The sequence below is a fragment of the Tamandua tetradactyla genome, chromosome 23 (assembly GCF_023851605.1).
Source record: "Tamandua tetradactyla isolate mTamTet1 chromosome 23, mTamTet1.pri, whole genome shotgun sequence".
NCBI classification, from domain to species: domain Eukaryota; kingdom Metazoa; phylum Chordata; class Mammalia; order Pilosa; family Myrmecophagidae; genus Tamandua; species Tamandua tetradactyla.
The window spans coordinates 18724395-18796483 of NC_135349.1; the positions used below are offsets into that span (position 1 = coordinate 18724395).

The following is a 72089-nucleotide window of genomic DNA, read 5'->3' on the forward strand; positions in this document are numbered from 1 at the left end:
TCTATTTTGAGACTTTCTTCTAGGTGACATCATCCTGCCCCATGGCTTTACAGTGTCTTCTCCATGCTGATGATTCCCAAATTTGCACCTTGAGACCAAAACTCCCCTTTGAACTCCAGTACCCAACCTTACCAAGTGTCATGGTCAGGTTCATGTGTCAACTTGGCCAAGTGCTGGCCTGTCTTTTTTCTATGAGGACATTTTATAGAATTAATCATGATCACGTCAGTGACATCAACAGCTGATTCCATTTGTAATCAGCTAAGGGGAGTGTCTTCTTTAATAAGTGATGTTTAAACTAATCACTGGAAGCCTTTTAAGGAGGATTCAGAAGAGATAGGCTCTCTTTCTGCTTTGGCTGGCAAGCCTCTTTTGTTTGCGTTCATCCATCCCCTCCATTGGAACCATCGGCTTCACAGCCTGCCCTATGGATTTTGGATTCTATATTCCCCTGGTTACGTGAGACACTTCAATAAATTTTATATTTATGAATATTTCCTGTTGATTCTGTTTCTCTAGAGAACCCTAACTAATACAACTTGGTACCAGGAGTGGTTCTTAAGAAATAGAATCTTAAAAATGGGTTTTTATGAATGGTTTTTTACTCTGACTGGACTCAAAGGCACTAAGGACTCTGATTCTCATAATCAGAATGACATTGCCAATCCATGGAGTGAATTGGCAAAAGAAATAGTCAGAATATCACCATTCAATTCTAATGCTTTGCTTGTATGAAGCCAGGCTCTGGGGGATATGTTTTTGACACCTTTATGGAATTTTGTGGAAATAGGAAGTATAGTGACGTTCGCTGGTTGTTGTTAGATACACTGTATGCATTAATGAGTGAAAGAGATGAGCTTAAGGCTTCAAACGAGAAGCTTAAGTGCCATCTGACAGATGTAGATGTAGCCATAGACTTGAGATCTCCAAAAGTCAGACTCGAATCTTATTGTTAGAGTTGCAACTTTACAATGTAAACTGAAATCTCAATCTTGGATGGTGTCTGCCGTTAAAGTGAGGGCATTGATTGGAAAGGATTGGGGCCATGTAAAGAGGGTGGTGACATATGGATGGATAATGATGTCAGTAGCGAGGTTGAAACCCTAGGTCATGCTGAGTCTGCTCTAGATAACCCTGCAATAGTCTGCCCTGAGGACATAGCCGCCCCACCTCCAGCCTGCCTTGAGGAGTTGGTCACCCAAACTCCACCTGAAGGAATTAGCCCTCGAGTGATTAATCCTGTTTCACCAGATGAAACTGCACATGAATACCCTGAAGCAAATGGCTTGGAAGAGACTTTTAATTCTTTTCATGACCCACCCTCACCCCTCTTCATTTCTTCCAGAACTATAACTAGACTAAAGTCCCAAAAGGCCCCTAAAGGTGAGGTACAAAGTATCACACATGAGGAGGTATGTTATACTCCGAAAGAACTGTGTGAGTTTTCCAATTTGTATAGACAGAAATCAGGGGAATATGTGTGGTAATGGATTTTAAGGGTGTGGGATAATAGTGGGAGGAATATATAAGGCTGGATCAGGCTGAATTTATTGATATGGGCCTACTAAGCAGAGATTCTGCATTCAATGTTATAGCTCAAGGGATTAGAAAATGGCATTAACAATTTGTTTGGATGGTTGGTTGAAACATGGATCAAAAGGTGGCCAACATTACCTGAGGTTGAAATGCCAGAACTGCCCTTGTATAATGTAGATGAGGGGATCCAGAAGCTTAGAGAGATTGAAATGTTGGAGTGGATTTATCATGCAAAGCCTGCTCTTACACCCCAGGAATGTCTGGAGGATGCACCTTTTACCAGAACAATGAGAAATAAATTTGTGAGACTAGCGACATCATCCCTGAAGAGCTCTGTAGTTGCACTTCTCTGTAGGTCAGATATTACTGTGGAAACTTCTGTCACTGAGCTGGAATCCTTAAACACAATGGAGATGACCAGATCCCGAGTTGGCAGAAGGCAGGTGGCAGTACTTAATCACCAAAGACAGGGTAGAAGTGGCTATTATAATAGACAGCAAACTCAAAGCAGGAGTCAAAATAATCTGACTTGTAGAGATCTGTGACATTGGCTAGTAAATCATGGGGTACCTAGAAATACAATAGATGGGCAGTCTACTAAATTCTTGCTTGAGCTGTATAAACAAAAGAGTTCTAGGTCAAGTGAACAGAAGTCAAACTTGAATTAGAAAAACACAGAGTCACGGTCCCTTAATAATATTTCAGACTTGAGAGAGTTTACATACCCAGAGCCCTTTGGGGGAAAAACCTGTTACACTGCCACAAATCTATATCATTAATCTTCCTCCAAGCCTTCCCCAAGGAGACCGATGGCCTTTTACCAGGTGTTCTAGTTTGCTAGCTGCCAGAATGCAACACACCAGAGATGGATTGGCTTTTAATATAAGGGGATTTATTTCATTAGTTCTTCAGAGGATGGGAAGCTAACTTTCTACTGAGGTTCTTTCTTACATGGGAAGGCACAGGGTGGTCTCTGCTGGTCTTCTGTCCATGTCTCTGGGTTCCAACAGCTTTCCACGGAGTGATTTCTTTCTGCACTTCCAAAGGTCTGCGCTGAGCTGCGAGTGCTGAGACGAAGTATGCTGAGCTGCTTGGGCTGAACTATGTTGTGCTCTCTCATTTAAGCACCAGCCAATTAAATCAAACATCACTCACTGCAGCAGGCACACCTGCTAGCCGACTGCACATATAATTAGCAACAGATTATGTTCACGTACCATTGGCTCATGTCCACAGCAACAGAACTAGGTGCCTTCACCTGTCCAAGTTGACAACTGAATCTAACTACCACACCAGGGTAACTGTGCATTGGGGAAAAGGAAATGATCAGATATTTTGGGTATTATTAGACACTGGTTCAGAAGTGACATTAATTCCAGGGGACCCCAAATGTCACTCTGATCCACCAGAGTGGGGGCTTATGGAGGTCAGGTGATTGATGGAGTTTTAGCTAAGGTCCATCTCACAGTTGGTTCAGTGGGCTCCCAGACCCATTCTGTAGTTATTTCCCCAGTTCCAGAATGCATAATTGGAATAGACATACTGAGCAACTGGCAGAATCCCCACATTGGCTCTTTAACTCATGCAGTGAGGGCTATTATGGTGGGAAAAGCCAAGTGGAAGCCACTAGGACTGCCCCTACCTAGCAAAATAGTAAATGAGAAGCAATACTGGATTCCTGGAGGGATTGCAGAGATTACTGCCACTCTTCAGGACCTGAAGGATGCAGGGGTGATGATTCTCACCACATCCCCACTCAACTCTCCTATTTGGCCTGTGCAGAAAACAGATGGGTCTTGGAGGATGAAAGTGAATTATCATAAGCTCAACCAGGTGGTAATTCCAATTGCAGCTGCTGTTCCAGATGTGGTATCATTGCTTGAGCAAATCAATACATCCCCTGGTACCTGGTATGCAGCTACTGATCTGGCAAATATTTTTTTCTCAATAGCTGTTAGTAAGGACCACCAGAAACAGTTTGCTTTCAGCTGGCAGGGTCAGCGATGTACTTTTACTGTCCTACATCAGGGGTATATCAACTCTCCAGCCCTATGTCATAATCTTGTCCACAGAGACGTTGATCGTTTCTCCCTTCCACAAGATATCACACTGGTCCATTATATTGATATTATGTTGATTTGACCTAGTGAGCAAGAAGTAGCAGCTACTCTAGACTTACTGGTAAGGCATTTGTCTGTCAAAGGATGGGAGATAAATCCAACAAAAATACAGAGACCTTCCACCTCAGTGAAATTTCTAGGTGTCCAGTGGTGTGGGGCATGTTGAGATACCCCTTCTAAGGTGAAGGATAAGTTGCTGCATCTGGCTCCTCCTATGACCAAAAAAGAGGCACAATACCTAGTTAGTCTCTGGATTTTGGCGACAACATATTCCTCATTTGGGTGTGTTACTCTGGCCCATTTATTGAGTGACCAGAAAAGCTGCTAATTTTGAGTGGGGACCTGAACAAGAGGAGGCTATGTGACAGGTCTAGGCTGCTGTACAAGCTGTTCTGCTACTTGGACCATATGATCCAGCAGATCCAATGGTGCTGGAAGTGTCATTGGCAAATAGAAATGCTGTCTGGAGCCTTTGGCAGGCCCCTATAGGAGAATCACAATGCAGACCCTTAGGATTTTGGAGCAAAGCCTTACCATCTGCTGCAAATAGCTACCCTCCTTTTGAGAAACAGCTTTTGGCCTGCTACTGGGCCTTAGTAAAGATTGAATGCTTAACCTTGGGCCACCAAGTTACCATGAGACCTGAGTTGCCTATCTTGAGCTGAGTGTTGTCTGACTTACCAAGCCATAAAGTTGGGTGTGCACAGCAGCACTCCATCATAAAATGGAAATGGTATATACAAGCCAGAGGAGGTCCTGAAGGCACAAGTAAGTTACATGAGGAAGTGGCCCAAATACCCATGGTCTCCACTCCTGCCACATTGCCTTCTCTTTCCCAGACCAGAGCTATGGCCTCTTAGGGAGTTCCTTACAGTGAACTGACTGAGGAAGAGAAATCTCAGGACTGGTTTACAGATGGTTCAGTATGATATGAAGGTACCCTCCGAAGGTGGACAGCTGCAGTACTACAACCCCTTTTTGGGGTGTCCTTGAAGGACAGTGGTGAAGGAAAATCCTCCCAGTAGGCAGAACTTTGAGCAGTGCACCTGGTTATTCATTTTGCTTAGAAGGAGAACTGGCCGGAGGTACATTTGTATACTGACTCATGGGCTGTTGCTAGTGGTTTGGTTGGATGGTCAGGGACTTGGAAAGACCATAATTGGAAAATTGGTGACAAAGAGGTCTTGGGAAGAGGTATGTCGATAGAACTTTCTGAGTGGCCTAAAAACAGAAGATATTTGTGTCCCATGTGAATGTGTACCAGAGGATGACTTCAGCAGAGGAAGGTTTTAATAATCAAGTGGATAAGATGACCTGTTCTGTGGATACCAATCAGTCTCTTTGCCCAGCAACTCCTGTCATTGCCCAATGGGCTCATGAACGAAGTGGTCATGGTGGTAGGGATGGTGGTTTTGCATGGGCTCAGCAACATGGACTTCCACTCACCAAGGCTGACCTGGCTATAGCCAATGTTGAGTGCCCAATCTGCCAACAGCAAAGACACACACTCAGCCCCAGATATGGCACCATTCCCCGAGGTGACCAGCCAGCTACATGATGGCAGGTTGATTACATTGGACTACTCCCTTCATGGAAGGGGCAGCAAGATTTGTTCTAATTGAAATAGACACATACTCTGGATATGGGTTTGCTTTCCCTGCATGCAATCCTTCTGCCAAAACTACTATCCGTGGGCTTTCAGAATGCCTTATCCATCATCACGGTATTCCACACAGCATTGCTTCTGATCAGGGAACACACTTCACAGCAAATGAAGTGTAGGAATGGGCACAGACTCATGGCATTCTCTGGTCTTACCATGTTCCCCAATCATCTAGAAGCAGCAGGATTGATAGAATAGTGAAATGGCCTTTTGAAAACCCATTTACGGTGCCAACTAGGTGGCAATACCTTGAAAGGCTGGGGTAATGTTCTTCCGGAAGCTATGTATGCTCTGAATTAGCGTCCACTGTATGGTGCTGTTTCTCCCATAGCCAGGATCAATGGGCCCATGAACCAAGGGGTGGAAATGGGAGTGGCACCACTCACTATTACCCCTCGTCATCCACTAGGAAAATTTTTGCTTCCTGTTCCTGTGACCCTGAGCTCTGCTGGTCTACAGGTTTTAGTTCCAAAATGGGGAGTGCTTCCACCAGGAGAAACAACAATAATTCCATTGAACTGGAATCTAAGATTGCCACCTGGTCACTTTGAGCTACTCATGCCCCTGAATCAACAAACCAAGAAGGGGATTACATTACTGGCTGCGGTGATTGACCCTATCAGGGGGAAATAGGACTTCAAACTACATAATGGAGGTAAAGAAGAGTTTTCCTGGAATATAGGGGATCCCTAGGGCATCTTTTAGTACTACCATGCCCTGTGATTAAAAATAATGGGAAACTGCAACAACTCAATCCCAGCAGCACTACCAATGGCTCTGAAACTTCAGGAATGAAGGTTTGGGTCACCCCACCAGGCAAAGAACCATGGCCAGCTGAAGTGTTTGCTGAGGGTAAAGGGAACATGGAATGGGTAGTGGAAGAAGATAGTGATAAATATGAACCACGACCACGTGATCAGTTACAGAAACAAGGACTGTAATGCTGTTTATTCATGTTATACTATTGAAGTCATAAGATATCAAGTTTAAGAATGAATATTATGCAAGGACTTGCACCCCATTCTGGAGAGATTTAATATGTTTCTGGTTATATGCAGGACAATTGAGCATTGTTAGGAAAGAATAAAGAATGTGTCTTATTGTGTTCTATTTAGAAATTAAGTATTGTTTAAGGTGATGAGTATAGCGGCCAAGTTGACAAGGAGTGGACTGTCATGGTCAGGTTTGTGTGTCAACTTGGCCAAGTGGTGGTATCTATTTGTCTTGTTCGGCAAGTGCTGGCCTGTCTGTTGCAATGAGGACATTTCTTAGAATTAGATCATGATCATGTCAGCAGCATCCACAGCTGATTCCATTTGTAATCGGCCAAGGGGAGTGTCTTCTTTAATGAGTGATGCTTAATCTAATCACTGGAAGCCTTTTAAGGAAGATTTAGAAGAGACACGTTCTCTTTCTGCTTCAGCCAGTGAGCCTCTCCTGTGGAGTTTATTCAGACCCTTCATCAGAATCGTCAGCTTCACAGCCTGCCCTATGGTTTTGGACTCTATGCTCCCATGATTACATGAGAAAAATTTTATATTTATGAATATTTCCTGTTGATTCTGTTTCTCTAGAGAAGCCTAACTAAGACACCATGTCCAACACTCAACCCTTCATTTCCCCACCTTGTGTCAGTCTTTCCTTCTTTTCTCAAAGGTGCCACCATGCACTTAGTTGGTCAGACTCATCCTGAATTACATTCTCCTCTCTCTTCTTTTACAAATACTATCGTTTCTATTTCTAATATATTTATTGACTCCATTTGTCTCTCCATCTCTAGTGCCATGGGCTCGAATTAATCCAAGCCACTAACATCCTTTCTGATCTAGACCATTGCAATGGCATCATCATTTGCTTCGTTGCTTCCATTCTTGCTTCTCTCCAAGTTGTTCTCCACTTAGCAGTCAGACTACACACCATGGATCTTGTCATCCCCTTGCTTAAAAACCCTAAATGTTTTCCATTGCACTCTGAATAAATTTCAGACTCCTTAATAGGGCTGACAAGGTCTGTATCTGTTAGGAGTGCTTTTACTGCCAGAAGCAGAACATACATGAGTGGGTTAAAAAATAGATGTTCCTTGGAGTTTGTCTTAGGTAACAGGATATCTAGAGGCTGGCAATCTGGGTAAGGTGCTCAACAATGTTATCAAGGGGTCAGATGTTTTCTTTCTTCTGCCATGTTAAGCATTTTAAACTGTCACCTCATTCTCACAAGATGGCTGCAGCAACTGCAGGCAATACCTTTGAGATCATGGTAGAAAGAAGGAGGTAGGGCAGCCCATCTGTCCCATTCCCAAAGAAGTAAAAGCTTTCCTAGAAACCCAGAAGACTTATCCTTATGTTTCACTGGCCAGGACCACATCATATGGTCCTGCCCTAGCTTCAAGCGGAACTGGAAAGGTGTGTATATGACATCTTCACCTCTGTAAAGGAGGCAGACAAGGGACGAGGGGGTTGGAAATGGCAGTTGCATCAGCTATTGTACAGTAGCTGCCATAAATGTGCTTATTTTTCTAACTCATTTTATGTGTATTAACAAGTAGTCAATTGCTGGGGGATGCTTTTGAGATTGTACAAATATACTGTTCATCAAACAAACTTTCAGCCAGTGACTTAAGTGTCCATTGAAGATTCTTGCCTCAACCAACTATTACTAGGGTGGTTGTAAAATGGTGATTTTTCGATCACTCCAACTACATTTATAAAAGTTGGCAGTCTTCTGTAAAGTAGAGCTTTCCCTTTCCCTTACCTCCCATTTTATACGTAATTTAGATACAACTCACAAACAGTGAAATGAATATATAGCTTCAGTGTTCAATCAGTTTTGACCAAGGGATATACACATGTAACTCAGGCCACTATCAAAATAAAACATTTTCATTAAGTTCCTTAGTGCCCTTCCTAGTAAATCCATCTCTTCCAGAAACAGCCATTGATTTAATTTCTATCACCATACAACAGAACTGCCTATTATAGAAATTCATATAAATAGAACACTGCAGTGTCTATTGGGTTAAGTCTGGCTCCTTTCATTTGACACAATGTTTCTGAGATAGATTCATGCTGTTGCACTCATACCTTTAAAATTTTTTTTTAAACTTTTTTTTGGTATCAATTTGAACTCATGGATATTTAAAATTTTACATTTTTATTCCTTTTGACTAAAGTTCAAATTGTTCTAAAATTGGCCAGTGGAAGGCTCTTTACACTGATGCCTGTATCCTTTTGTTTTGTCTCCACTAGTTTTTTTTGTCATTTCCTTACTTTCTGGCACAAAAAGTTTCCCCTTGTACATTCTCCGCTTGAGTTCCAGAATAACCAATTTCTCCAAGGATAAATTTCAGTGGGGAATGGTACTTAGAAACCGAGATCTGTGTGCTAGATGAATATCTTGCTACTGGGATGTTCTTGCTTCTAGGCCAATTGAGGAGACATAGCTCTATATTCATGAGTTCATACTGATACCTCTAAACATAAATGGGTTTCTTCCCCTCCTCCATATTTGTATCTGAACTCTAGTTGCCACCACCATCAGTCACTACACATTAAATAGTTTTGGAATTGTAGTAACAATATCACTACTAACAATAAATTTGCTAAGCATAGCTCAAGATTTCTCTGCATTTCTTTTTGTTCTTAACATCATGTTAAAAAATTTCTTGGGTTCTTTTTTTCTTGTGTGGTTGTTATCAATATTCTATACAATTAGGTTCATTTGTATCTGTTTATATTAAATTTTGATATTCAAGGATAGGAAAAATATATCCTTGTTTATTTAATCTTACTTTTTGAATTTGAATTTAAAAGCTGCTGGAATGCAATATGCCAGAAACAGAACAGCTTTAAAAAAGGGGGAATATATTAAGTTGCAAGTTTACAGTTTGAAGGCTGTGAAAATAAGCAAATTAAGGCACCACTCAAGAAAGGCTGATGCTGTCCGGAACACTTCTGTCAGCCAGGAAGGAAAGTGGTGGGGGTCTGCTGGGGTCTTTGGCTTCTGGACATCTCTGTCAGCTGGGCAGGCACATGGTAACATGTGCTAGCTTTCTCTCCTTGCTTCTTCAATGGCTTCCCTGGGGGCATTTTTTTTTCCTCTCCAAAAGTCTCTAGCTCTTTGGCCTCTCAAGCTTTTTCCAAAATGAGTCCCTCTTAGAGGACTCCAGTAAGCAACCCCACCTTGAATGGGTGGAGACACATCTCCATGGAAACCACCCAATCAAAAGGTTCCACCCACCACTGGTGGGCCACTTCTCCATGGAAACAACTTAATAAAAAAATCCCACTCAACACTATTGATTAAGGATTAAAGAACATGACTTTTCTTGGGCACATAACAATTTCCAACCAGCACACCCTTCAACCTCATTCCTTTCCATCCTCCATAGGAATTTATTAGTTTGTTTTTCCTGCATTTTTTTTTGCAAAGATAATCAGATACATATATATATATCTATTTTCTTTCTTACAAAAAGGTAACATCCAACATATACTCTTCTGCATTTTTTCACTTAATATTTCCTGAAAAAATCACTCTGAATCAGTTCTTAAAGATTTTCCTCATTCTTTTTCAGTGGTATAGATCTCTACTGTGTGTATGTACCATGATTATTTGAGCCAGTCTTTCTTGTATAAGCATTTAAGTTGTTCTCAGTATTTTAATGATTGGTCTTGTGCACATGTATTCTACTGTTATTAGAGGTGCATCTTCAAGGTAAATTTCTAGAGTGGGTTTTATTGACCAAAGGGAAAAAATATATTAGGTTTTGTTGGATGTTGCCAAATTCCCTTCCACAGGAATTGTGGCATTTTGCATTCCAACCAGCAATGTATGAGAGGGCCTGTTTTCTACTAGTCTCATTGACAGTTTGTTGTCATGCGAGTTTCTGGCATGATTTATGCCAGTTTCATTGGTGATAAATGCTTTTTTGGTAGTTATAATTTTCATTTTTCTTTCAAGTGAAGTTGAGCATCTTTAATGGTTACTTGTTTATCTTTTTGTGAACTGTCTGTTCATGTCTTTTACCCATTTTTAAAATTCTTTGTTTTTATTTAACTCAAAATAGCTGATGAATTAAAAACTTCAAATACATGTCCAATATTTGCCCATCCAGTCATTTTTGGTTGATGACATTCAATTACTAAGTTCTTGCTTGTTTCCAACATGTAATAATGTCACCTATCATGAAACATATCTTTGAAAGCTTGCAGCATGCTTTAAAACTGTATACTTAGATACTAATAAAAAAGCATTATTTAGTTATTAGTTTTGATTCTAAACACTTTTCTCCACACAGAAGCTTATTAAAACTAATAACCACAAATAGGCTAGCTACTAATTAATGAAATGCCCAAACTCAGCACATATGTACAAGTAGCAGATATATTTTTATTCTTTCCTATTCAGAAAATGAATGTCTGATGCACAGTGGAAGGATATCCTAAACACATTTAACTTAAATTAATTCAATACATCAGATCAGTGAAAAGAAAACAATAAGGACAGTAACATTAAATGCTGTTCTAATATCACCCAATCAAGGAATGTATACCTTGGAGTAAATTGGGATGACTGCTGTCAATTTGGCATTCTCTCAGGTCACTCCTGCCTCCCAGAGGCAAACATTTGTATGACTGAGTGTGAGTCTAGTGTTAAAGGTATGTACTTGTTATATAAAATGGCCCCTAAACAAACCCCAACTATTTCCTTGATTTCAACCAAGAAAACAGTCATTTCTTCCAATACTGGGGAAAAATGGCTGTGGTGGATGTACAGATTTCCAATCTGGTGCCTTTTAAAAGGGTTTACAAGGGAAATCTTGATAATGCCCCATTTTATTTTATGTACTGGTGTTATAAATAACCCCTGGACATGACACAATTTCACTGTAACATAAATAAAAATACCACAATTTTTAAATAAAATGCCATGATATTGTCAGTATAATTAAATTCCAGTTCAGTTAATTCCTCACATTTAGCACAGTGTGTTTCTGTGATACTTTTCTGGTGCCAGCACTTCAGAATACCTATCACTAACAGAGAAAAGTTCACTATGAAAAGATTACTGTGTCATAAGATCTGAACAAAAAAGCTATCACAGTTTATCAGACTTAGTATGATTCAGGTTATGATTTTCAATTAGCAAATGGTGCTACTGAAGCAGAGAGTAACTTTGCTTTGTTACACTCGATGCTCCCAGGGACCTTCTGAGCCTGCTTCTCATGAGTTCGTAAGTTGGCAGCTATACTGCACTTCTTCAACACTTGGCCTTAACCTGACCTATTTCTATTTTCATTCATTCATTTCCATTTCTATTTTTAAAAGCACCATTGTAATGGAAACATCCCTGTCTTGAATAAGCAGGAATTGGGAATTTTACCACTAGCTAGCGCTGTTATGTCATAGAGTTTAGATTAATTTAGTAGATAGCGATTTCCTTGACTACAACTTTGAAGCTTGCTCAGCTTCTTTTATCTGTGTAGGATTTCTACCTGGGCTGCAGATGGGGATAAAATGTCCCAGGGAGAACTCCTATAAAAGCCATATTTGGAAAATCGCCGGCTGTAGGGAAGACACATGGATCCTTGGGGAACAGCAGCATTGGCTGGTGGGACAGTTTGCTTGACTCTTTAGATTCTGTCTCATCAAAAGATCCACAACTATGCCTTTGGCAGAGAATGCAAATTTCGCACGTTTAGGAAATCAAGAAGTTTCAGAATTTCTTCATTTTCTAAAATGGCAGCCTATAAACATGCTTCCAAATCGTGGAAAGTTCTTGTAGTAGGAACCCAGTTTCTAACATGTATAGAAAGGATTTCTGGAGTTTTTATACATTTCTTAAGCTTTTCGTGCAAGGCATGAAACTCAATGTACCTTCTTAGAACAAAATGTTTTCTTCCATTCATTAGCACTTCTATCTTTATCTTAAACACCATGTATCTCCGCTCCAGGTTACTCTCCTGGGAGCGAAAAGAAGGGATGGAGACCTTCAAAGCAGTGCCAGCCGGCCAGCGGATGGCCGGCTGGCCGAGGGCGGGCAGGAGGTGGGCTCACGGCAGCTGCCACCATTCTGCCTCTGGCCGCCTCCCAGACCCCGCCTGCACGGGTCAGTTCCAGAGGCCCCGCCTCGGGAACTCGGAACCACGCGCTGCTCCCCGAAGTCCGCGCGTGCCTCAGCTCCCTCTTTACTTATTTTTCTAGCGGAGTTTTGATTTCCCCCCTCCTTTTTTTTTTTCAAGACCAATGATTATTATTATTTTTTGAATTAAACTTTCATTAGCATATGTGGACATGGTTCTTAAAAAGCACACGTTTTACGTTTGTGTTACGTTTTCCATTCAATGAGGTTTTTTCTTCAGCAAGCTGGGGTGTTGCGATTGTAATAATTATCCCCAGTCCTACCCTCACCACGTACCCCTTAGTTAAGCTCCATCTATTAACTCTAGGGTGCCTACACTGAAGCTTTCCAAATAACATTTCTACCCAAAGGTGAATAAAGTGTAACTGGGGAGAACTTTTCTTTTTGTAATCTCAGAAGACAGAACTACAACCAACGAGTGCTTCAGAAATTCTGCAAGTGGGAGAAGAGAATTGGATAGAAATACAGATTTAATATAAATATAACCAATGATTGAGAAAGAACATAGGAACCAAATTTAAAGACAGCCTAAGAAGTTGAGGGGCTTAGTTATTCTTGCAAAACACTGAAGGTGCTAGGAAATTTGGATTTTTGGAGAACATACACTTCTTGCTGAAGTATTGAAGGCACACCATGCATGGATCTGTCCCATCCCAAACATACAATACTATTTCCTTTTGACAGCTGTATGAATATTAATGAGTGCATAATTCGGAAAAGGAATTTAGAAGTTTACCTTCACACAAAAATTTGTGGGTCTCTCGGCAGCCTGGAATTTTTTTTTTTTTTTTTTAAATTTTGATACAACAACGTACGAACACATACATTCTTAACAAACAAACTTTCCATATATGGTGGAAATGGCTCGCAATATACAATATACATAGTTGTATATTCATCACCATGATCATTTTTTAGAACATTTGCATCACTCCAAAAAAGAAATAAAAAGAAAAAAGAAAAAAGAAAAAACTCATACATACCATACCCCTTACCCCTCCCTCTCATTGACCACTAGTATTTCCATCTATCCAATATTTATATTTTAAAATTTTAACATGTTCCTCTTATTTATTTTTTTAATCCATGTGTTTTACTCATCTGTCCATACCATAGATAAAAGGAGCATCAGACACAAGGTTTTCACAATCACAGTCACATTGCGAAAGCTTTATCATTATACAATCATCTTCAAGAAACATGGCTACTGGAACATAGCTCTACAGTTTCAGGCATTTTCCTCTAGCCTAATACACCTTAATCTAGAAGGGGATATCTATATAATGTGTAAGAATAACTTCCAGGTTAACCTCTCAACTCCGTTTGAAATCTCTCAGCTACTGACACTTTATTTTTGCCTCATTTCTCTCTTCCCCCTTTTGGTCGAGAAGGTTTTCTTAATCCCTTGATACTGAGATCCAGATCACTCTAGGATTTCTGTCCCACGTTGCCAGGGAGGTTTAACCCCTGGGAGTCATGTCCCACACAGAGAGGGGGAGGGTGGTGAGTTTGTCATGTTGGCTGATTGAGAGATAGGCCACATCTGAGCAACAGAACAGGTTTTCTGGGGGAGACTCTTAGACCTAGTTTTAAGTAGGCTTAGTCTATTATTGCCAGGATAAATTTCACAGGAATAAACCCCAAGATTGAGGGCACAGCCTGTTGATTTGGTTGCCCCCACTGCTTGCAAGAATATCATTAGTTCTAGCCTGGAATCATATTTTAAATGAAATCAAGTGATTTTTGTCAACATAGAAGGTCCCAATGATAAAGAAACCTTACCTTTTTTTTTTTAATAGGTACATCCACATACATGAAATTAGAAAAGTTGGTGAGACAGCATGGTCTTATGAAGACTATATTCCAGCTTTTACTACTAAAAGCGGCCTAACAGTAGTGCTGCAGTAGCACGGCTATGTATCAATGTTCATGTTCAACCCTAGTGCTTAGATTTTGGCCTATACTACTAACCTCAACAAAAAGGAAGAATTCTGGTGGCTGGCTGATCCCATGTCTTACAGAAGGAAAAATTCAGAATGGGCTTGGAACACCTTAGTTTCCAAAAATGACAATGCTTTTAAGGATAACAGGTAGAATACTAAGGATAAATAAAAGCTAGCTTAATGGAGCTCTCACTGGGCAACTTGTTACAATTTGAGCATAATGCTAGTTGAGTTCATAAAAGGCGAAGTGTTCATATGATACTCAAAAGAGCAAAGTCAATATAATAGAGTGTTATAACACAGTCGTAAAATAAAAGGATGAATGTAATGTGGTATGGATGATTCACCAATCTTAAAAAGCAATGTTTATTTTTTTTTCTGGTATACATGTGTGTATATATATTGGTTTCTGTATAATTAGATATGCTGGGAATGCCAAATAATCATGGAGAGAGAGAGAACCATAACAAGAATAGGAAGAACTGAAAAGTCACATAAACAAAGTGGGGAAATGTTCCATCAGTTAATCATCTCCAAAGATTACACACAATAATCAAATTGAAAGAGGATGTAACAGTGTGGTCCAAAATAATGAAGTAGGCAAATATCCTATAGGGAACTCATTACAAAACCTGCATCCTTTAGGATGAAGTCGCTGGACGGTCTTATTATAATTTACTTATAAGGTATATAAATGCTAGCCAATAAGATTATTTAAATAATGTTAGCCAAAATGATAGGACAATGGGCCAGAAGCTTTTGGGAAAGTTCAAGGCTCAAAAAATTAAAATCTGTACAAAAGGCAGGTCTTAAAATGTCCCATGACATAACAAACAATATTTTGTTATAAAAAAGAGGTCAAAGCAAAATTATTTGGTCTGTGCAACTAGGTTTCATGAATTAACCAAGGGACCAGCCAGCTTCCAAGGTATAAAAATAACATATGGTAGAATCTACATCTTAGGAACAGATGAAAAATTGTGACCCTGGTAAAATGTTCAATTAAGAATACCAGAAAAAATTTAAATCGATACAATGAACAATCCATGGAGCTAACATTTTTGTAACTGATTTTAGTATAAGTATTGTAATATTCTGGGTATGTTTTCTGTTTCTTAAAGGGTTTAAAGTATTTAATAGAATCTTATATTTCAGGTTTATGATTTTAATTATTTACATATGATTAACTCTGAAGTCAATTTTTAAAAGATTGAGGATATCTAATTTTCTAAATTCCTAAACTTTCATTTATTAGTTGCTGTGCCAGTTTGAAACTATTACGTACCCCAGAACTACCCATGTCCTTTAATCTTCATTCAATATTTCTGGGTGGGAGCTTTTTGATTGTTTCCATGGAGATGTGACCAATCCAACTGTGGGTGGTAACTTTTGATTAGATGGTTTGCCATACAGAGATGGGTCTCCATCCATTCAAGGTGGGGTTGCTTACTGGAGCACTTTGAGAGGGAACCATTTGGAAAAAGCTTTAGAGCTAGGAGAGTCACGAGAGCTACCCGAACTGACAGAGCCAACAGAACAGACAGAACCCCAGGGAAGTAGCTGAAGAGAAAGCTAGCAGATCTTGCTATCTGCCTTTCCAGGTGAGAGAGAGACCCTGAACTTCATTGGCCTTCTTGAACCATGGTATCTTTCCCTTAGGTTGGACATTTTTATAGGCTTGCTTTAATTTGGACATTTTCACAGCCTTAAAAACTGTAAACTTACAACTTAATAAATTCTCCTTTTAATAAGCAGTTCCATTTCTGGTATGTTGCATTAATAGCTTATAAACTAGACCAGAATTTGGTACCAGAGAAGTGGGGTGCTGCAGTTTGCAAATAAATATGTTGGAATGGCTTTTTAAACGGATAAGGGGAAGATTCTGGAAGAGTTGTGAGACGCTTGATAGAGAATACCTGGAAAGCTTTGAAGAGATGGTTGGTAGAAATGTGGACTCTAAAGATACCTTTGATGAAGCTTTAGACAGATATGAACGTATTGTTCCAAACTGGAAGGAAGGCATACCTTGTAGAGAGAAGAATTTGAGAGTGATGAACTTGGATATTAAGCAGAAGAAATTTCCAAACTAAATTTGGAAAATGCTGTCTGGCTGCTCCTTAAAGTTTATAGTAAAATGTGAGAGGAAATGGATAAGTTGAAAACTGAACTCTTGGACACAAAGAAACCAAAAATTGATGTTCTGGAACATTCTGGACTTCCTGGAAGGGAGACCCCAGAGAATAGTGCCTCACGTGAGGATTTAACCAAATGTGAAACCAGTCAGCCATTTCAGAAATAGCCAGGATTGGAGATGGAGTGATCCAGGAAGGATTTGTGGAAACTCCTTTTGTCTGATGGACATGATCTTTGCCTGCTATATAGAAAGCCAAAAAGAGTATTGTGGGACCTGTATAAATGAAACCGCTGCCAGTCTGGACTAAAAGGCTCAGAAAAGGGACAAACTGAAGGTAAAATACCTATGGAAGCTAACCACAGGCCAGGAGACCAGACCCACCCAAGCACTTGGAGAGGGTGAGTTTGCCCAGAAAGCACAGGGTGGGCCTTATACCTTGTTGCAGTGGAAGAGTTGTGCCACCTCAGGCCTTGAAGAGTGTGGAGCACATTCCTTGGGGATTGGGAGAGCCTGACTGTCACTCCATTGTTTTGGAGGGGTTAAGCCTGTGCACCAGAGATGGCAGAGAGCCAAGGTGTGGTCCTGATGCTTGGAGGGGGTGGGGCCGAGAAAAAGGTGGTCTCCCCAGTGTCCCCCAAGGTTGCATTTGGAAAGGGGCTGGCTACCGTGTATGCCCTTGGAAAGGTTGGGACTGCTGCTTTCTAAAGCCGTAAAGATAAATGACTCTCAGACTTTGAAACTGAATAGAGTATTTCCTGCAGGTTTTTGAAACTGCTTGGGTCTGGTGACCCCTGTGTTCCTTCCAATTTTTCCCTATGGAAATGGGAATATATATACTATGATTGTTCCTCCTTTGTATATTGGCAGCAGATAACATGTTCTGAGTTTTATAGGTCCAGAGCCAGAGGAGAATTTTGCCTTAGAACAGACCATGTCTGCAGCTGACTTTGATGAGATTTTGTACTGTTCTGACTTAGTATTGTCCTTGTAGTGATACCTAAGTGGTTTAAGGCTTTCTGATATTGTTATGGAATGAAGGTATTTTTCATTTGGAAAGAACATGTCTTTTTGGGGTCCAAAGGGTGGAATGTGCCAGTTTGAAGCTATTATGCACGCCAGAAAAGCCATGTCCTTTAATTCTCATTCAATATTGCTGGGGGAGCTTTTTGACTATTTTCATGGAGATGTGACCTATCCAACTGTGGATAACTTCTGATTAGACGGCTTCCATGGAGATGTATCTCCACCCATTCAAGCTGGGGTTACTTACTAGAGCCCTTTAAGAGGCCACAAGAGCCATCAGAACTGACAGAGCCATCAGAACTGACAGGACCCCAGGGAAGCAGTTGAAGAGAAAGTTAGCAGATCTCGCCATGTGCCTTTCCAGCTGAGAGAGAGAAACCGTGGACATCATCAGCCTTCTTGAACCAAGGTATCTTTCCTTGGATGCCTTAGATTGGACATTTTCACAGCCGTAGAACTGTAAACATGCAACTTACTAAAGTCTCCTTTCTAAAAGCCATTCTGTTTCTGGTATATTGCATTCCAGCAGCTTGCACACTAGAACAGTTGCAAATCTTTGAATAAGAAGAGGAATGATGACTGCTTGGAGAATGTCAGTTGGTTTCTTAAATATTAAATGTACAACAACCAAATTACAAATAGAATGAGACTTTCCCTCTATGCCCACAAGCTCTGTGTACATAAAAGAGTGTTATCAACACAATGATTCTTAAATGCTCTGAGATTTTGAGAAATAGAGTCACACAATTTGGGTGTTAAGCATTTAATTAAATTTCATAATTTATTTTTATTAATGTTCATATATTCACCAAATGTTTTCTGAGTGTGATAAAAGACCAGACATTGTTTGTATTCACTGGTTTAGGAGTAGGACAACCCATGTTCTAGTGAAAATTCAGTCTGAGAAAACCTACTATATATAAGCTTAAATCTCTTCATTAAAGAAGGGCAAAAATACCTGGTTGGATAAATCAAATTAAGTAATATATGTGAAAGGGAAACGTCTTGCCCTCAGACATAAATGAGCTGTGACAAACAGGGTTTTTGAGAATACAACTGTGCTGGCTTCTCTATTCCAAGCACCAGTATTTTGATGTAATTAATATATGAATGGTTTGCTCCTTGGAATATTTTGAAGAGAACATGAGAATGACTGAATCCATGGAGAAAGACATAGTTTACTGTACAATTAACATAATCGTTTATGACTGTAAGGAATTTATAACAGGATTCTCATTCTAATTTCCAGTTTTTCTTTATGAAGGGCTGGTGAAAACCCTTGGCCAGCTGTGGTCTGGTCCAGTCCAGACACTTCTTTTCTGGTATTGTCCAAGGTCTACTGATCCTCTTCTGAAATTCCATATTGTTCTTGTTTTTTACCTGTGCTGAGATACACTACCTTGTACTTGAGCCCTTAGCACAATCTGTGGAATATTTAGCTTTTTTCTGGGTTACAAAATTAAACTTTGATCAATCTCTTTATCAAATGTAATTAAACATTATGTCTTCTAATAAATACCTCTAATATATGAGGCTTCTCCTTGGCTCACTATCTTTCTGAACTCTGAATGCTCTGTCCTCTGCCTCATCATGGCAGATGAATATTAAATGTGTCTCCTTCTGGTGAAGAGATCCTTTCAGAATTGATCTGCCCAGATTATAAATTTCTACTGCACAGACCTTTCAACAGAAAATACCATTAGAAATCCTCCCTACTACAGTAGCTCAGGGTTTTATTAACTATTTCACAATCATTGCTGTGTGGGACATAAATGTACACTGAAAAATTTAACTTCTGTGATAAAATGAGCTCACTTCATTATTCTCTGGTTTAGTGCTTTAATTTTTATGTCAAATCACTTAAGGGTTGACTTGAGGCATATAAAGTCTAGTCCCTTCACAGAGGAAAAAACCAGGGAAGTCTCAAGCTGGGATATAGGTTAGAAGGAAGTTGAGAAAGCAAGGGGACTGCACTTCTATTTCAGGCTCATGGTTACTTCAGCCGTGTGAGAAAATAACAAGAGAAAAATAGAAAACCAAGAAGAGAAGCTGCCCCATAGTTGCAGCTATAGATAGTTTAACGGGAAAGTATGATTTCTGTCAAACAACACAGTAATCATAGAAATCAAAAGAAACTACCTCTAATTCTTTTTGGAGAAAGGTATCACATAAATATATTTCAATAAATAAAATGAATTATTTAGCCAAGTAGACTACCTCCTTGGTTGTTTATATGGCCAGTAAGGCTCTTCCCTGGCCTTGCTTCCTTGCACATATGGCACCACAGCATGCCCCAGTGTATAGTGACTATCCCCTACTCTCTCATCTCCAACAGTGATGCAGGGGCACATGGGAGGGTCTCAGCCCTTGGTCATTATCAAAAGAACTCCTTCCTGTTCAAACCTGCAAATACAGCAAAAATAACAATTTTGACTCAAAAATTGATGCCATCTACAGGGAAAATTCAAACAGGATAGAAGAGTAGGCTTCTCTGAACCAATTTTTCAAATTCATCAACATGACACTCAGTCTTTTTCAAGATCTTTATCTAAGTGATCCTAGGATTCATTTGATGAAAATAATGCAAGGATTGTTAAAACCATAATAACAGAATATTGCCACAGCCTATCACATTGTTTCCCAAATGATGGTACACAAGATTTTAGGAGATACACTGATGAATATTATATTTAATTTCAAAGTTATATATTTATTTTGATGGACAGGACAGATATAATTAGCATATAAAACTCATAACTTCCATAAATATTTCTTAGGAAATATCTAAAAGTCTTAAGTCCCTTTAAAGAAAAATACTGTTATATTATTTAAAATATTAAATATAATATTTATACTCAATATTATAATATTAATGCTGCTCCTTTATGTTTGTTTCAAGTTTATGTGACTTGTTACCCTATAGCATTGCTTTGTTTAACTAATATTTATGTGATTTAAAAAATTTATACCATAAAGCTTACAAATGAATAATTACCCAGGTTATTGGCTATAGGATATCTGGTCATTTCTTTAAAAAGCTTTCTATCAGACTTGGAACATGATTGGTAATATCATTTTGTTTATAAAATAAATATTTATTTATAAAATAAATGATAACTTCCTGGGGATGTAATATGATACTAGTTTAAGGTCTAAGTTTATTTGGTTTCTATGCATTAGAAGTTTATTTGTAGGCTTTCTAGTAATTTGATATTGAATGGGAAGAAAAGGACTGACCAAAAGCATCCTACATTTAATATGTTCATATGGATCCCCCCCCATGAGTTATATGCTGTTGAATAACTGAAGGACTGTGGTTTAAGGCTTTCTCACATTTATTATATTCAAATAATCTCTCCCGATTATGGATTTTCCTATGTTGATTAAGGTGTGCACTCTGGCTGAAGGCTTTCCCACATTCATTACATTTATAGGGCTTTTCTCCTGTATGAGTTCTCTCATGTTGATTAAGATGTGTCCTCTGGCTAAAGGCTTTTCCACAAAAACTACATTCATAAGGTTTCTCTCCAGTATGAAGTCTGTGATGTTCAGTAAGGGATGTGATACGGCTAAAGGCTTTACCACATTGATTACATTTATAGGGCTTCTCCCCAGTATGAATTCTCAGATGTTGAGTAAAGGATGAATGTTGACGGAAGGCTTTCCCACATTCATTGCATATAAAGGGCTTTTCACCTGTGTGGATTCGTTGATGTTGAATAAGATGTACCCTCTGGCTGAATCTTTTCCCACATTCATCACACTTATAGGGCTTCTCTCCTGTAAGGACTATCTGAGGTGGAGCACAGGGTGAGCTGTAGCTGAAGGCCTTCTCACATTCACTGTGTTTCTCTCCCATATGAATATGATTAGTAAGAAGAATATGTTGATTGAAGATGTTTCCACACTCACTATATTCATAGGGATTCTCACTTACATAGTTTCCTTGATAGTAAATCAAATCTGAATTATGTTGGGTGCCATTTCCTTGTATGTCAGAATTAAGGGGTATTTTTATTGAAGGAATTCTCTGATGAGAAATAAGGTTTGAGTTCAGGTTAAAGTTTTCTCCAAATTTATTACATTCAAGATTTCTCTCCTGAGTGACTGTTTTGTGGGTGAAAGATACTTGTCCTAAATGTCTTTGTTGGTCATCTTGGTTTAACTCTAATTGGTAATCAAAATCCCAGAGTCCTCCTAAGATGGAAAACCAGAAACTTTCTCCTGTTAGTCTCTTCATTATCATGTCATGGGCTTGATTTTCATCAGAAATATTCTGGTTTGGAGTTGACTTTTTCATTTCGGGTCTATTCTCCCAGTCTAAAAGAAAATTCAGAACATGCAAATACTTTCCAGTATTTTCTATGCTTTGAAAAACAAATTGCTACATAGTGAATTATCAAATGAACTCGACAGTAATGTGTACAAGGCATATGTGACATGACAATTTTCAAACATAGTCCTAAGACAAGGGGAAATACTATAAAGGGATGAAAAGGAGCAATGACCAAAAGGGAAATTACATGTGGGGTAATTAAGAGATTATCCAGGACTATTCACAGTTGAATAGAGATGGACAGGAGAATAAGAAATATCTCTGTCTTCAGAGATGAGAGATATTAGAGAAAAGACTATGTTTGAAGAACACAGCTCAAACTCCAGGCCTGTGGATTACTCTACTATAATGCCAGCTAATGGTTATTTAAAAATATTTCTTCCAATATTTAATCTTTTTTGTTTTTTGACAAAACTAATACTGGGCAGGCGATGGTGGTGCAGTGGCAGAGTTCTTACCTGCAATACCAGAGACCTGGGTTTGATTCCTGGTACCTGCCCATGCAAAAAAAACAAAAAACAGAACCCTAATAGTTGCTCATAGTGACATTCAAATAATGTGGAAATTCACAAGGTAAAAGTCCCACCCTTAGAGGTAATTATTAACCACAGCTTGGAGGCTATTTAGCCACATTTTCCCTATAGTTATACAAATTATATGTAAAACATATTTTGAACAAACATGACTCATGGATTGTGATAATAACAAAACTTCATTTCAATCTCCTGCCACTTCTTTAAACTTTATTCAGTGGGAGATAATCCCCTCTTACTGTGGATGAAGCTTTGGGCAAGTCTTATGATCTACCCCCTAAAACTTAGGCAGTACATACTCCTACAATAAGTCAAAAACAGTCTCTGTTTCATAATCAGAATGTTCAGTTATATGTTAATAGCCAAAACTCCCACACTGACACTGAGCATTAACTCCTTCCCTGTCCCCTGGGCTGGCTGCAGAAAGGGTTATGGACCTTCTTTCTCCTTGCCCCTTTCTCCACTGTGTTTTCCTCTTCTCCCACTCTACTGCCTCCCTGTTGACCCCTTCCTCTGCTCTGCTCTCTCCTGTTGACCTCTTCCCCTACTCTACTTTCTCCCTGCTAGTGTCTTCCTTCATTCTACTTTCTCTCTGCCCACTTTTTCCCTTATTTAACTATTTCCCTGACCCTCTCTTCCTCCTATTCATTGTTTAGTTCTCTTTTAACAACAGCTGTAGAAAAGGGAGGAGGAGAGATTAACAGATAGGCCAATTTTTATATCACTTGTGGCTTTACATTCTTAGTTTGATAGAAGGTTAAAATCCATTCTTTTGGGAATTCTTATGACTCTTTGGAGGCTCTTGCTGGATGCCTCTCTCTTGTAATTTCCCTGATCTAGGCAGATACATCTCTAGTTTTGTGGTCTTTTTGGAGGAGCCTTGGCCAAGATCCAAGATCATGGCAGTCAATCCACGAGAAACACTCCTGCTAATTTGCCCCCAACAAACTTGGGGCATAACAAAACTAAATCTTTTTTTCTTAAGTTACTTATTTCCTCCTGTTCCAGGAAAATCTGTAGCTCCATCCTTTCTAAATAAATCTTAATCAAAATATGCATGATCACAAGGTACTCCCACTGCTTTAAAGCAGAAAATTCAGGCATAAAATTGTGTGTGTAGGAGAAATGGGTCCTAAAACATCACATATGGAATGATTTCATTTTTGTTTAAAAAGAGGCATACTCACATGAACAGAAGAGATTTTAAAAGGATAAAAACCAGTTAACAGTAGTTATTTTTTTGGGGGGGGTGGTATTAATGGATGGTATAGTTCTGATTTTTCCATGCTGAGCATAAAATGCTGTCATAAGAAGAAAAACAATAAAGTACCTAGAATTTTTCTACTTAAACTATTTAAATAATTGGCATATTTTCATAATTAAAAATTTCCACATGCTGATAAGAGTATGAGTTCCCAATTACTAGTTCATATTTTTAAAACTTATGTGTTCAGCATGAAGGGCTTCAGCTGGGTCATAAGATGATGGAAGAAAGTAAAAATCAAGGAAATTAAGGTTTACTATTCACTCAATTTTATAATACTGTATTATTGGAGCAACTCATGGTTAATTTGGACGCGTTTAAAAAATAAAAATGGATTTATACCACAATACGTTTTGCATTTTGCTTTTTTCACATTATTGTATATTATGAGCACATTTCCATGTCCACAAACATATTTCCCTAACTTTTAAATAACTGAAATATCCAATGTTATGGATGTTACAAAGTTCTTTTAATCAATTCACATTTAATTTATGTTGGACTTAGTGTACAGAGTGCACTAAGATTAGTTAGTAGAATGAACATGAATTAGAAATTTGAAAAAGAATAAAAAGTCCAAATCAGAAAAATTCTGAAAAACATATCAATATGCTTAAAGATGCACAAACATATATAGAACTGATTGGTTTAAGATTAAATTACATGTTGAAAAATAGTGATTGAAAAGATTCATTTTAAACAAATTCATCATTTCAACCAAAATGCTTTTGATCAAATTGTTTGCCCAAGGTCTGGTTTCAGCATGTTTTGAATGTTTGGTGGAGCTTGGAAGACTGTCTTTCACACAATCCTAGCATCAAAATCTATAGCCTGCTGACCTGGCTCATAGATCCACAGGTAAGCTCTGGGCTCCTACTGCCTAGGAATGGAGTTCAGGGCATTCATTCCCTAAGGCCTAGCTTCCAGAACTTTTATCCTTGGAAACATGGCAGTTGGATTAACATGCTTATGGCCACTTTTGCTGTTTTCCTTCCTCCCTCATCTTGCATCAATGAGGAAAAAGGTAGAACTGCTGCTGCTGGTTGCGAAGAGGAGCAATTGTCCATGGACTGCACTGGAAGCACCTGTTCACTCGGGATTCCCTTAAGTGTTACTGAAATCTTCACAAAGGGGCCTAAATCAAAGTGGGATGCCAGGAATTAGGGTCTAGATTCTAGACTGAGGCAATGATTATCCTGGGTTTCAAGGCAGTTGTGAGGATCAAACCCTAGTCTATTTGTCCCAGATCCTCACCTAACCTAAGCCCTTCTATGTGGGCAGACATGACTGTAACTGCCCCTAAAAAGAGGATGGACGCTGTTGAGGATAAACATCCTAGTCAAGCTATGTACATGCAAGCATGTTGAGGTATTGTTCACTCATTTTTCATTATCCACTTTATTTCTGATTTGCCCTTACCTGGGTAGAGAGCCAATCATTCCTGGGACTCCATAAGCACTTATTTGTATTTCTACTCACGTCTCCTATCAGATCTTATGCTGCCTGTCCCCTTGTGGCCTGGGATTACACACAAAAGTGCTATTTGGGAAAAAATGTTTTAGTCATGGAAGCAGAATCACCTACCCTGCTGACACTGTGAGAATTGAGATGAAGTCTATTTTGTCCCCAAGTCCTAAGTTAAGTGAGTGTGAGAGGTTTATGTGTCAACTTGGCCAGGTGGTGGTGCATGGTTGTCCAGTCGGGAAAGCACTACCCTGTCTGTTGCTGTGAGGACATTTCATGGACTTAAATCATGACCACGTTGGCTGCATCCACAGCTGATTGCAATCAGCTAAGGGGAGTGTCTTCTGCAATGAGTGATGCTTAATATAATCACTAGAAGGCTTTTAAGGAGGATTCAGAAGAGACAATCATTCTTTCTGCTTCAGCAAGCCAGCCTCTCCTGAGGACCTTCACTGGAGATCCCAGCTTGTCACCCGCCATACAGACCTTGGACTCTTACATCCCCAGAGTTGTGTGAGACACTTTTATAAATTTTATATTTACAGATATCTCCTGCTGATTATTTTTCTCTAGAGAACCCTAGCTAATGCAGTGAGTATACTAACTGTCATAAATAGTCAAGACTAAGGCTCTCCTGCAGGGGTTCACCAGGCTCATCTACTCTTGCAGCTGTCTGAAAGCTCATCATAAAGAAAAATGGGGAATTTGCATAGCCTACTCTAGTCTTAAGGTGGTTACTCTCTTTGCTTATAATCTTCTCCCATGGACCTCATTTTCCCAGGGTCAGCTCTACGGAGTATGGGTCTTTTTTTTTTTTTTTTTAAACTTTTTTTTTATTGTATAGTATAACACATATACAAAGCAAAGAAATAAAAAAGCAATAGTTTTCAAAGCACTCTTCAACAAGTAGTTACAGGACAGATCCCAGAGTTTGTCATGGGCTATCATACGATCCTCTCATATTTTTATTTCTAGCTGCTCCAGAATATAGGCGGCCAGAGGGCTTAAATTTTTTTTTATCGTCACAATTGACTTTTTTCCTTCTTTCTTTTTTGTGAAAAATATACAAAAAACTACAGTTATCACCACAATTAGTTGTAGAACTATTTCAGAGTTTGACGTGGTTTACAATTCCACAATTTTAGGTTTTTACTTCTAGCTGCTCTAAGATATTGGAGAATAAAAGAGATATCAATTTAATGATTCAGCATTCATATTCATTTGCTAAATCCTATCTTCTCTGTATAACTCTACCATCATCTTTAATCTTTCTATCCCTCTCTTTAGGGTTGTTTGGGCTATGGCAATTCTAAATTTTTTATATTGGAAGGGTTTGTCACTAATATGGGGTAGGGAGATGGAACTATCTGATGTTCTGGAGAGGTTGGGCTAGGTTTCAGGATTTTTCTGGCCCAGGGACCCATCTGGAGGCTGCAGATTTCTGGAAAGTTACTCTAGTGCATAGAACCCTTGTGGAATCTTATATATCGTCCTAGGTGTTCTTTAGGATTGGCTGGACTGGTCCTGTTTGGGGGTTGGCAGGTTATGATAGGTGGCAAGGTCTAACTGAAGTTGGCATAACAGCAAACTCCAGAGTAGCCACTTGACTTTATTTGAACTCTCTCTGCCACTGGGAGTAATGGGTCTTTAATACAATTAGATTTCTAGGGCACCTATGAACTCCATTGTATCTAAGAATGGATAGCTTCTAGATAGACTCTTCATTGCTGTAAGCATATTGTGATGTCACTTGGCAATTTGAACAGCCTTCTATACCCAGGTGCACCTCACTAAGTAAATGCTTACCTTGCTCAGCCTCACCCAATATCTTCTGAAGGAGAAAACAAGGAAAGAAGGGAGGAAGTAAGGAAAGGAGGGAAGGAGAAAAAAGGAAGGTAAGTAGGGAGGAATGGAGGGGGGGGAAACAATTTTTTTTTAAAAATATTTACCCTTTCTACTTGGAAAGTACTGTTATATTTTCAGCTCTCTTTTATTCATTTAAAGAGTTTCTCCCTCTGTTTTTCTTTTTTCTGCTTTTTTTTTTTTTTTTTGGCTATTTGGGCCAGGAATTGAACCCAGGTCTTCCGCATGGCAGGTGAGCATTCTACCACAGAATCACTCATACACCCCTGAAAGAGTGTGTCTTGATTTAGAGTGGGTCATGATATTTAGTGAGTAGAAACTAGAATTAAAAAAATTTAGTCTGTTTTGACTAAAAAAAGAGAAAATATCAAAGTTCACAAATCAGTGATAAGGATATTTGTGATATAACTTTTGTTTCAGTTTTATAGATTATATAGATTTTATGGGTTACAATAAAAATGAATTTCTTAATGACAGTGGTAGTTAAAAATAATTAAAAACTACTGCTTTAGCAGGGGCTGGGAGAGCCAGAGAATCAGTATTTTAGGCTTTGCGGGTCCTACGGTCTCTGCTGCAACTGAGGTGTTGCAGTGTGAAAGCAGCCACAGACAATACATAAACGAATGAGTGTGGCTATGTACTTATATAACTTTATTTACAAAACCACCTGGCTATATACTATGTTCTGTTCATACAGAGCCTACAATGCCAAATGATGTTATCTACAAAGGAAATGCTTTGATTAGTCTAAGATATCCTTGTGTTGACTGGTGGTTCATCTTATACTCTTCTGTTTAGAAAGTATTAATGTTGTTACATATTTGACCAACAGCCAGATATACTACCTATTTCACATACAACCCACCATATCTCTTCACTCAAAATATTCTTTTTTATAGGTACTATGGTTTTCATTTTTGCTATGTTCATGCTTCATACTATTTGACTTTAGACTTTCACTTTTGGATGCTGTTCTTGGCTTTCATACCATACTGTTCAATGGTTAATCCCAACTGACCCTGAAACTCAATTCAAACTTCTAAAAACCCTGTCCAATAAAGTGTACCAGGTCTAGATGAGTTCAGTCTTGCTCACAGCTTGTTCTCTCCATCCCATAATTTGCCACCATCATGAGTTTAACTTCCGTATGGCTGACTGATTCAATACCCAGGTTCACAATGTTTTTCCTATCCCTTCTATGCTCCCTATAGAGAATCCCTTCTATTAGTTCTTGTGTGTCTTTCTTAGTGTTTCCTTCTAGTCAAGCAAATACAGATACTTATCCCTACCCCCAACACAAGATATAACATGTCACATATTTATGCATCTTGCTTTTTTTTTTTAACACATTACATCCCAGAAATGTTTCCATATTATAGAGAGCTGCCCCTCCCTTTTTAAAGGAGTTGCACAGCTTATTTGCCTAATCTCCTAATGGACACTTGGGTTGTTTCTAGTCTTACAAACAATGCTGCAATGAATAGCTTTGTACATTCATCATTTCTTTTTTTTTTGCCATCATCATTTCTTACATGTGTAGTATATATGCAGGATAAACTTCCATAAGTAAGATTACCTGGTGAAAAGATAAATGGATTTGAGATTTTGACATACACTGTTAAATTAAAATTACATGTAATAGTGACTGCCATTCTACAATGACACCGGCAATGTCATGAGAGTGCTTTCCTTTCCATGGACTCATCAACAGAGTACGCTGTCAAAGTTCTGGACTTCTGCTAATCTGACAGGCAAGAAAAGTTAAGTCAGTGCAGTTTTAATTTGCATTTCTCCTATCATGAGTGAGGATGAACACTTTTTCATACGTCAAGAGCTAGCCATAGCCCTTACCTGAAAACTAACTGCTCATACTGTTTGTGCATTTTCCTTCTGGGTTGTTGGGTTCTTATTGCTTTAGAGGAGCATTTTATAGATTAGAGAGATTAGCCTTTTTGATAGAAGTGCCAAATGTTTCTTCCCAGTGCTATTTATCTTTTTACTTTACTTACTGTTATTTTGTACCAGGAATCACTTTTGGATCTGTGTGTTGAATGTATGAATCTTTTCTTTTATGGCTTCTGGTAGGCAGAAAGAACTTCCCCACCTCAAGGTTACAAAAAAATTTCTCCCATGTTTTTTCCCAGGTCTCTTTTGGTTTCACATTTTACACTGAAATCTCTTATTTCTTTATAATTTATCTTCATTTAAGATGTAAGATATGGATTATCTTCTCAGATGGCTACCTAACATTTATTAAAAGGTCCACTTTTTTCCCCGATATGAAACAATGGCTTTTATTATTTACTACATTTCTGCACGAATTTGGGTCTATTTCTAGATTTTCTATTCTGTTCAGTTGATCTGATTTTGTTCTAATTACTGAGATTTTATTATATATATATAATTAACTTTAAAATGAACTTCTTAAAAAATTAACTTTAAAATGAGCTTTCCTAGTTCAACCAATATCTTGTAGGCACTTTTTATGGGATAATATTACATGTATAAATTAATATAGGGTCACTAACAGCTTGGTATGTCTTTCCATTTATTCAATTTTATTTGTCTTTCAGAAATGTTTAAAAAATTTCCTCATGCAGGTGCTACAATTTCTTGTTACATGTTTATTCCTAGAAGTTTATTTCTAGAAGTTCTGTCTTTTTAGTTGGTATGAAATGGGCTCTTGGCTTCCACCTTATCTTTCAACTTGTAGTTTTTTTGGTTTTTACCCTCACTTCACCTCAACAATCTATTTACATGGCTACTAGTTATACTTGGGAAATTGACTGTTCCATAAAAGCAATTTCAAAGTCAAATATCACTGTTTCTGACCCAGTAAGTGGTCTTATGTCTTAATTCATACTCTGCCTGCTTTCTGACCTTGTCTAGATTCCAATTCTTTGATTCTCCATTGTGTCCTAGTTTTCTATCCTCTTAAGGCCTCAGCTCACTTTCTGTTGCTTCCTGTACTCTATACCAAATTACTTAATTAACTCACTTGCCCACATTTTCCTTCTTTACCCTCACTAGTCTAACAGGCCACAAACTTAGGCTCTATAAACATCACAGTAGAAATGACCTACCCATGTAAATTAGAAACCACAAATGTATAGGGAAAAATCTCATTTGAGTCCTCAAAATTGCTTGGTAATCCCTTTACCCATCTTTGGTTAGTTTCCACTAATCTTGGTAGCTATAATCCATGCTCCTCAAATTCCCTGAATGTCAGAAAATTAAGTCCAATGTCAAAATCAGGTACCAGAGGCAAAGAATCATACAGTTGGAACTAGATAGAGATGTGGTAGGCCTGGCTTAAGGGCCAGAGTGAACACCTAACTCAGTATCTGACATACAGTTACCAGGTACTTACTTCAATATTTGCTGAAATTAATCTGAAAGAGCATTGTAGATGGTAAGCTGAAAATATGAAACTAAGGAATTTCTTTTTCTGGCTGTGAAATCATATTATTTAGTAAGATGTTTTGAAGAAGAAAGTATTAAGCCAATAGATCCATGTTTTGAAATACATAAAGCGACAGTACAACATTTATAACCAGAAACATAATTTAGATCAGTGAAATCTGGGAAGAAAATGTGGGTGAAATATTGGCGCTGGAAATTAGAAATGGGGAACTGACATAAAAAGGTTATTTAAAAGCACTGTACCACAAAATGGAATATCAAGTCCATAGCAATATATGACTAAGAAAGAAGAGAAGGTAGTAAAAGAACAGGTAGAGATATAGGAGAGAAGCTCAAAGGGACAAGAACAACGCGGATCACAAGCCAGGGTGGAAGAGAATTTCAAGGAGGTCAAGTTATCACAATCAAATGCAACAAAATCATGGGAGACAACAAATGAAAAAGACACAGTATTTGATGGAAAGGAAGTTAGCCATAAGCTCCATCCAAGAAAATTTTAATAGCCCATGATGGAGAGAGGTAATATCACAAGATGAGCAGAAGAGTTAGAATTAAGGCTGTGGGTTTTCGACAAGCTTAAAAGGTTAGATAATAAAAAGAAAAAAGAAAACATGAAAAGTAGGTAAAGATGCCAGAGGATTTTTGATTTAGAAAGTAAGATTTAAAAAAATAACGAGAATAGGTATGAAGAGAGAAAAATGGAAAGAAAACGACATATGGAGATTCGCAACATTAAGATATTTTTGGATGTTCAAACCAAGTAACTCCAAAATCTTTTTTATTGTGAAAGATTTTTAATAAGAAGCATATATTTTATGCTAAATCAGAAAAAAACAAGAAGGCCCATTTCTACTTTGGAAAAAAAAAATCAAATATAAACTGAGTTTTTAAAAAGGCCTTAGTGTTCTTTAAATTCCAGAGGAAGATTATTGGAGCACATTCAGTTGAGTATTTCAAAAGTGACTATTTTCCCTCAGTAAGCAGTAAATGCTCAAATATTTGCTTCTCACCTGGATAGCTGTCTAGTGAACATCCTCCTTCCATCATCCACTGTTCTTCTTCCTCCAACTGAGTAATTACCTCTGGCTTATAAAGTTGATGCCCTATATATGGGAAAATTGTACATCACAGGAGGATATACTGAGAACAAAAATCTCTCTCAGAATTCATTTCCAACCCTTCTAGTCTGTACGCCCTTGGAATTTAGAAAGAGGAGGCTTCAGAGACAGCAAAATAAAGGTACTCCTCTAAAACTTGAAGTCTGAGTTTCAGCTAAGGTGATAGGGTAGGAAACAATGGTCTCTGTGTCCAAAACTGATAAGCACATTCTTCTGTTTTGGCCTAAACTACATTCATAGGAGCTTTGGAGGCTTTTATTACTTGAGGAAATAAACCTATTTGATGGTTGCCAGTTTCATAGGGATACCGCCTTACCCAAGGTGACCAGATTCCTGTAGTTCTCCAGCATCACGTCTCTGTATAGGTTCTTCTGAGCAGGGTACAGCTGGTCCCACTCCTCTCTGGTGAAGTCCACAGCCACATCCTGGAAGGTCACTGATTCCTGAAACATCAAGCATGTTTCTGTTTAGCCAGAAACCCTTCTGACAGGGTCCTCAGTAGCCAAGGTGAAAGTAAGCACTGGACAAAGTTAGGATGTCTAAAGGGGTTGTGCTATGAGACTTCTGGGCTCTGAGTAGCCCAGGTAAAAAATCTGAAACAATTAGATACCTGTCTTTCTATTATCTTAAGAGATGTAATAAAAAATACAGTAATTAATCCTTGTCTTTTATGCTTTTTATAATTTGTTATAGAAAGACTTCATCTCATCTAAAAAATAAAAAACTTCATATGGGAAAATGCTACAAGATTTCAGAAATGAAAGAGTTCAGGATGTTTTGAAACAATAACATAGGTAATCAAGGGGGTGGATCTCATGTGGGTTGATAATAGATACTTACATTTTGGAAGAAGAGGAGATAGTATTTTCTAGTGTGTTAAGGAAAAAAAAAAAGGTAAATAGCCAAGAGGAGCAGGCACACGATATGTGTTAGGATCAGTAAAACAAATGTCTTTGTCTCAGGGGGTGTTTCAAATAAACAAAAAGGTGACCTCTTAATTTCCCCATTATCAATGCTTTTTCTTTTGGGTGCATGGTCCGGGAATCAACCATGGGCCTCCTGCATGATTCTAGCACTGAACCACTTGTGTACTCTGTCAATGCTTTTTTAAAAATTATTTTTTATTATAGAATATAACATACATACAAAACGAGGAAAGAAAAAAAAAACCGTAGTTTTCAAAGCACTCTTCAACAAGTAGTTACAGGAAAGATCCCAGATCTATCCATACCATCATCTTAGATTTTTCCTTCCAGCTGCTCCAGAACATTGGAGGCTAGAAGGAATAAGTATTTTATCATCACAATTGACTTTTTTTCTTTTTTTTTGTGAAAAATAATGTCTATACAAAAAAGCAATAAATTTCAAAGCACATTGCCACATTAATTGCAGTACAGGTTTCAGAGTTTGGTATGGGTTGCAATTCCACAATTTTAGGTTTTTACTTCAAGCTGATCTAAGATACTGGAGATTAGAAGAAATATCAATATAATGATTCAACAATCATATTGGTTTGTTAAACCCTACATCTGCTGTATAACTCTACCATAACCTTTGATCTTTCTTCCACTCCTTAGGGGTATTTGGGCTATGGCCATTTTAACTTTTTCACGCTGGAAGGGGCTGTTTGTAATATAGGGTAAGGAAAGGGTCTAGCTTATGTTCTGGAGAGACTGGCCTCTCTAGGTATCAGGATTTATCTTGTCCAAGGACCCATCTAGAGATTGTAGGTTTCTAGAAAGTCACTTTACTGCATGGAACCTTGGTAGAGTCTTATACATTGCCCTAGGATTGGTTGGAATGGTTTTGGTTGGGGTTTGGGAAGTGTTCTAGTTTGTTAGCTGCTGGAATGCAGAATACCAGAAACAGAATGGCTTTTGAAAAGGGGAATTTAATAAGTTGCTAGTTTACAGTTCCAAGGATGAGAAAATGTCCCAATTAAAACAAGTCTATAGAAATTTCCAAACAAAGGCATCCATCCAGGGAAAGACACCCTTGGTTCAAGAAGGACGATGAAGTTCAGAGTTTCTCTCTCAACTGAGAAGGCACAAGGCGAACACAGTCAGGGCTCCACTCTCTCAGCTGGAAGGGCACATGGTGAACATGGCCTCATCTACTAGCTTTCTCTCCTGGCTTCCAGTTTCATGAAGCTCCCTGGGAGGTATTTTCCTTCTTCATCTCCAAAGGTCACTGGCTCGTGAACTCTGCTTCGTGGTGCTGCAGCATTCTCTACTCTCTCCGAATCTCTTTCTCCAAAATGTTTCCTCTTTTATAGGACTTCAGAAACTAATCAAGACCCACCCGAATGGGTGGAGACATGCCATCACCTAATCCAGTTTAACAACCACACTCAATTACATCACACCTCCAGGGAGATGATCTAATTACAGTTTCAAACATACAATGCTGAATAGGGATTAGAAGAAACGGCTGCTTTTACAAAATGGGATTAGGATTAAAACATGTCTTTTCTAGGGTCTATACATCATTTCAAACTAGCACAGGAAGTTATGATAGGCAGTAATGCCTAACTGAAGCTTACATAAGAGTGACCTCCAGAGTTGCCTCTTGATTCTATTTGAACTCTCTCAGCCACTGATACCTTATTTGTTATACTTCTTTTCCCCCCTTTTGGTCAGGATGGCATTGTTGAACCCAAGGGCCAGGGCCAGACTCATCCCTGGGGGTCATCTCCCATGCCACCAGGGATATTTGCACCCCTGAACGTCATGTCCCATATAGGGGGGAGGGCAATGGTTTCACTTGCAGAGTTGGTCTGTCAATGCTTAAATAATCCTTAGCTAGCCTCCCCTTCCTCCCTAATCACTATCACCCTACATGGGTACAATAACACCTCTATTCTTCAGAGTGAGTAGAGTGCATTGTTTCAGATAAGTACTTTTCCCCATAAGATTTAATATTTAAATAAAATATTTAAGTTAATTTTCATGCTCTGATAACAAATCTTTTCGATATGTATCAATCCAATGACACAGACAATCTAGAGATGAATCAGTAAATCAAGAAGTAGGTAAGTAATTTATCAAACGAAATACGGCTAGTAAGTAGCAGCAATAGGATTTGACTGTAGATCTCTTATTTTAAAGCCTTTGTTTTTTCCATTATACCATAAAGTGTTTTCTGTTTCTCTGAATATCTTCCATTTTCTTGTGACTTTTCTTTCTAACTTCCAGTCAATTTTCCCTATGCTTTTTGAGTGTAGCACCTGTGGTGCTATGTCAGCAGAAGTGAGGAAAACTATGAATCATAGTTTTTTGGCTGTTTTAATCAATAGCCTCGCCTTCCTTCCTTCTATACCTTCTAATGACTACCTTGCACTGGTTACCAGTTTCTTCTAGTGTCTTACTCTTTTTTTCTTTCATACTGTTATCTGAATTTAACTTTTAGATAGGCACTTGGTCTAGTTTTCTAGCTTCTAAAACAAGTATACAATGGATTGGTTTAAACAATGATAATTTACTGGCTCACAGTTTTGAGGCTAGGAGAAGATCCAGGCACTGGCAAGTTTTCTCCTTGACAACTGTGGCATTCCAGGGCTGGCTGTTTTCTGTTATGGGGCAATGTATGTGGCAGCTGTCTTCTCTTTTTTTCCCAGCTCTTTCCCTGTGGCTTTTTCTTGTGGTTTCTCTGTAAGGTCTCCAGTAATAGGATTAAGACCCATCGTAATGCAGTTGGCCACACCTTAACTAAAATAATATCTTCAAAAGGGCCCATTTACAATGGATTCACATGCTTAGGAATGAATTAAAAACATGTTCTCATGTTTCTTAACTACAAGTCACCACATGTGCTCCTCTCATGAATTAATATGGCTTAGTAGCAAAAACATATTAAAAAGTATACAGCAGAAAATGTCTATCTCCCTTTCTGTCTTGCTTCTACTCTCCAACAAATAATGACTGCTTTTAGTTTTTAATGTACATTTTTCAGAAATTTTCTTTTATGCACAGATGAAAATGGATTCTTATTTCTTCTCCCCACTTTTTTTTCCCCACAAAGGTAAACATATTTTATATACTGTTTTTTAACCTAACATTAAATCCTGGAGATATTCCATATGAGAAATATTAGGACATAGAATGCATGCCCATTATTGTTTTTAAAATCTAAAAAATTTTGACAATTTCAGACTTAGAGGAAAGTCACGAGAATAGTAAAACAAACTACCCTTTCTCTCCTCACATTCTCTCTCTCCATACATACACAAACACTATTTATATATGTTCACATAATATATGTGTGTGTATTACATACATGATATATTCTGGACTGAGTTAAGTTGCAGACATGATGCCCCTTTACTCTTAAATACTTTGATGTTTATTTCTCCAAACAAAGAAATCTCTTACATAACCATAGTACAATTATCAAAATCAGGACATTAATGCTGATATAAATTGTTGTCTAGTCTACAGATCTTATTAAATTTTCCCAATAATGTCCTGTATAATAAAAGAAAATTGAAGATCATGCCCTGCATTTAGTTATCTTGTACTTTTATTCTTCTTTAGTCTGGAATAGTTTCTGAGCTTTTGTATTCCATAACTTTGGCACTTTGAAAAGTACAGGCTATTTTGTAGAATAAACCTCAATTTGGGTTTGTCGATGTTTCCTTATGACTAGATGCAGGTTATGCACAGGAATAGCATTCATGTGCTCTACTCATGAATCATAACAGGAGGTACACACTGTTGACTTGTCTCATTACTAGCAATAGTTCTGACAATTCGGTTAAGGTGGTATTATCAGTAAATTTTAGTGGAAAATTACTATTTTCATTTTGTAATTAATACACATCTTGTGGGGAGTTTTTGAGACTGTAAATGTCTTGTTCCTCCTCAAACTTCCATCCACCAGTTTTAGCAACCACTGACGATTCTTGACTGAATCTATTACAATTATGTTGGTTGCCAGAGAGTATTTTTCTTACTACATCATTTTACATGTATTAGTTGGTTTTCCACTGTGATTCAGAAGTTTCCCTTTTCATTCATTCAAGTGTAGATTTATGGATTCTTATTTTACTCAATAGGTTATATTCCTTTACTATTATTTTAATGTTCAAAATTTTATAGCTTTGGTCAGCCCCTTAAAGCTCATGTGTTCTTTTGACATGTTCTTATCATTCTTTAGTACTTCCTTTTTTTTGAAAAGAGATATCCAGGTTTACCTTGTGCTTTCCCTTCCCCATGGCAGGTATCAGTGATTTCTCTAAGAGTCTGCGGTTCCAGCCATTTTCCCAAGTATTCCTGGTTCATTTTGATGAAGAATAGTATTTAGAAACCAAGATCTGGATCTTGGTACCAGGTGGGTTCACTGCTACCAGAATATTATTTCTTCTATACCATCTTTGGGAAATCATATATTTATAAAACGAGGTACATATATGTGAACACACACATATACACACATATGATGAGTTATGTATATGTAACCACACAGACACCTGTACCTCTATGCCTATTTCTGTAACTAGCTACATGTATTAAAATTATGAGTCCTCAGATACCCTTAGTCTAATTCAACATGGCAAGGTTCATTTTATTTTTCTAGTGTCTTCTCCATATTTGTAATTCCCTTCTCTATGAGAAATCTGGCTAACCAAAGGTATTTATTTGCTCAATCTCAGAATGTAAAAAAGGTGATTTCTGTGTTGCTAACACATGCCTCTTCATAAAAAAAAAGCCTAGGAATTAAGTGTTCACTATTTAGAGTCTGCTTGCCTTTAGCTTGAGGGCAGAGTCCAACTACGTTAAAAAATCATGGGGCAAACATATTTTTTTGGCTCCTCCCTCAGTGTGGCTATGTTAGTCATTTGGAATATAGCTTGGCTCATTTGTTTCTGCTTGTATTCAATTTTAACACCTCCCCATTCCATCCTTTTAATATTAATTTCTTATTGTATGTGAAATATAAACATGGTTCCAAGTCAGGACTACACTAAAAAGTGTATTTAGAGAAGTATCATCCCGTTTTCTCTAACTCCTTTTCTTTTTCACTCCATTTCCATCCATGTCCTATAAGAGCCAATCTCAATAGTCCCAGGTTTATCCCTCAGGTGTCTTTTTTTTTTGCTCAAATGAGCAGATACTTATGTGTGTGTGTGTGTGTGTATACACGTTTTATTCCTTTTTTTTTTTTCATGGACAAGCTTCAGGAATCGAACTCGGGTCCTCCAGCATGACAGGCAAGAATTCTGCCACTGAGCCACCATCACACAGCCCTTCTTTTCCTTTTTACGCAAACATAGCATACTATAGATACTCTTTTGCACTTGGCTTTTTTCACTTTTATCCTGGAAATTCCTCCGTATCAGTTTATAGGTAGCTTTCTCGTTTTTTTTTTTTTTCTCCACAGCTGCATGGTGGCATTGTATGAATGTACCACAATTTATTTAACTAGTTGACTGATAGATTTTGGGTGCTTCCACATTTATGCTATTAAAAATAATGCTGCAATGAATTATGCTGTATGTATATTATTTTGCACTATATGTGTGGAAATCTACCCACAGATCAATTCTTCAGAAAAGAAAGGCTAGTAAAAGGGTATGTGAATCTGTAAATTTGACACGTTGTGAAATTGAACTCCAAAGGGCTTGTATCAATTTACGTTCTGTATTGCTGTATAGTTAATTACCCCAAAACTCAGTGGTTCAAAACAGCAAAAATCATTTATTTTGCTTACAAAATCTATAACGTGGCCGTGACTATTGGGAATAGCTAAACTTTGTTCCGTGTCATTTCAGCTGGGGTGGCTGTAGGATCTACTTTTAAGATGGCTCATTCACATGGTTGACATGTTGGTGCAGGCTGTCAGCTGGGAGCTCAGCCAGAAGCCTCAATCCCTCTCTGTAAGGGCTTCTCCACAGGTTAAGCTTTCTCATGGCTTGGTAGCTGGATCCTAACAGCAAGATTCCCAAGAGAAAGCTAGGTTATAAAAGGTGGTTACCTTTTATAACCTAGCTTTGGAAGTCACATAGCTTCACTTCCACAGCAGTCAGAAGCCTGCCCAGAATCAAGGAGAGGGAACACAGACCCTCATCTTTTGACGTGAAAAGCATCTAATCCATAGTAAGAGAAGCCTGAGAGATGGGAGATATTGTGCCATTTTGAAAAATACTATGTCTACCCTCTAGTCATGAAAATTCACTTCTCTCACATGTAAAACAACTCATCTTCTTCCCCAAGACCCCAAAAGTCTCATCTTATTATGGCATCCTCTCAAAGTCCTGGACCTTGCCATCTAAATCAGGTCCACTTGCAGATGAGGATCTTGGAGTACAGTTCCTCAGGCATGATTACTTGAGTAGAGATGCTTGAGTGCTGTTTCTCTCAATATGAAGACCCGTGTACGTATTTAATAAACAGCTATTTGGCTGCTCTGACCACTCCCTAAAAAGTACAAGATAGGAGAGGCAAAGGAATAAACACTACATACGCTCCCATTCAAGTAAACAGCAGTTCACAGCAATTCTAAAATCAGCCAAGCTGGTCAAATGTTGTCAATTCCTTGATTAGGGCTCAGTCTTACCCCCTGGGAGTTTTTCTCTGGGATTCATGGTATGCCCTCTAGACTCTTGCTTCTGCCCTCTGAAAAATCTTCCTTTCCATAAAAGATAGCCTGTGTTTGCAGCCTGCCTTCTACCCAATGAAATTTTTTTAACTGCTTTTCTTTTTTTTTACTGTGAAATACAGCATATATATAAAAAAGCAATAAATATTCTAAGTATTTTGTAATGAGTAGCTTATAGAACAGATTTCAGAGTTTGGTGTGGGTTACAGTTCCACTATCTTAGATCTTTCCTTCTAGCTGCCTGAAGACACAGGAGACAAAAAGAAATATTGATATAATTCAGCAGTCATACTCATTGTTAAATCCTATCCTTTCCTGTCATAATTCCTCCTTCTCTTTTGATCTTTTTCCCAATCTTTAGGGGTATTTGGACCATGCCCATTCTACCTTTTTCATGTAGGAAAGGGCTATTGATAATATGGGATGGGGGATCTAGCTGATGTTCTGGAGAGGCTGGCCCTTCTGGGTTTCAGGACTTATCTGGCTTAGGAATCCATCTGGAGGTTATAGGTTTCTAGAAAGTAATCACACAGCATGGAACTTTTGTAAAACCTCAGATAGAGCAGTCGGTGTCCTTTAGGGCTCGCAGGAATAGTTTTGTTTGGGGTTTGGGAAACTACTGTAAACAGCTATACCTAGGTGAAGTTGCATTAAGAGTAGCTTCCAGAATAGCCTTTCCAATCTATGTGAACTCTCTCAGCCACTAATATCTTATTTTTGTTACAATTCTTTCCCCACATTTGCTCAGAAGGCATTGTCAATCCCAGAGTGCCAGGGCCAGTCTCATCCCTGGGATTCATAATCCACATTGCAAGGGAGATTTTGACCCCTGGATGTCATGTCCCACATGGTGGAGGAGGGGGTCATGATTTTACTAGAAGAGTTGCTGCACATTGAAATTTAATGGTCCTCTTTTCAGTTTATATCATTTCTATTTCTTTTCAGTCTAAGTTGATACAAATTCTTCAAAAACTTTGTGGTCTTTTTATTTATTAATATATAATCCACTCCAATACACAAATATTATATTCAAAAATTTCTTTGAGATAAGCCCTTCTCTACCCTGGGTTCCCTATAAGACTACTGTGGGACAACACCTTAAAGATTCTTAAAAATCTTGTGTTTAACAGAGATGATCTGTTAGGCATACTCTTAAGAGCCTATAGGGTCTTTTGTTTGCCTGAAAGATGCTTTGAGGCACTGCCTTAGGTCTTTTTGAAGTTGTAAAAAAGAATCTATAATTTCACCCTTGATCTGATCTTTGGTCCGACACCTTCTTTTTTACATATATCTATTTATTTTTATTGAGATATCTTCATGCACCATACTGTCCAAAGTGTACAATCAATGGTTAAGAGTATCACCACATAGTTGTGCATTCATTGCCATTTTCATTCTTAGAACATTTGCATCACTTCAGGAAAAAAAAGACAAATGAAAAACTCCATACCCCTTATGTCTCTCTCATTGACCACTAGTATCACTATCTAACCAAAATTTTTTTTATCCCTTATCACCCCCCCCTCCATTTATATTTTTCTTTTTTTGTCCTAACTTTTTTACTCACCTGTTGAAATCTTTTCTTAATTTGAGTACTGCTTGATGTCTGGAGAAATGGGAAGGGGAAACAATTTTAAACTATTTTCAAACCCAGCAAGTCCTGGTTCTTTTATATTTAACAGTTCTTTTTTTAGCTTCTCTTCCTACTCTTACATTTTATTTAAGTAGCCAGAGGCAAGGTAAAACTTTCAATCTTTTATGTGAAAATCTCCTTAGCTATACCATTGAGTTTATTAAGCATATTTTCATGTTACTGCAGTTGACAATGCCCAATACTTCTGTCATTACCTACCAAGGTACTCTTTCCTCCAGCTTCCAAAAATATTTTCCTTACTAGCCTATAAGGCTTAACTGACAGCTTCCTCAAGGCCATTTAGCCTTCCACAACTTTCCTTGAGGCCCTTTATGACTTCACTAACAGGTGTCCTCCTTTCCAGCTTCTGCCCATTGCTCAGGTATGTTCTAGGTTTTTATTTTGGTGGTACCCCACTTCCAGGCATCAACATTTGTAGCAGTTCTCTATTGCTATAGGGGCTTAAAACAATCATTTATTTTCTTCACAAATCTATAATTTGAGCAGGGTTTAGCAAGGACATCCTGCCTCTAACCTATGTGGCATCAGCTGGGAAGGCTTGACTGGGGATGGAAGGGCCCACTTCTAAGATGGCTCGCTCACATGGCTGCAGGTTGGAGTTGGCTTTCTGCTGGGAGCTCAGTCAAGGTTCTGGGCCTTTGTTCTTCTCCAAGTGACCCTCTCCATGGGCTGGCCAATGGGCCTCTTCATGGCAAGGTAGCTGGGTTTAGAGCAAGCATCCCAGAAGAATGAGATGGAAGTTTATTGCCTTTTATGATCTGTCTTGAAAGTCATAAACTTCACTTTCAGCAGTCAGAGGCTTTCCCAGATTCAATGGAGGGAACACAGACCCCCAAGTCTCTTGATAGGATGAGAGTCAAAATAACAATGTTAAAAAAGCATTTGGGATGGGAGACATTCTGCCATTGTTTGAAAATATAATCTGCCACACATTCACACCAGCAGTAAGAGAGTGCCTGTTTCCCCCCAACTCTGTCAACAGAATATGTTATCAAGCTTGTGGAAGATTCAAACGTGGAAAAAGACAAGAGTGGTGATTACATTTCCTCTTGTTATGAGTACAGATGAACATTTTTCCACTTTAAGAGTACAGATGAACATTTTTATGAGTACAGATGAACATTTTTCCAGTTTAAGATCTGTTTGCATTTTCTTTTCTGAGAAGTTTTTAAGTTGTTTCTACATTTTTCTGTTGGACTCAGTCTCTTATTTAGAAGCATTTTACATATAAGAAAGATTAGCCCTTTGTAATTTGAATATATTTGAAGATGCAAAATATTTATTTTGACATTTGTCTTTTTACTTTATGTTCTTTTTTTGGTCATGCAGATTTTTTTTTTAATTCACCAATCTTTCCTTTTATGGCTTCTGGATTATTAGTCACAATTAGAAAGTCTTTCTTTAGAAGGCTATAAAGGAATCTTCCCATTTCTTTCTTTTAAAACTTTCATGGTTTTGTTTTCTTATTTAAAGTTTTGATCTACTTGAAGACTCCTCTGATGTAAGGTATGAGGTATGGACACACCTTTACCTTTTTTTAGATAGCATCCCAGAAACTCCAACATAATTACTAAATAAACTGTTTACCAGTGGTTTGAGATGCCACCTTTATCATATGTTAAATTCTTCAGTAAACACATTTTTATCTAGTGCTTCCTATGTGTCAAGTGTGGCAGTTGGGTAAATAAGTAAATAAGATACTAAAACTCTCTGCCCTTATGAAGTTTACATTCTAGGAGGGGAAAGTAGTCAACAAACAAATGATAACTGTAAATTACATATTGTATTATGTGGTGGTTTGAAAGGAAGTATGCCCCCTAAGAAAAGCCATGTTTTAATATAAATCCCATTTCATAAAGGTAGAATAATCTCTATTCAATACTGTATGTTTGAAACTGTGATTGGATCATCTCCCTGGTTGATGTGATTTAGTCAAGAATGGTTGTTAAACTGGATTAAGGGACGACATGTCTCCACCCATTTGGGTGAGTCTTGATAAGTTTCTGAAGTCCTATAAAAGAGGAAACATTTTGGAGAATGAGAGATTTGGACAGAGCAGAGAATGCTGCAGCACCGTGGAGCAGAGAGTCCACCAGCCAGTGACCTTTGGAGATGAAGAAGGAAAACACCTCCTGGGGAGCTTCATGAAACCGGAAGCCAGGAGAGGAAGCTAGCAGATGACACCGTATTCGCCATGTGCTCTTCCAGCTGATAGAGAAGCTCTGTGTTCGCCACATGCTGTCTCACTTGAGAGAGAAACCCTGAACTTCATTGGCCTTCCTGAACCAAGGTATCTCCCCCTGGATGACTTGGATTGGACATTTCTATAGACTTGTTTTAATTGGGACATTTTCTCCGCCTTAGACCTGTAAACCAGCAACTTATTAAATTCCCCTTTTTAAAGGCCATTCCATTTCTGGTATATTGCATTCCAGCAGCTAGCAAACTAGAACATATTAGAAGTTAAGGAAGGTTAGAGCAAGAGAGTTTGAGAGCGTAGGGTGGAACAGCTGCAATTTTAAATAGGATGATCAGGGAAGAGACCACTGAGAAGATGACATTTAAAAAAGGACTTGAAGGTACTAATAAGGTACAAAGCCCTAAGAATGTGCTTGGCATATTCAAGGAGAAGAATGAGGCCAGTGTGGCTAGTTTAATGTGAGCAATGGGGGGTAAAGGAAATGATGACATCAGAGAGGTAACAGGGACACATTCTGTGGGAGTATTTAGACCATCATACGGACTTTGGCTTTTACTCTGAGTGAAATGCGGGCCTATGCATTTTCAGCAAAGGAATGACATGATCTGATTTATATCTTAAAATAATCACTCTAGATGTGCTGAGAATAGCATGTAGGTGGAAATAACAGACCCGTGAGATGTAAATCAGGTGAGATGATGGTGGCTTGGATCAATGATAATGGAGATGGCGAGAAGTAATCAGATTATGTATGTACTCTGCAGGTAGAGCCAAGAGGATTCCAAATGGACTGGATATAAAAGAAAGAAAAGAATCAAGGATTTTTTTTTTTTTTTTTTTTTGCTTGAGCAACTGAAAGAAGTTGCCATCAACACAGATGGGGAGGTAAAGATTAGGAGTTAAGTTTGGATTTGTTGTGTTTCAGATGTGTATTGGACATTTGAGTGGAGCTGTCAGGCAAATAAAAATAGGAGTTTAAAGTTGAGGATAGAGGTCTGCACTCTGCACTGGAGGCTATAAAGTCATAAGCTTATAAATGGATTTAAAGTCATGAGACTGGATGAGTTCACCAATGGAGTATACATAGGGAAGAGGTCCAAAGCCTGAGTCCTGGGTGTTCTAATATTAAGAGGTACAATGTTCCTCTTAAGAGGCTGGGAAGGATTAACCGGCAAGTAGGAGGTATGCCAGTTTGAAGCTACTACGTACCCGAGAAAAGCCATGTCCTTTAATCCTCATTTAATATTGTTGGGTGAGACTCCTCTGATTGTTTCCACGGAGATGTGTCTCCACCCATTCAAGGTGGGGTTGCTTACTGGAGCCGTTTAAGAGGGAACATTTTGGAAAAAGCTAGATGGTCACCAAAGCCGAGAGAGCCCATGCAGCTAGAGACCCTCGTGGGAGCTTCATGAAACAAGAAGTCGGGAAAGAAAGCTAGCAGATGTCACTACATGCCCTCCCAGCTGAGAAACCTCAAACTTCATTGGTCTTTCTTGAGTGAAGGTAACCTCTTGTTGGTGCCTTAATTTGGACATTTCATGGCCTTAGAAATGTAAACTTGTAATTGCTGTTCTTTTTCTAGTATATTGCATTCTGGCAGCTTTCAAACTAGAACAGGAGAAAAAACATATGATCCTGCAATGAGGGGAATATTGATGCTATACAATAAAGGAGGATTATATAAACAACATCCTTGATTAGGTGAGAAAGAAAAGGATCGGGAGCACAAGAGAAGAGGATGCTTGTAGTATATGGGAAGGCAGACTATTTCAGTGCTACTGCTGGCAGGTGAGTAGATGTGGTTATGGAAGCCTGCTGAAATTCTCTTCTGATTGCTTCAAGTTCCTGTAAGTACTTGGATCTATTTCTGGATTTTCTGGTTCTATTTTCTATTCCATTGGTTTCTCTATGTATAATCTTGCATGCGTTTTATTTTTTGATATTATGTCTTACAAATATCTTCGTAATATGTCTTAACACCTGAGAGTGTTAGTGTCTCTTTATTGTTTTACTTTTCTTGATCAATTACAATTTGGCATCTGATCCAAGAACTCTTCCTCTGGCAATATAATTAAAAAACTCTTTCCTTACTGGTTTATGTGAAATGGCATATCCCACTTTTCCTCCTATCGCACGATGTTTTTCTCCCCTATATATTCCCCTGGTAGTTCTTCTTCCTCCTATAAAATGTTCCTCAAAGGCTTATTCTCATACTGTTTGTCTTCCTTACCTAGGTACCCAGGAGCTGGGGATCATGAAATAGAGAACAACAGTGTATGGAAGAAATAGCAATCATCTTAATTTATCTGGCTCATACATGGTTTTCAAGTGTTAAAATACTTAAATCAACAACCATGAAAGAAAGTTTTCAAGGCAAGATGGGTCCAAATTTCCTGAGCAGAGAGATCTTCTTTTTAAAGCTTCTAAGTTAAAGCTATGGCAGGAAAATCATTTGGGGGACAAAGACACCCGGAGAAAAAGCCTTTTAGTGAGGTTATGGAGAGTTAACTGGTTATGATATCACAGACAGGTCAGGTGTAGTGCAAAGGTTGGTGAGGATGTCACCTCTCTTATGTGTTAGGCCAGAAACTGTGGAGGTAATGAAAAAAGAGACTTGAAGTGGGGACTGGGAATTATAAGTTGTTAAAAAGTGATGGCCCAAGGGTACAGCGATTGATGAGTGGATGAGCAAACTGTGGTGTATACATATGATGGTATATTCTGCGGCTGCAGAAAGGAATGAAGTCATGAGGCATACAGTGAGGTGAATGAACCTTGAGGACATTATCTTGAGAAGTAAGCCAGAAACGAAAGGAGAAAAATTGTATGGTCTCACTAACATAAACTAAATATAATAAGCAAACTCTGAGAATTAAATTTGAGAACACAGGCTATCAGGAGATAGAAAGTGGGCAGAGATTAGGCAATTGATGATTAAGGAGTATAGAATGTTCAATAAGGCTCATTGTAAAAGTTTCTAGATTGTAAGTTCTTATAGAGGTCACATTTACTTCTGAGTTTTGGCTGTCTTCTCTAAATTCTGAGAATTTGTATTCCATATGTATAAGCTGGCAGTTCCTTGGAACTTGGTATTTCCATGACACCTGAAACTCAGAGTCAGAGTCCTGCAGCTCTGAAAGTCAGCAGTACTCCACACAGCAACTGTTAAAGAAGCTGAAAAAAGAGATCAGACTTAAAGACATGAATAAAGGAGACCTGGGTAGGACTAAGGCAAATCAGAACACTGAGTAAAGGATGCTATTGTTTGTATTTTAAAACTTCAACTTCTGTGTGAGACCAAAGGAAGAGATGTTTATTTTGTCCAAAATTTAAATTTTCTATAGCATACCATCTGTTTCAACCTGTCTGATCAGTTCATTTAAACAGTTTAATTACATGGAACATAGAACAGGGAATGAGACCTTATTATTCTTTATAGGTTATTGTAATACCCAGATACATTCCAGAGTTTTGGGGGTAGAAAATAAAAAAAAGTATTTGCAAAGTCCCTTGAGGGACTGGAGAAAAATTGTGCAACTATTAAACTTCCCTACCTGGGGAATTTCTGATATTCTCTCAAATCCTGAGGCTTGCCCTTATGAAACTTATTTCTGTAATGACAAAGCTAATTTACTTATAATTATGACTAAAAGTCAACCCCAGAGAACCTCTTTTATTCTTCAGATGAGGTCTCTCCCTTTAAGTCAACTCTGCAAATAAACTCACTACATGTCCTCCTGTCCCCATGTGGCACATGACTTCTGGGGGTGTGAGTCTCCTTGATAACAGGAAACATAACTCCCAAAGATGAGCCTGGCCCTGGCATTGTGGGATTGCCAATGCCTTTTTGACTAAAAGGAGGAAGAGAAATGAAACAAAGTTTCAGTGTAAGAGATTTCAAATAGAGTTAGAAGTCATTCTGGAGGTTAATTTTGTACAAGCTTCAGCCAGATACTGCAAACTGATACATTATGCTAAGCCCTAACCAACAGTCTTCCTGAAAATCTTAAAAAGAATACCCTAGGCTCTAACTAAGACTCTATAAAAGTTTTATCTATTAAGTTTATTTTTTTTTCAGAAGTTTAAAGCCTCCAGAGATACCATTCTTTCCAAAAACATCAACTGTTTCCATTCTTCTACTCCATAATGTCAACACCCCTTTTCAGCATGAAGAAGCTAGAATACTCACTGCCTAGATATCCTTGAAGACTGAGAGAATGATCAAACAAGAGGGAAGAGGTTTAAGTGAGAAGTTAGGATTTAACAAATGATTTTACTGACTCATTATACTGACTTATCTTTTTAGCTTCTAGTGTATTAGAATAGCCAGACAGAAATACCTGAAATTGCTGAACTATAATCTAGTAGCCTTGACATTGATAATGATTATATAACTATATAGCCTTCATTTTGTGACCATATAAATGTAAAAACCTTGTGACTTACGTCCCCTTTATTCTATGTATGGGTAAATGAATCATAAAACAAAGACATGCATGAAAAAAAAATAGGCTGGGAATATAGGGAAAAAATACCCCTATGTAAATATGGACAATAGTTAACAGTACTACTTTAATAATCTTTCATCAATTTTAACAAATTTGGCTACTATTAAAAAAATAGAACTACAAAAAAAAAGTGCCATCATCAATTGTAACAAATTTTCCTCATCAACGCAAGTGTTGATGATAGGGAGGTGTATGGAAATCCTGTATTTTTATGCATGATTGCTCTGTAAACCCAAAACGTCTCTAATAAAATAAAAAATGCAAGGAGCCTCTTTCCCCAGCAAGCTTATATTGTCCTGCTTTCTCTAGTCTACTCATGTTCTCTTCTTCTCCAGCTTTTCTTTCTTCCTTTCTGCCTGTAAGGTGTGCTGTTTCTCAGTCCCTTACCCGTCAGTCATCATTTAATGAAATCTAGAAAAATATTCTTCATTAGTATCTCCTATGTGTTCCTTCCTTTTCAATCCTATAGATATCACATTAAGGCCCTCATTATTTATTCAGGCACTTGTAATAAACTTCCCCTTTAATCCTTTTAAACTTTGTAAGAATAATCTTTTCAAAATATGACTCTGACCATTTGATTCTTTGGAAATCCAGATTGCAAAGGGTTATGATATAATTGGAAGAAAGGATGAAGTGCTGACTACCCTCTCAAAGAAATTTACTAGTAAAGTAGTGCTTATGTTAAAAAGGAAGTAGGGTAGAGGATTCTTTTAAGGCTAAAAGAGGCCTGAAAGGAGCCAGAGCCCTACAATGTACATTTATCAGACGGGATAACTGAAGAAACAAGTCCCAGAGGAGGAATGAGATGATGGGGCCACAGGGAGGAGAAGAAAGTAGGACATTTCTTCCTCAGAAGCAGGAGTACAGGAGTTTAATACACAGAGCTTTCCAAGAAAAGAAGAAGAAAATGGATCGAGTTCATATTGAATGACTTTGCCAAGATATACTGGGACTGGGAATTTGGAAACGTCAAAGTATGGAATGGATTTGAGGAGTAATCTGAATCCTCAGTGAGATGAATGAAAGGGTTTCTCAGCAGCAGTGAGGTGTCAATTAGAGACAGGAGATACAGTCAGTGCCACTGTAGGCTCAGTTTTGCAACTCCAAAAATGGCGAACAGTTTGTGTACTGGAAAATGTGGACAGTAAGATTTCCTCAGTGTCAAGGAATAATAAAAGGGCAAGGGTGGGGAAATCTATTTAATGTATACCTGAAAACATTCAGGCAAATTATATGAAATGATAGCCTAGTACATCTGTGATGCAGAGAACTAAGAAGCAGGGATCACTGCATTCCTGCTATTGGGAACAGAAAAGGTGAAGAGAGGAGACTGGTCAAACAGAATAATTTCAGAGTTCATGATCTTAGAGCATTAAGCAATGTTGTTTTAAGGTGTATTGTGCTTTGGGGGCTAAGCTGAAGTAGAGAAGGATGGAATTAAGGAAATTTGAGGACCGACGAACAGAAGTATGATCAACATATGGATGCAGGAGTCCATGAGGAAATGGCTAAAGCCAGTTAGTTTATTCTATTCCAGTTTCACCTGGCTTATCACAGATGAGGAGAAAGTGGCCTGATTTATATCTGAATTGGTTTGAGTTGAAAAATGATACTGATCTGTGCAAATGAGATCTTGAAAACAACAACTATCCCCTGAATTTCTCTTGTGTAACCAGTGTGTTTACAATAGGGGACAAATTACAGAGTGATGATGATTTATACCATGGTTACTCTTAATATTCTGATTTTACAATAGAACCCCAGTGAAGGACTAAAGCAGTTTATATATAATGTTAATAATAAGCATAAAGGAGTCCTTTGCTTTATGCTTTGACTATTTCTCTAAAATGTGGTTTAACCTTCGTTAGCTTAATATTTAGGATTTTCATATCTGTCATGATTTAGTTTTACTTTTCAGAAGGAGATAATGTAAGGAACTTTATCTCCTTATGGTTCTATACATTTAAAAAGAAATACACAGGCAACGTACAACTGTAAAGGTTATTTTCATTACACATCAGAAAGAATTTATAGAAATTGGTACTCTTTAACAGAACTTCTTATACTTTCTATAAGTGAAATTTAAAATGGCTAACTTTTTGAGGGGGGGTACATGGGACAGGAATCAAACCTGGGCCTCATGCATGGCAGGTGAGAAAATAGCATTTATATAGTGTTTATAATATGTCAGGAACTGTTCTAGGCTTTTTTTTTTGTTCTAAGCTTTTAACATAATTAATTTAATACTCACAATTACTTTATGAGACAAATACTTTTATTATTATTCCCATTTTATAGATGGCAAAACAGAGGAAGAAGGAGTAATTTATAAATAATGAACGGTGGAGTTGGGGTTTGAATCCTGGCTGTCTCCAGAGCCCACTATATTATACTGACTCTTCATAAAATATTATGATAGATTCTCCTTTACCTAGGAATTTTCCAGGATTATTTACATATTTTGGGGCCTGGTCTGAAATGGCCAGATAACTACAGCCATTGTTAAAAAATTAACCACTAACCTGCCATTTTAAAAATCATCTTTGTCTCTTCCTTTGCCTTAACCTCTTTAGCCAATCTCTGCTGTTTCCCAAAACAAAGCACTGAAATCCACCCACTTTCTCTATCTCCTATTTTTGAGCTACTATTTCCTATCATTTAGAATACTGCAATAGCTTTCTGTTTATTTCGTTGTCCCATTTCTGCCTCTCACAAAGTCACTTATTTTATAGCACCAGGGTAATTTTAAAATTCTACTTTTAAAAGTAGAATTGGATAATTTATGTTACATTCCTTCTTAAATTCCCTCAATGGAATATATTCCCACTGCACTTAGAATAAAGCTCAAACTCCTTTTTACAGCTACCAAGACCTAGAATTTTTCCAAGCTCATCTAAAGTCACTCTCTTCCTCCCTCCACTCTAGCCACAGTGACCTTATTATTTTAATTTCTCTACTAAGCCATGGCTTTTGCACATGATGTTTTAGCACATGCCTATAGTGCTCTTTTTCATTCACTTTTTAAAATTTTTATTTATTTATTTATTTTTATATGGGCAGGCACCGGGAATCGAACCCAGGTCCTCTGGCATGGCAGGCAAACATTCTTGCCTGCTGAGCCACCGCGGCCCGCCCTTCATTCACTTTTTATAATTCCTACATGTCCTTCACATTGCAGCTTAACTTTTCTATCCCAGAAAGTTCTTCTTCAATTCCCAAATGCTCATTTATCCCACCTTATTCTTACTCTGTAGAAAAAAAATCTCAATTTGCAATTTACTAGTATATTTGCTGAATGTCTGACTCCGCCAGACAGTAAGTTCCTTGGGTTTAGGACCATATCTGTTTTGCTCACTAATGTATTTAAAGTCAAACAGAATTTCTGGTATACAATAGCTGCTCAAAAAATATTTGTTGAATGAAATGAATCATTTTCCATCTTAAACACAATAATAAATGTTTCTGAAAAATTAAAACAACTCCTCTGATTAGAATGCTGAGAAGCAGAAATGCTACCTTGGCTCTTGATGGCTTTCTATTCTCTCTGTGAGGAGTCTGACAATTAAAAGTAAACTGAATGACTCTATTTCTTGTAACCTAAAGATCCCAAAACACTAATGTACCAAATAAATGCTCAGCGCCAGCTGATAGTCTCCTTCTTGTCCCTGCTCTTGCGCAAGTTGTATTTTCTGCCTGCAATGCCCTTCTATCTTCTCTCATCTTCAAATTCTACCTCTTCCATGCAAAGTCTTTCTTCACTCCTCTAACCTCAATTAAATGTCTCTCTTTTCTGTTCACTGTTGTATTTGGTGCTTCTGCATTCATAGCAGCATCCAACACTATATTTTCTTAAATATTAATTTTGTGATGCGGCCTTTTTTTAATCCTCTCTAGTGAGTTTGCTGGCTACCTGAGGATACCTTCTCAAATAACTTGTGAGAAGCAATTGAAACTAGTATTTTGTATGTTGAGCAAAAAAGCTGGTAAAAGTGGAGATACATAAAAGATGATATATACATATCTTAAACATCTAATTTTAATTTGAAACATAAATTTACATTTATTTGCTCATCTTTTGATGTGGAATTAACCCTTTATTATCAGAGTGATTTTAATGATTGAGTTCTCTGCTGTCTTTTCTGCATAAACCATACATAAAACATATTATTTTGTTTCATTAAAGTAGAACAAGGTCTAAGGATATGGGAAGTAATATATGTGTAGAATCCTCTGAGATTTTAATGATTTTTCCTTCAGTATCTTAGTTTTACTCACATATACTTTGACAGTAATTTTTTTAAGTGACTGGCATTTTTTGAGGCTCTCCAAAGCATTCAAGTAATTTTCACAGAAACAACTCTTTGCCACACTCATATTGCACCAGTTTATATAATATTTAATCATAATGTAGAATTATAAGAACAAGTACAATAGACTTCAACAGGTTTGCGAAGGGATACAATAGACTCTTGACAAGAATTAATTTGTGGCAACAGATATCCTCAGGCATAGATTATAATCCCATTGGCTCCAAGTCCTTATAGTGACCTGGCATCATGCTTTGTGTTTACAGACAGAATGGCATGTATCCTTGTTTAAATTCTGGTAGGCTCTTTAAATGGAGACTAATTAAAAAACAGTCTACTAGCTTCTTTTTATTTATTTCACAACATCTAGCACAGAAATGAATTCACAGTTGGTGAAAATAATGGGAGGAGAAGAGGTGTAAAAGGGTATATAAGGCAAATGGGAAACACCCTAGAGAGATCATCATTTATCATAAGAGTCTGCTGGTCAAAAGCATATGGACTTCAGAGTTTTGGACTGGATTTTATGGGCTCAGCACTTCCCTGAGAATTGAAAAATAAAAGTGTCCACATTGTGAGAACTATTAACAGCATTTCAGAGGACAGGAGAACCAAACTTACCTGGGATCTTGCTATTTGTGATCCATCATCCATTTCTTTCTCTTCCAAGTTCCTTTCCTGGAGAGGTACAGCATTTTGAGAAGGCATACCTGGGAAGAAGAGAAAAGAAGCATCTTGTCAACGTTTATTAGCACTGAGTCTAAATTTTGGAACTCCTGTTTTAGACTGAGATGGTGGACAGCTTAGAGGGAAGTCCTCTAAGACATAAGCTTAAAAGGCAGATGAATTAACTGTGACATTTCTGATACTTTATTACACTGGGGAACTCAATGGTGGATTTTCTCTCCTCTATGGTACAACACTACTTATTGTGGTATATGAGATACTCAAGAGACCTCAGAAGTCTTCAGTTCTAGCTACACACTAGGACATTTTTAATAGATGAAAATACTCACACCATACTCCCAGTGACTTGGACTTAACTGGTTTGTGGTGGGGCCTGAGCAACAGCATTTTAAATTCTGAAGTCTCTAAGTGATTTCAAGAAGGATGAGAACCACTACCCTCAAAGAGGAAAAATTATCCTCCCTACTTAACTCCAGAGATCTGTCCTTCCTCTCCTCTCTCTAAGATGACCCTTGTAATATACAAAAGAGATTTCACTCTTCTCTTTTTAATATGTTCACCTTCCTTTTTCAGTATCTGGTTTTGGCTCTCCAACCAAGATTACTACACCTTTCGTAGTTTTTAAGTTGTAATGTCACCAAAGCTTTGTAGTCTTTTAGCATGGCAGTCAGATGTCCCAGGATTAGCAGCTTTAGGATTCTTGTCTATAATGGAAAGCTGATTTTTCCAGGGCCTTATGAGAAACAGTCTCTCAGTCACTCCCAAGTGTTAAAGGTGTCTTCATCTCTGATGGGAGTCTCAGGAATCAACAGAGATCCATAAGAATGATTTCTGCTTCCCAAAGACAGCCACTCTCAGAATCTTGCCTTGTTCATGCAGGTGAGATTTGGAGTTCTTGAAGATGGCTATTACTTTTATTTTTTTCCTTAATGGCATCAGTCCTCCATGCAAGCCTTCACTATGGTATTCAAATCTGGCTCCCAGCAGGGATCTCGTAAGATACAATTTCAGGTTGAGCACCTGTAATGAGATGCACCGGAATCAGCAGTAGGAATCCAGTAGTCTCAGTCAACCAGGGACGTGTTCAGTCTATAAAGAAACATACAAATTATTCACTCATAAAGACGGAGCACTGTAGAGTGTGGCATTCTTTAAAACAATCAAATGCATTTTTAGAAATTCTTAGATTCACACTTATATATAAAAAAAGATATACAGCTGTCTCAACAAACTCAGCTTCAGTCCTTTCCCATTCTTTCTCCAGAACAGAAAACAAAACTTTCAGAAAGAATGATAAGGAGAATACAGGTATTTGAACAATGATGACAACAGCCAGAAAAAATGTATTAATTTGCTAACAGTCATAAAAGAATCCTTTTCTTCTGTTCACAAAGATTCACCTGAAAAAACTTCCTCAAAACAGCTAATGTTGGCGGAAGTATGATGGTGGCTCAGTGGCAGAATTCTCACCTGCTGTGCTGGAGACCTGGGTTCTGTTCCCAGTGCCTGCCTATGTTTGTAAAAAAAAAAAAAAAAGCTAGTATTGGAAATGCAGAATGAAGCCATTTCTGAGAAGCATTTTTTTTTTTTAGCATTAGAAAATTGTAGTTCCAGTGGAATGGCCTCTTAGATAAGGAAGCCATTCATTACCCAAGACATAGCACAGAATTTTTCTAACGTTTCACAAATCTAACATTTCACAACCAGTTCACTAAGAGGCAGACCTTTCAGGAATGATTACAAACACTAAAAAGTAGATCTGCATTTTACTGAGAAGCAGCTCTAAAAAGGACCCACCATCCAAGGAGTCTGACAGAACTTGTGAGAATACTTCTACATTGAGTTTTCACAACCAATTACCTCAAACCATCTCACACAAATCTGCATTACCAAGTTAGGCAGAATAGGGTTTCTTCTTCATATACATGACTGAAATAAACTCCAGAAATCACCTCGGTTGAGGTTTTCCCAAACTACACTAAGTAGTTTATCTGTTACTCATAAAAAGGGACCAATAAAGTTTGGGAAATACTGGCTTCAACAAAGTTAAATAAGTTTCTTTGCTACAAATCTTCTTAGAGATTTTCATATGGTAATATATATTGCAAAGTGCCTGTAAATGTAAAGCTGTGTTCCAGTAGCCATGTTTCTTGAAGATGACTGTATAATGATATAGTTTTTACAAAGTGACTGTGTGATTGTGAAAACTCGTGTCTGACTCTTCTTTCATCTATCTCGTCAACAGACAAGTAGAACATATGAAATGAAAATAAATATTAGGGGGAACAAATGTTAAAATAAATTTAGTAGATTGAAATACTAGTGATCAATGAAAGGGAGTTGTAAGGGGTATAGACAAAAATAGGGAAACACAGACTAAAATATATTGGGTACATGGAAATACTAGCAGTCAATGAGAGGGAGGGGTAAGTGGTATGGTATGTATGAGTTTTTCCTTTTTTCTTTTTATTTCTTTTTCTGGAGTGATGCAAATGTTCTTAAAATGATCATGGTGATGAATATACAACTATGCGATGACATTGTGAGTCACTGATTATATACCAAGAATGGAAAGCTCATATGTTAAGAATGTTCATGTTTGAATGTTATATTAAAAAAAAAATTCATAAAAAAACATATATACATATATATATATATATACACACATATTATAAAGCCTCCAAAAGACCCAAGGGGATGATAGAACATGTCAAATATATTATATATTGTATGTAATGTTTCTTAAATATATTTGGGAACATTTTTTATGGCACCTCATGGGAATGTTAATTTAGTTGTCAGTTTTCTGGTTTAACAAAGGATCCGGGAGTCGAAGATTGCACAACTAAATGAAAGCGCTGGTTCTAGAACCTGGGTATTCTGATTCAGTCTTGGACTCCTTCTAGTACATTCTGAAGTCTTCCTTAGTACTTTTTCTGTCCCTTTTTATTTTCTTGCATCATTCCCTTTCTTCTTAGAATTTCCTTTTTAAATTGTGTACTGGAAACAACAAAGAGGCCAATACTCTTCAAAACCACTTCCTACCCCCCCAAACTCAGTGTGTTAATTCTTCATGTAATACTCATGTGGCCCTTTGAGAGAAGCCCAGTAGTGTCCCTGTAACCACTGGGATTGCCAGTCTCTTTCAAACAAGTAACACCGATGACCCTGAAGCTACGAAAATCCCCTGCTGCCTAAAGAACAACCCAGAATTATAATCAATCAAGGCTAAAACTGACTCTGGGCTTAGTTTATTCCCTTTCACCCTAAGCTCTTCCAAAAATCTGAATAAATTTCACTGACCATATAGAAAATCCATGTAGTGGTTCTCCATCTGGCCTGTGCATTAGAATCAACTGCGGTGATTTGAAAATATACATGTTCAGGCTTCATCCAAGAGCTACTGAATTAGGATCTGCAAGGATGAGGTCTGGCACCGATCTATTTCTAAAATGTCCCACAAGTGATTTTGTTGCAAGTGTGAGTTCAGAACAAGTATAAGAGCCCTTCATTTTCTTGATTTTCTCAACCTCAATGATTTTTACTATCATTTTACTTCAGTCACCCGCTTCTTGGGCCACACCACATTGATATCTTTCTTCTCTTAAAAAGCATTAGGTAGTGGAGTCTACACTGAATAGAGAAGAAAATTTTGACATAAGGAGATTAAAGGGGAAAAACAGAAAAGATAGCATTTCTCAAACCATGTATCAATTTATATACTCATTAACTATATATGAATAACTATTAGCGTTATGGATTATTATTTTTAAATATTTACCAGCCTTACAGATTAATAAAGTCTTAAATTACTGCTTTAATATGCATTTATGAGATTACATGTGAGGCTGAACATCTTGTTTATAATTTTAACTTTTGTATTTTTTCTTCTGTAAATTAACTTCTCATTCCATTCCATTTTTCTACTGTAGTTATTTTCTTACTGCTTTGCAAGAGTTCTTTCTATATAGGTTACACCCAGCAACTTCCTTCCATAACATCAATACACAAACACATTCCCCATTTTGTCATGTCTTTTGTTTCCATTTTTTAAAAAGTTAATTAAAAAATTTTCTACATCATATTTATTTTTCTTTATAGTTCCTAAGTGTGTGTGTGGGCATATGTGTCTGTGGTGGGGGAAGAGGTTTTTTTTTCCTTTACATACATTATATGTTATATAAATTCTTTAATATAAGTTACACATAAATATGTGAGTATACTGAATATGGGAGTAAGACAGAGTTCACTTCACCTCCTGTTCTATTCTCACATCCCTTCCTGGAGGTTACTCATGTCACCTGTTTGGTGTGCTTCCTTTCAGTCCCTTTTCTGTGCACTTATAATATAACCACACACACATTTAACAGAATAGGACAATATCATACTATGTGTATTGTTCAGCAACATCCTTTATTCACTAAACGTCTTAAAGATCTCTCTCTCAATTTTATAGCCACACAGTAATTCATTGTGTGGCTCTATCATTATATATTTAACCATCACCCTAGTGTACACTTAAACTGTACTCATTTCTCACAATTACAATGTTGCAACAAACATCCTTGTATATAAATCCTTGTGCACTTGTGCAAGTATATCTGCAGTCAGATAGCAGAAATGGAATTTCTGAGCCAGAATGAGATCCTTTAACATTTTGGTAACTGTATTGGTCAGGGTCCTCTGGGGAAACAGAACCAAAAGGAGATGTATATACATATATATACAATTTAAGTATCATGAGTTTTTAAAATAGGAATTGGCTCACGCATCTGTGGAGATGGGCAAGTCCAAATTTTGTATGGTAGGCCAGAAGCTGGGAACTCCAGTAAAGATTTTCGATGAATTCCCCAAGAGAAGTTGGCTGGCTGAAGTAGAAAAGGAAATTCTCCTTTCTGACTGCTGATATAACCTCACTGAATGAGACTTCTCTTATTGTTGAAGACAATGTCTTCAATTGATTGTATAATCAGCCATAGATGCAATCAACTTATAAATTCACGAAAACACAGTAACTATCAGGCCAGTACTTGCTTGACTAAATTGGACACTACAACTTAGCCAAGTTTACACAGAACTTGGCTGTCACAGTACCTATATTCAAACTGCCTTCCAAAATGTTATTTTAATACTAAAATATTAAATTATCTTAATTTTACATTGGTGTGGCTTCCCCTTCCTGTGCTTTCTTCAACACTTTATGTGATATTTTGCCAGTCTAATGGGTGAAAAGTATCTTTGTCTTAATTTGACTAAACATGGTTATTTACTAACCATATTTTTTACTGGTCACCTATATTTCTTGTATCACTTGCCTGTTCATATTCTTTGCCTATTCTTCTAGTTTTTGTTGTTGTTATTTATAGAGGCTGTTTATATATACGGATATTAATCCTTTGTCTCTTACATTTATTGCAAATATTTTCTTCAGTTCTCCAATTTACTTTTAACTTTATGTTCTTTCAATATAGAAGTTTTAAATTTTTATATAATGGAACATACTAATTTTTTCCCAGTGGGATCTGTGTACTGTTTGAATAGTTAGGTATGGCTAGAACATCAAAAAGTGTGGTGCTGAGGAGTTGCAGACCCAGGATCAAAAAGGGCTTTGAGGGCACAACTAAGGAGCTAGAACATTATCCTGAGGAAAACTGGGAGCCATGTAAAGCTTTTCAGCCACAGAGTGACTTTGAACAAGCATTAATCATTTAATAACTTATCTACTGAGCACCTACTAAGTGCTATGATCAAATCTGCCTTTTAGAAAACTACTATTTTTGTACTTGCCTGCATCTTTGAAATTCTCACAATTTAAAATAAGATGAAGGAAATGGAAGATCATATGTCAAAGGATACAATTCAGGGGGATTTACTTTGCCACATACACATTTGAAATCATGTTTCAAATGAAAACAAAATGGTATCAGTTCAGAAACTGTTAGAGCAAAGAAAGAAAGTCTACAAACAAACCCAAATATATAAGCCTGCAGAACACAAAAGTGTCATTCCAATCCAGTGGAAAAATTTCAATAGATGCTAGCAGGACAACTGGGGCAGGCAGGCGGGAAGGGCATATTCCGATCTAACTCCTTACCACAAAAGTAATACCAAATAAAATACAAAAAACGGAAAAGAAAAAATGAAAAAAAAATTTCTTACACGTATTAGAAAAATATTAAGGTGAATCTATTTTATAATTTTGAGATGGGGAAAAACTTTCATCCCCAAATGACATCACCCATACCTTATAAAAATAAATTCCAAGATGGATTTTTAAAGCCACAATACGTTTATGATATCGGGATGGTGAAGGTCTTCTTATGCAAGATAAAAATACCAAAGGGACACGGGGTGGGGAGCCAAAAAAGTCTTAGGAAGGCTGCGGGTGCAGCTGGGGTGCTACAGGCAGAGCTCCCGCAGCCAGGGCATCCACCGCGGGTCTGGTCTCCCTCGGCCCCCGCCAGTCCTTCTCCCCCTGCCTTTCTCGCCGCCCCCCACCCCCCGCCAACGCCCTCCCCTCCCCTCCCCCCCTCGCCCTCCCCTCCCCCGAAGCTCCCCACTCACCAGCATCTAGGACAAAGGGCGCCAGGGACGGCTCCGCCCCCTAACACCGAAGTCTCCGCGGGTCCGGACAGAGGAGAGAGAGGCTGACAAGGGCCCGGATGCCCGAGCCAACCAGTGACGCGCAGGAACTAGGCCCCTGGGGCTGGGCCAGCCTCGGGTGCCGGAGGTCGGCCCTGACGCAAGCCTTCCCGTAATGGCGACCGCGCCGCGCTGGCTTAGGATTCCCGATACGCATGCGCAGCGGCGCCGGGGCGCCAGCTGCTGCCCTCAGTACTGCGGCTTGTAACTTCCACTCGCTCCCCGGGTCTGCTTTCCCTAGGCCCACGTTAGCCTGGGAGGCCGGCGCCTCGGCAACCAGTCCCCTCAGAATTACCCGATCGTTGTGGGCTGAGGCGGGCGGCCAGACGACCGGTCCCAAAGCCCTTGCCAAGCAGAAACGTTGGAATTTCGGCGGAGAGCAAAGCTCCTTTTCCAGGGTGACGATAGGAGCCGTCGCTCTCTTCACGCAGCCTGACTACCCCCACCCCCCCATTAAATATTGATGAAATAAAAAATATAATAATGAGTACAATTTTTTTTTTTGTGATACAGGCGCACTGATGAGAAGAATGAAATTCTTTTTATGGGCACAAGATTTTGCTTGAGGTTCAAAGTAGTGTTCCTTATCGAAACTGATTGTCAAAATTGCAGAGGATTATCTGTTAATGCTAGTCTGTAATGAGCTTTTACATATTTCATCTTTGAAAACGTCTTTTCAAACTGATCCCATGACTATGTTTTTTAGTACAATTTTGATATATGTAGTCACATACCATATAATCATCCAAATTGTACAGTGGTTCACAGTATCATCATATAGTTGTACATTTGTCTTCACAATCGATCTTTGAATATTTTCATTATTAAAAAAAACGACTAAAAGTAAAAGTGAAAAAGAACACCCAAAACATCCCTCTCCATTATTTATTTTTTGCCTTTTTTTTTTCTTACTCATTTGTTCATATATTGGATAAAGGGAGTGTCAGTCGCAAGGTTTTCATTATCACAGGGTCAAACCTTAAAAATTTTATAGTTATTTCAATCACCTCCAAGAATCAAAGCTTTTGGTTTACAGATCAACAGTTTCAAGTATTTCCCTCTAGCTATTCCAAGACAGGTAAAACCGAAAAGGCTATTTATATACTGCATTAGAATAACCTCCAGAATGACCTGTTGGCTCTATTTGAAATGTCTCAGCTACTGAAACTTTATTTAGTTTCATTTCTCTTCCCCCTTTTGGTCAGGAAATCTTTCGCATTCCCACATTGCCAGGGTCAGGCTGGTACCCTGGGGTCCTGTCCCATGTTGCCGGGGAAATTTACACCCCTGGGAGTCATGGCCTATGTAGGGGTGGAGGACACTGAGTTCACCTGAAGAGTTGCTTTAGAGAGAGAGAGAGGCCACATCTGAGTAACAAAAGAGGTCTTCTGGGGGTGACTCTTAGGCATAATCATAAGTAGGCTAGCTTCTCCTTTGCAGGAATAAGTTTCAAGAGGGTAAGTCCCAAGATCAAGGGCCTGGCCCATCAAATTGGCAGATCACAATGATTGTGAGAATATCAGGTCTTCTCCTGGTGGGGAAGATTATTATTTCCACCTTTTCCTCTAGTTCCTCAAGGGGACTGGGGAAAATACTTTTTACTCTTTTGCCCAGATTATTTTGGGATGTACTGGGGCATCCCACTAACCTATACAAACCAGGAAGGTCTCACTCCCTATTCAAGGCTTCGTATAATTACAGTGTTAGAATAAGCTGATCATACGAGTTAGATTAGATAGCATGCTACTGAAAATATAAATTTTGCACCAAATAAACATCTCTTCCTTTGGTTTTACACAGAAGGTGAAGTTTTAAAATAAAGTCAATATCATCCTTTACCCTTTAATTGGCCTAACTTTAGTTCTACTTGGATCAGCTTCATTCATATCTCTATTTAAATTCTGATCACTTTTTCAGTGTTTTGGGGGTAATGCTGACTTTCATAGTTGCAGAACTCTAGCTCTGAGTCTCAGGTGTTACACAAATACCTAAAGTTCTAGGGAACAAACAGGTTATACACAGAAAGCTCAGCATCTCAGAATTCAGACATACTGAATGTGACTGCTGTAAAAGTTTACAATCTAGGAACCTTTACAATAGGCCCCAACCTGATAACCCATGCTCTCAAATTCAATTCTTAGCATTTGCAAATTATAGTTAGTCCATATTAGTGAGGCATAATAATATTTGTCTTTTCATTTCTGGCTTATGTTATTCAACATACGGTCTTCAAGTTTTATTCACCTAGTTGCATGCCTCACAACTTCATTCCTTCTTGCAGCCACTCAAGTCCATTGTATCTATACACCATATTTTCCCCTTCCATTCTTCAGTCGATGTACCTACCCTGAGATCACTTCTTTCCATTGCAAATCTCTAACACTGCTGCTATAAACACCAGAGTGCAAATATCCATTTGTGTCCCAGCTCTAGGAATATATGATGTTAACTGAGCATATTCATTGCTTGGAAAGTGTGCCAGTTTGAGGCTATTATGTGCCCCAGAAAAGCCATGTCCTTTAATCCTCATTCAATATTGCTGGGTGGGACCTTTCTGATTGTTTCCATGGAGATGGGACCCACCTAATTGTGGGTGGTAACATTTGATTAGATGGTTTCCATGGGGATGCGTCTCCACCCTTTCAAGATGGGGTTACTTACTGGAATCCTTTAAGAGGGAACCATTTGGAAAAAGCTTTAGAGCAACCAGAACCGACAGAATGGACAGAGCCCCAGGGAAGCCATTGAAGATGCCTGGAGAGAAAGCTAGCAGACATCACCATGTGCCTTTCCAGCTGAGCGAGAAATCCCAAACATCATTGGCCTTCTTGAATCAACGTTTCGTTTCCTGGATGCCTTAATTTGGGCATTTTCACAGTCTTAGAACTGTAAACTTGCAACTTAATAAATTCCCCTTTTAAAAATCCATTCCATTTCTGGTGTATTGCATTCTCGCAGCTTACAAACTAAAACAGAAGGCATTATAGAAGTAGATTCTTTTCTTTATATTTGCCTTTTAGCATGCTATTTTATTTCAGATCAGTCACTTCCAGTTGAAAGTTGGGTGGAAGCCCCTTACTTGTAAAGTTAAATGAATATTGAAATATGGAAATACTCTTTGCACTCACATAGAGTTCTGAAAATGCAGCTGGAACCATAGTTTGAACTCAGAAAATGTACCAACTACTAATTTATTTTAACTTTTAACAGTTGTGTAAGTGTAGACACTACTTGTGATTCAAATATTGGTTGTCACCAAAATGACTTGACTTCAGTATGTTTCCTGTTATGCACGGTTTTGCCTGGTGTTTTAGGTTGAATTCATTAAGGAACAGTAAGTTTTTAGCAAAAGTTCTAAAGCCATTTAATGTTTGATAAGTGGTTGTGGGCAGTTCTTTGCATTCAGAAAAATTCCAGTGTTAACCCGAGCTCAGAAAATCACCACAACAGGCACTGCTAACCCATTGAAATGCTGTGTGGAATGGCAAGTAAGAACATTCAGCTTCTATTTCCGAAAAAATATTTGTGAAAATGACAATGGTTAAGTCCATGAGAATTGTGCTGGTTTGAAAGGATGTATGTCTCCTAGAAAAGCCATGTTTTAATCTAAATCCCATTTCATAAAGGCAGAATAATCCCTAGTCAATACTGTATGTTTGAAACTGTAATCAGATCATCTCCCTGGAGATGTGATTTAATCAAGAGTGGTTGTTAAACTGGATTAGGTGATGATATATCTCCACCCATTTGGGTGGGACTTGATAAGTTTCTGGAGTCCTATAAAGGAGGAAATATTTTGGAGAATAAGAGATTTAGAGAGAGCAGAGAAGAACGACATAGCCACAAGAAGCAGAGTCCACCAGCCAGTGACCTTTGGAGATGAAGAAGGAAAACGCCTTTGGAGAGCTTCATGAAATCAGAAGCCAGGAGAGAAAGCTAGCAGATGAGGCCATGTTCGCCATGTGCCATTCCAGCTGACAGAGAAGCCCTGACTGTCTTCGCCATGTGCCTTCTCACTTGAGAGAGGAACCCTGAACTTAACCGGACTTCTTGAACCAAGGTATCTCTCCCTGGGTGCCTTAGATTAGACATTTCCATAGACTTGCTTTAATTGGGACATTTTCTCAGCCTTAGAACTGTAAACTAGCAATTTGTTAAATTCCCCTTTTTAAAAGTCATTCTGTTTCTGGTATATTGCACTCTGGCAGCTAGCAAACTAGAACAGGAATGAATCAAGTTCAATTTCGAGACTACTGGTTTCATAACCTATGATAGATTCAAATATTTCCCATAAAGTACCTGCTTAGCAAATTCCACTTCGGGTTGTACTGAAGTAGCATTTTCTCAATTTCTTTGAAAATATTCTCACCTGAAATTTTTACATGCAGACTATTCATAAAGGCTAATTCTTTAGTCACTACAAAATTGGCATTGACTCCCAAAATAACAACTCAACAGTTATTGGTAAAATCTATTGATTCATCAAGAGCTAAGCAAACTTGCTTTGGTTGCAGGCTCATTTTCTGTTTTTATTTATTCATTTATTTTTTGTGAAGAATTCTGATGTAATGAGATATTCTATTTTAAATTAAAATTTTTTTTTGACTATTGCTTTTGGACACGGCTATCATGGTACTATCTGGCCTGCATTCAGCTTGCTAGTAGGATCCAAATTGAGTAGACAGTTTGGCAGGTTCCTTGTAGGTTACAGTGAACAGCTAGCAGTTCTGTAGGTCAGAAATCCAGGTGTAGTGTGGTTCAGCTGAAATCAGTGTCAGCAGGGCTGCATTCCTCTGTGGGGGTTTTGGAGATGATTCCACTTCCAGACTCACTCAAGCTGTTGGCTGAATTCAGTTCCTTGTGGCTGTAGGACTGGGGTCCCTGTTTCCTTGCTGGCTGTCAGCTGGGGGCTATCTTTGCTTCTGGTGGCTGCCCACTTTTCTTTGCTTGCTTTCATGTGGCCTCTCCCCAGCAATGCAGGTCGAGTCCCTTTCATGCTTCGAATCTCTGTTTTCCCCTTCTGCTGCATCTCCCTGACCTAGTCTTTTTAAAAATACCAGTGCAACTCATGGTTTCTAAAGGAGACAACTTTTTGATCTGAAAGTGCCCAGAGAGGAGCCAAGTGTATATGAAGCCCAAGTGTATATGAGCACTTTAGAAAATTGTGAATATGTCCACCAGGTGGAGGTATAGAGCTGTAAAACTGAGAGCTAAGACTTGTGAGTTCTTTTTCAATTTGAAGTCCTGTTTTCTCTGGTCCTTTTCCTACCAAAGTGCAAGTTCTGTCGAGTCAGAGGCTTTTGTACCTGTTCTTGACGTCTGCTATTTGCAAGTAATTGTGGAAGAAACAAATTAAAAATGGCACATTTATTGGGTTCCAGGAAACATTGTTCCAAAGATCTTAAACACAAAAATAAGAAATAATGACTAACTAGTAAATGATTACAATTTGGCACTGTTAATTGGCACAGAAAGCATTGGGAATGAGAATCTTAGAACGTGGATGAACCTTGGAAGCATTATGCTAAGTGGAAGAAGCCAGCACAAAGGCCATGTATTGCATGATTCCATTTATATGAAATGTCCAGAATAGGCAAATCCACTGAGACAGAAAACCAATTAGTAATTTCCAGGGACCAGAACGAGGGGAAAATGGGAATTGACTCTTAATGGATGCTACGTTTCTTTTAGGGGTGATGAAAATATTCTGAAATTATATAGTGATGATGGTTGTACAACCTGTGAATATGCTAGAAGCCACTGAATTGTAGACTTAAAATGGGTGCATTATATCTCAATAGAGCTTATTACGTTAAGAAAAGAAGAAGAAAGAAAGCAGTATTGAGTTAGCCAAGATGGCAGCACAAGAAGTCATTAAAGTGGCAGGCAGGACATTTTTTAAAATAACATTATTGAAATGTTTATGAATTAGAAGACTTAACACTGTTCATGGAGCAGAAGACTTTAACATTATTAAGAAGGCAATACTTCCCAGGTTGATCTACAGATTCAGTGTAATTCCTAACAAAATCCCAGCTGGCTTCTTTGTAAAACTTGACAAACTAATCTTAAAATTCTTATGGAAACTCGAGGGATGCAGAATAACCAAAACAATCTTGAAAAACAAGAACAAAGTTAGAAGATTCATACATCCTGGTTTCAAAACTCACTATAAAGCAACAGTAATCAAGACAGTGTGGTGCAGGGCAAGAATAGACATACAGATCAATGGAATAAAATAGATTGTCTGGAAATAAACCTATACAACTATAGTCAATTGATTTTTGGCACAGGTTCCAAGACCATCCAATGGGGAAATAATAGTACCGTTTTTTTTTTTAACAGGTTTTATACTAGCTTGTTATCTTTTTTCTTTATTAGAGAAGTTGTAGGTTTACAGAACAATCATGAATAAAACACAAGACTCTCATTTACCACCCTATTATTAACATTTTGCGTTGGTGAGGAACATTTGTTAAAAATACGAAAGCACATTTTTATAAGTGTACTATTAACTACAGTTCATTGTTTAAACATTTTTTTGTATAGTGCAGTTCCATGGATTTTTTAATTATTTATTTAGTTTTTCATCACATTGTTGTATATTCATCATCATGATACTTTCTTAGAACATTTGCATCAATTCAGAAAAAGAAACAAAAAGAAAATAGAAAAAATTTCATACATACCATACAAAAGGGAGAGGTATCTCCCTTTCATTGATCACTAGCATTTTAATCTACTAAATTTATTTTAACAATTGCCCCCCTTATTATTTATTTATTTTTAATCCATATGTTTTATGTTTCACTCATCTGTCAAGGTAGATAAAAGGAGCATCAGACATAAGGTTTGCACAATCGCACAGTCACATTGTGAAAGCTATATCATTACACAATCATCTTCAAGAAACATGGCTACTGGAGTACAGCTCTACATTTTCAGGCAGTTCCCTCCAGCTTCTCCATTACACCTTAACTAAAAAGGTGATATCTATATTATGCATAAGAATAACCTCCAGGATATCCTCTCGACTCTGTTTAGAATCTCTCAGCCATTGACACTTTATTTTGTCTCATTTTGCTCTTGCCCCTTTTGGTTGAGAAGGTTTTCTCAATCCTTTGATGCTGAGTTCCAGCTGATTCTAGGATTTCTGTCCCACGTTGCCAGGAAGGTCCATACCCCTGGGAGTCATGTCCCACGTAGAGAGAGGAACGACAGTGAATTTCCTTGCTGTGTCAGCCGAGAGAGAGGCCACATCTGAGCAACAAGAGAGGTTCTCTTGGGGGTGACTCTTATGCCTAATTTGAGTAAGCTTAGCTTATCCTTTGTGAGGTTAAGTTTATATGAACAAACCCCAAGATTGGGGGCTCAGCCTATTGCTTTCAGTGAGGAGATTTTGGGGAACACTTTTTCAGAGCGTTCTTTTTGGAATGGACAAGCTGGGGACTTGGCTGTCCTAGGTGAAAGAAAGGGTTTATTAGACTTGCTCTTCATGGAAAATGGTTTTAGATAGATTTGAGAATTTCTAAGTTTTCCATTCTTTTCAAGTGTACACCTGGTCAAATGGCCAAGAATGGCCAGAATTTTCTAGTTCCCATCTTTGAGGGTGTTCCAACAAATCAGGGCAGACCTGTGATGGGATGTTGTGAAGGGTTCAAACATCCAAAGAATTGATAAATGAGGTAACCTCTGAGGTTACTTCCAACCTGGAGAAGTCAATGAATTAATGAAATCATCTAGAAGACTTTTAAAGTTAAACTGTGTCCCTGGGATCAACCACATTACTATCATTAAAAGAGATATGTTTCTGGGAGACTGAACATTTTCTAAGATTGCTCCATATAAATTCAAAGACGAGACCCCATGAACCCCCTCCCCACACACTCTAAAGTGAAACTCCCTCCAAATCATTCAGGCTTATTTCTTAATTAAGGAATAAGGTCAGTGGACACAACATTTAGTTGAATAAGTAAAATTCCTATGGAAGTTAAAATATAATTCACTTTGGCTTTTATTTAAAAGTATTATGTCAATTTTGCAGGAAACCTACAGAAAATTGATCTGGAAAAGGGGTACAAGGGCAGATATAAACAGACACTTGGTGTATTCTAAACTTGTTCTGTCCAATAAAATAGAATATGAGCTCCACATTTGATTTTAAAAATTTCTAGCAGTCACATTAAAAAAGCAAGACGAAGCAAGCAGAATTGATTTTGATAATACATTTCATTTGACCTGATATGTAAAAAATATTATCATTTGAACATGTAACCAATACAAAATTATTCATAAGATTTTAACTTTGGGGAAACATTTGTACATTTTTTTGTATTTGAAATCGGTGAATATTACACACTCATCGAACATCTCAGTTCAGACCAGTTATGGTCCAAGTGTTCAGTAGCCACTTACGGCTTGTAATTTCTTCTTTGAGTGGCACAGATCTAGATGGAAAATTGGAAACACTGCAATTCCCAACAATTATTCCATCAGAGTCCCCTTTTCCTGATACTCTTCAGTCCTACCAAGCTATTCCAGGGTTTCTGAGTGAATTGTGACCTTGCCCTCCCTTTGCTACTTTCTGCTCCTTCTAACTATAACTATCTGGACTTCTTGTTTGGCCAATGCATCTGCATCCTTAAGTCTCATCTTGGATATCACTTTCTCTGGGGCAGCCTTCACTGAACCCCAAGTGGGGTCAGGCCAGGACATGAAAGTTCCTTGGGAAAGTGAACGATTTGGAGACTCTTCAAACCAAAATTCTTTTATGTTAACCCTTCTTTCAGATGAGCTGCTGCTCACTGCCAGGGAGGAAAGTGGAGAAGGAGGGTGTCCGTCTCCATCATTAGGGAGAGTTTAGCTCTGGCTCAGCCTCGAATACCTGACTTAGCAAAATGAGATCTCCATCCTGGAAATTTATTTCCTAGACTGAATTTGCGGGTATAGCCACCTTAAAGGCTGCTGGGGTTGCAACCCAGTCTAGTTGTCTGATGTCTTCATTTGCCAGGGCTACTATAACAAAAACAACAGCTTGGCTGGCTTAAACAAGAGACATTTACGGTCTCACAGGTTTGGAGCCCAAAGACTGACAGAAGTGTTCGCGGCCATGCACTCTATTTTTTTTTTTTATTAAAAATTTTTTTTATTTACAAATTTTCACACACATGCAGTCAAACATGGTGTACAATTAAAGGCTTACAGTATCATCACATAGTTGTGTATTCATCACCATGATCGTTTTTAGAACATTTGCATCACACCAGATGGCCCATACACTCTTGCTGTCCGAAGTGTTTTGGTGGGGGCCTGCCTGCCATCCGTCACTCAATATCTGTCTCCATCACATGACAGTGTCTTCTGTCTCCTATTTCATCTTCTACATCTATGTCCAAATTTCCTCTGCTTATAAGGACTCCAGTAACATATGATTAAGGTCCACCATGATTTGGTTTCTTTCTTTGAAGATATTATTTACAAATGAGTTTGCATCAGTCTTCATGAAGGACCAGATTCAATCCATAATACCTGAGCTTAGTGGGACTTGGCTCAGACAGGATTTGGGGTTTGGAGTCAAGAGAGCTGAGATGGGTTGAGAAACTAAGACTGGGCAGGACATGGAGCACTGAGGCAAGTCTTGGGGATTTGGAAGGCCAGGACTAGGAAATACCCCAAGCCCACTGTGTGTGTGTGTGTGACTGTGCTGTGTATGGTGCCTGTGTGTTAGGGTATGTGCCCTCAGCAGTGTGAATGTGTTTGTGTGTAGTGTGACTGGTGGTTTCTGTGGGCTGTATGAGAGGGATGTGTGCCTTCAGTGTGTGTGTCTGTGTTGGGAGGATGTTGTATGTGACTGTATACTGTCTTGCAAGACATGTACCCTTGGTTTGTATGTTTGTGTATGTGTGTGACTGTGTGGTGTGTATAGGGTATGGAAAAAGTTTGCACTCTTAGGGTACATGTGGTTTGTATGTGTGTGTGTGTGTCACATGTGACAGTGTGGTGTGTGTAAATGAGAGGTGGTCACACATCTGTCAGGGGTCTGTTTACGAATGGGTGTGCACCTGGCATATGTTTATGGGTGGTGAGTGTGGTTGTGTGGTGCACCTCAGCAGCATGTGAGTTGTCTTGATGCTTGTGCTAGCATGTGCAGGTGTTTATGGGGTGATATGTGTGAAGGCTGTCCATGTGCCCACAGCTGACCATCCTGCTCCCAGGTCTGCCACTTGCCAGGAGCTCATCTGGCTGTGGTCTTATGCCAAGGTCACTTCCAAGTTTCCTCTGGTCTCAGAGGTTTGCCCGTTGTGCTATCCCCCAAATGGAACACACAATTTCACTTGCTGAAACTCCAGCCAAATATGGTTCAGGTCCTTCTCTCCAAACAATTTTTCCCAATTTTTGTAATCCATTCTTGGTCTCTGTGCCACTTTGAAAAGGCTTATGTATCCTAGAAAAGCCATATTTTAATCCTAGTCAACCTTGTGGGAGCAACGGTTTCTTCTAATCCCTATTCAGTACTGCATGTTGGAAACTTTAATAAGCTTATCTCCATGGAGATGTGACTCAGTCAAGTATGGATGTTAAACTTGATTAGGTGGAGATGTGTCTCCACCCATTCCAGGTGGGTCTTGATTGGTTTTACTGGAATTCTTTAAAAGAAGAAGCACTTTGGAAAAAGCTAGAGAACAAGAGAGAAAGCCATGAGGTTCTGAGAGAACAGAGGATGACAGAAGACTGCAGAACCACAAAGCAGAGAGTCCACCAGTCAGCAACTTTTGGAGATGAAGAAGATAAATGCCTCCTAGGGAACTTCATGAAGCAGGAAGCCTGGAGTGAAAGCTAGCAGATGATGTCGTGTTTGCCATGTGCCTTTCCAGATGAAAGAGAAACCCTACCCGTGTTTGCCACGTGCCTTCCCAGTTGAGAGAGAAACTCTGAACGTCATCGGCCTTCTTGAACCTAGATATCTTTCTCTGGATGCCTTAGACTGGACATTTCTATAGACTTGTTTTTTTTAATTAATTAATCAATTAATTAAAAAGGAAATTTAACAACAAATGAACAAAAACATTAACATATGGTCATTCCAATCTACATATATAATCAGTAATTCACAATATCATCACATAGTTGCATATTCATCATTTCTTAGAACATTTGCATCAATTCAGAAAAAGAAATAAAACGAAAACAGAAAAAAAAGATTATACATACCACACCCCTTACCCCTCACTTTCATTTACCACTAGCATTTCAAACTAAATTTATTTTAATGTTTGTTCCCCCTATTATTTATTTTTATTCCATATGTTCTACTCTATTGTTGGTGTAGTAGATAAAAGGAGCATCAGACACAAGGTTTTCACTTTCACAGAGTCACATTATGAAAGCTATATCATTGTTCAATCATCATCAAGAAACATGGCTACTGGAACACAGCTCTACATTTTCAGGCAGTTCCCTCCAGCCTCTCCACTACATCTTGAACAACAAGGTGATATCTACTTAATGCGTTAAGAATAACCTCCAGGATAACCTCTCGACTCTGTTTAGAATCTCTCAGCCATTGACACTTTGTCTCATTTCACTCTTCCCCCCTTTGTTCGAGAAGGTTCTTTCAATCCCTTGATGTTGATTCTCAGCTCATTCTAGGGTTTTTCTCAGTCCCTTGATGCTGAGTCTCAGTTCATTCCAGGATCTCTGTCCCATGTTGACAGGAAGGTCCACACCCCTGGAAGTCATGTCCCACACAGAGAGGGGGAGGGTGGTGAGACTGCTCGTCATGTTGGCTGGAGGGAGAGGCCACATCTGAGCAACAACAGAGGCTCTCTTGGGGGTAACTCTTAGGCCTAAATTTTAGATAGACTTGACCTATCCTTTGTGGGGTTAAGTTTCATATGAACAAACCCCATGACTAGGGGCTCAGCCTGTAGCTTTGGTTGTCCAGACTGCTTGTGGAAATATCAAGAATTTGACTTGGGGAAGTTGAATTTCTCCCCGTTCTCACCATTTCCTGAAGGGGGCTTGCAAATACTTTTCCAGTCACTGATCAAATCACTCTGGAATTCATTGGGGCATCACTCTGGACAAACCAACAAAATCTCATGTTCTACCTGAGATTCCAAGTACTTATGACATTCAATCAAACTACCTACATAAGTTATATTAGGAAATGCTCTAGTCGAAATATAAATTTTGAAACAAATAAACATTTTTTGCTTTAGTCTCACACATAAGGTGACATTTAAAAATATTAATTGCCATCTACTTTCAGCACCCTGCAATAATGACATTCCTTTATTCTTCCTCATGCAAAAACATTTTTAAAATTTGTACATTGTACGTTTCACTATTGTTATACACTCTAGGCGTTCCTAGATTATACCTTCTCAATTGTTAACATCTATCTTTCTTTCTGATTTCATTTATGTCCCCAGCCCTCCTCCCTCTATCATTCTCACATGCAGCTTCATTCAGTGTTTTAACATAATTACATTACAGTTAGGTAGTATTGTGCTGTCCATTTCTGAGTTTTTGTATTCAGTCCTGTTGCACAGTCTGTATCCCTTCAGCTCCAATTACCCAATATTTTACCCTAATTCTATCTCCTGATGATCTCTGTTACCAACGACATATTCCAAGTTTATTCACTAATGTCAGTTCATATCAGTGAGACCATACAGTATTTGTCCTTTAGCTTTTGGCTAGTCTCACTCAGCATAATGTTCTCTAGGTCCATCCATGTTGTTACATACTTCATAAATTTATTGTCTTAAAGCTGCATAATATTCCATCGCATGTATATACCACAATTTGTTTAGCCACTCGTCTGTTGATGGACATTTTGGCTGTTTCCATCTCTTTGCAATTGTAAATAATGCTGCTATAAACATTGGTGTGCAAATGTCCGTTTGTGTCTTTGCCCTTAAGTCCTC

The 72089-nt window shown here is 38.2% G+C and overlaps 1 protein-coding gene, 1 long non-coding RNA gene and 1 pseudogene across 7 annotated transcripts; 1 reads left to right on the top strand and 2 right to left on the bottom strand.

Annotated features, from left to right (window-relative positions):
* Positions 1–9197: 9197 nt before the first annotated feature.
* LOC143666679 (sorting nexin-24 pseudogene) lies at positions 9198–13286 on the bottom strand (annotated as a pseudogene).
* A 6699-nt stretch (positions 13287–19985) lies between these two features.
* Positions 19986–59300, bottom strand: ZNF713 (zinc finger protein 713). 5 transcript variants are annotated; one of them, XM_077141064.1, is made up of 7 exons: positions 59080–59300; positions 53536–53604; positions 52450–52538; positions 31877–32003; positions 31453–31545; positions 22354–22389; positions 19986–21879 (listed from the first exon to the last, which is right to left on the bottom strand). In XM_077141064.1, the coding sequence occupies exons 3-7, from the start codon at positions 52534–52536 to the stop codon at positions 20822–20824; spliced, it is 1401 nt and encodes a 466-aa protein (XP_076997179.1). In that variant the 5' UTR covers positions 52537–52538; positions 53536–53604; positions 59080–59300; the 3' UTR covers positions 19986–20821. The 5 variants fall into 5 exon arrangements, with proteins under 5 accessions (XP_076997179.1, XP_076997178.1, XP_076997177.1 ...); XM_077141063.1 differs by having other exon boundaries at positions 53125–53604; XM_077141062.1 differs by having other exon boundaries at positions 53076–53604.
* Positions 26895–53056, top strand: LOC143667174 (uncharacterized). Of its 2 annotated transcripts, XR_013167902.1 has the most exons (4): positions 26895–27051; positions 36778–36888; positions 42284–42323; positions 52499–53056. It is a non-coding gene; the product is annotated as an uncharacterized LOC143667174 (long non-coding RNA). The 2 variants fall into 2 exon arrangements; XR_013167903.1 differs by lacking the exon at positions 42284–42323.
* Positions 59301–72089: the final 12789 nt, after the last annotated feature.

Bases quoted from the DNA above. Each gene is read 5' to 3' on its own strand.
- ZNF713 (XM_077141064.1), bottom strand. From the start codon at position 52,536: ATGCCTTCTCAAAATGCTGTACCTCTCCAGGAAAGGAACTTGGAAGAG. The intron at 32,004-52,449 runs GTAAGTTTGGTT...TTGATGTTTCAG, and splicing joins CACAAATAGCAAGATCCCAG to GAATCAGTGACCTTCCAGGA. The intron at 31,546-31,876 runs GTAAGGCGGTAT...TCCCATATATAG, and splicing joins CAGGAATCTGGTCACCTTGG to GGCATCAACTTTATAAGCCA.